Below are 66,138 nucleotides of genomic sequence, written 5' to 3' on the forward strand. Positions count from 1 at the left end.
AATATTAACGTAATGTTCTTGGATCATGTGTTTTGTGGACATATAATTCAAGGTTCTTTGTACAAAATTTTATTTAAGATGAATGTTGTTCTGCATGTAATTTTTTTCTGATTTTTTTTTAAGTCAGACGAATAATTTTTCAGGGATAATGACCCCCCGGCTCCTCTCAACCAGCCAGCCAGCAAGCAAAAAACCAAAAATAATAATATTTGTCCAATATATATCAATTATCAACTCAACATGTAAGGAGCACAGAACTCATAATAATGCGTCTTTCTTTTCTTCTTTTTTCTGTTTCCACGTCCTTGAATCTGCGCTACCCACAAAAACAACAATATACATATGTGGTTCATGTTCATTTTGGAAAGGAAGAATCCTTTTGGGATCCTTTCGCTACGGCGTCAATATATATGTGTCATTAAAAACGCATAGCTAAAATCTTGGCAAAGTAAGTGGCATCGCCAATATACTTTTTGCAATGGTTTTAGCAACACAAAGTAAAAATAATAATAATAATAATAACGATATGTCCAATTACATATAAATTAAAATCAGTCGCTTAGTGTCTATGGCTGGATTTCTTTTTTTGGTAATTTGTGACACTAAAAACCATCTCGACAATTAAATATTGTTGCTGAATGCACCATTTAGAATAGCTTTTAGCATTATAAAATAATTTTAAAATAAAAAATTATCTGTTTATAGGTGGGTGTCGAGACAAGAATTTGCAGTTTCAAAATTTTAACAGGAGTTAAAATATAATTTTTAAATTTTTTTATGTAAGTTAAACTAAAATTTTATATTTTACGTATAAAATTTTGCATTTTTAAAAATCACAGGAGGGGTCATGGGCGGCCCAGCCGGGCCCATTGGCCATGGACATTGGCTGGCTGATAGCCACAAGCTCCTAACACTAATAATATATAAGCTTGTTCTTCAGACAAAGATGTCAAACTTTACAACAAAGTTTAAAAAAAAAAAAAAGCCAGTGAAAATTCTGTTAAAATATTATGAATAGATTATAAGTTCATTTTTATCCTTTAGACCAATATAAATGTAATTTCTAGTTTCTTTTTTATAATATTGAAGTCTTGACTATGTTAAAGAGTGTCCGTCTCGCATGGATTTAGGCATTTTGAATTGAACAACGTACGTGTGCCTGTGTATAAATATTTGTTGTTTTTTCAGTCTTCGTTCTCCTCCCTGGTCTTAATTGTCTTCTTTTTTTTGTCATTTTATTTATTTTTCCACAGAAAGAAGAATCAGACAAAATGTCGTGGGGCTCCTTTTAAGGTCGCAAACAGACAAACTACGTACCAGTGGGGAAAGAAAATCTCATCATATCTTACGCTTAAGAGTGTAAAGCCAAGTTTGAATACACGGTAATAAAATGTCAGGTCGAGAGGACAAGGCAACATTATGATGGTAAAACGCTATGGCCCGAGTTCTATAGGCTGGTTAAACATTTTCATGACAATATCAAAGTTGAAAAAGTTTATACTACGATTGAATTTGGTTCCTTCATCACCTCCCACATAAAGCAATGGAGGGAAGTTATTTTGTGTGCAAGTTATCGTTGATCTTTGATATTTTTGTTTCTTTTTTGTGATATGGTATCTGTGTTCTTGAAGAACTGAGTCAGCTTTCGGATCTGTTATGGATGAAAGATAGCAGATTTTTAGTGTTATTTTTTCCTTTTGTACAGATAATTTTGTTCAATAAAGATAGGGAGCTGCATCCCCCAACAAGCTGCTAGTGCAAATGTCACTGACATTTCGTATCGGGTAGACGTCAAAGGGAACAAAAGTTCCAAGTTCCACCTACCGCATCTCACAGAAATTTTTGTTCCACTTGTTTAAGTGGAACTCTAATGACCACGTTTGCGTCTCTCAAAAAGTTCCACCAGTTTAAGTAGAACTCTAATGTATCAGGACTGAGCAAAACCACTTGTGATTAAAGTTTCATGTCTGTTTCGCCATGAAACTTTTCTGGATTTTCGAGTTTAAGTTCCACAGTGAAATACCACATTTTCTAACGTAGCAAAAACGTGTCAAGTAATACTTGGCTCGCACTTGGTCCAGCAGGTGAAAATATTATTGTGAAATATCATTAGTGATTGTATCTAACTCTCTTTCGCCCATGGATAACATGGTAAGCACCAGCGGCGGAGCCAGAAAAATTTGTTGAAAGGAGCACACATTCACGTATGTTCATCATATTTAAGAAAGCATTTGAAAAAACATTGAAGCTTAACATTTGAACATGTTAATATGAAAATAAAGGAACATTGAAGCGCTGGTGCTGACAAATTAATCGACAGGCTTCGACTATTCAATTCCAAAACTGAATTTATAGCACCGGAGAAAACCATTAAGCCACGATAAAAGTGTTGAGGTGCTTTGAACTAACCAAAAATAACTCTTCACACAATATTTTTTTCTTAAGTGGAAGAATCATTTGGCAATGACAAAAAATGATAAGGAAACCTGTCGTAAAGGAAACTGAATCTACAACAACGTCATTTGATTTAACCAACACTCCGTTGGATGCGAAAAATCTGAAAGTCCACTGTGACTGCGCGGCTAATGGTGACCGACGTCCCCACCTCACCAACCTCATTACTTTTTTTTTTCCTTTTTTTTATGAAATATGCATATATATTAAAAAATTAAATATAAAGTATTTATATGTATTAAAAATTTGAATAGTTATTTTAGCTATTCGAGTCACTTAACTTACTCATAAAAGCCATTCGACATATCCTAATGCATTATTAACATAAAACAAAAAAACGTGTATTTTTATCATCTAGCATTAATTCACTTCACAACTCATGACTAAACCAAAACTTTGAATAGCCAAAGTCACTTGTACTACATATATAGTTAAGAGAAACAAGATAAAAAGATGGTGGTATTTTAGTAATTTAATATTATTTAATACATTTTTCTCGCAACTATTCATTTGCTTCATATGAACAATTCTAGTTAGATGGTGTGCTATCCACCCATATTTAAGTATTTATATATATAGAAAAATGGGTAGTTACCTTTTCCTTTTAATGAGATTTGAGAAAATATACTTAATAAACTGAAATACCACTCGGAAGAGACAAATGTTTTCATTTGAGAAAAATTATGTATTTGTCTTTCGTGTAGTTAGTTCTTTTCGAAAAATGGTTTGACTTCCATTTTTTAACTTCAGATCCACCTTCTGATCATATTAAAATCAATGGCCAAAACAATTCTGATTAAGTTTCACATATAAAAGTCAGAAAGCTACCTATTATATATTCATATTTGGAAAGCGTCTAACTTGTCCAGTTTCAACGAACGGCACACAATGTCATTAAAATGCAGATTGAGTTGTGTGCATTTAGGTACACCCAACCCACATACGCAATAATAAGAGTAGAAATATAGTTTGGTAATTTTTTAAAAAGAAATATTCTTTCTAAATTTGTTTTTTTATATTTATTTTTGTATTCACAAAAGGTTTTCATTTTTTTTCGGTGTGGACTGAAGGTATTTTTGCCTGCACCATGCCCACAAAAAAATATATATTTTTTTATATTGGAACTTTCGTCATAGTGTACAAGTTCATACACCTTAAAATTTTACAATTATATAACTAGCAACTCTTAACAAAAGAATTTTCTAGTTCCCCGCTCACCTCTACCCCACTGTGCTCACCAGCCATCCTCGTCTTCTTTGTCATTATAAAAAGTGTTTTTTAGTGTTTTAGTGCATGTGTCCATAGAAAGCCAGCCTCCTTTTTGGACTAAAAGTTAGCAACAGGGGCCAGAAAGGTCGCTTGAGTAATTTAATTTGATACGTGTGCAGAAGCTATTAAAGAAAGTTCACATTGTTGATTTCGAATTTTTCACGAATTTAATTTGCACAATCTTATTATTATTATTATTATTATTGGGCTTTTGGACATGTGGATTGCATTTAAGTGGTTACATGTGAAACCTTAATTTTGTTATATGTATATGCTAAGTTACAAGGGTACGAGTACGATACAATTGAAAAAAATTGATTAGGAGTATAGTAGAGTGTATATGTAAATTTATATTTTTATATATAATAATCCACCAACATCATCAAAATTAAAGAAAATAAGTTCGATCTTCGTGGGCGCTAAACTTTGGGTGAAGTTGTCTCTCTTTCTTCCCTCAATTCCCCTCTCTATTTCTCCTCATAGCTAAGGGCATTCAATGGAGAGGGTAGAGGTCAATTATGGATTTAGTTTGTTTGTGTCATGTGTGTGTATATTATATTTTTTGAACTTCCTTTTTTGAGGGTCATATATATATATATATATATATATACACATACACACACAAACACATATCACACACACATATATATAATAATATGTTTATTTATTTATATATATAATATTTCATTCTCTTCAAAAAAATGGTTGACTCTATATTTTTTACTCCTTTTGGCTAAGATCAAGTGTACTGTAACTTCAACCCACTCCGCATACGTCGGCATGACCAATACCTTACATAAGTTTTGATAATTTGTTCCGCTTCATTCTGCATACCAGAAAAAGTTTCTCCCACCACTTGGTCATCCTGTCGCAGAGCAGCTAACAGTTTTGATTTCTTAGGATGGATACCAATATCACGAGCTATGTTCTTTAGATGGCTTGAAGTTTCCAGTGGTTGGAATTGAAAAATGAATGCAGCACAGAAGGTCCACTGCAAGCAGTTGCCTTATTTGTAGTATGGTTCGTCAGTTGCGGCCTCAGCATCGGCCTCTCTTCTCGGGGGCGGTTGCCCGCACCATGCTCACAAAAAGTGTTTATTTTTATATTCAAACTTTGTGGTAGTATATATTATATATGCACACTTTAAAATTTTTTTAAATTGTATAACTTGTAACTCTTAACCAAATTATCTAGCTCCACCTCCACCTCTGCTCACTGAGCACCATGACCAACCACTGTGCTCACCATTCACCAACCATCCTCGTCTTCTTTGTCATTGTAAAGAGCGTTTTTAGTACGTATGTCCCGTTTTTTTTGTTGTGTTCGAGACTGATTGAGTTGCAACTTGCATGCCCGCAGAACTCATGAAGCCTCCTTTTTGGCCTAAACGTTTAAGAATGGGGGCAGAAAGGTAGTTTGACTAGGGCAGATTTTACGTGTGCATGAACTATAAAAAAAAATTCACATTGTTGATTTCGAAATTTTTACTAATTTAATTAGCACATCGATGGTATGTGATTCTTTTTTTACTATTGGGCTTTTGGACTTGTGGATTGCATTTAATTTTCCTATAAGTATATGCTAAGTCACATTGGGTACGAGTATGATGCGGGAACGATTTTAAAAATCTTAGGTATGGGAGTTCGTAGAATCCACGAAAATTATCAAAATTAAAATGACGGGAGGAGAATATAGAATCTTGGTGGAAGGAAAAAACAAAAGAATTGAAAAATCAAAATTAAAGAAAAAACGAAGTTTAAAAATATATTTTTATGCTTTAAAATATAGTTGTACCTGCATACCCATGTTAACATACCCACATGCCGACACTAGTACATGAGAAAATCACATATACCTCTGTGTCCTAGTGTACATGTCAGAAGTGAGTTCTCAAGTACCCTTTTCTATCACAGGAACGCTTAGTATAGTGGGGTTTGGTTGATGATAATAAGTTTTGTACATCGCTCTATGTATATAACAAATGTAAGATGAAGGTGGACCCTACCAGTATCTATATTTACTTTAATATTTTAACATTTTATGTGTACAATGAAATGTTGTTATCTCATACCTCTTTCATTATTTTATACCCCGGTCATTATCATACCTCGGTCATTATCTCATACTTATTATTTCATGTCTCTATCATTATCATATCATTGTCATTATTTCATACCTACTGTCTCATACACCTATCATTGTCTTATATTCATAGTGTTTCATACTCATTATTGCTTATCTATGTTATTATGATACTAATGTTGTGACATCATACTCTTGTAGTTTTCATTATTTCATGACATAGCAACATTAACAAGACAAAAAACAAAAAAACACGATGACGCTTCCTTGCGGCGATATGTTGTCATAATAATATGCATATATGGCCTGACACGTTTCAGCTTTATCAAATCTCATAATCTTCTTTTCTCAGTTCCTTTTTCGCCCCTAAAAGGGTTTGTCTCAAGGGCATTTTTCGCCATCATTAAATTGACACAAAAAAATTTCATACACAACACAACATATATAACAGCTTCATAGGTAAGGCAGAGGTGGGAAACGTGCACACAGAGCCAAAAAAAGAAACACTTATTTTTGTATTAACACTTTAGGATGATTTTTTTCATTTACATATTAATGCTCTTTAAAAAAAATAAATTTATTACCAGTGCTCCTTAGTTATAATTTTCTACTTTTGCCCTCTGCCACAAAGGCTACTACTATTGCTGAAAATAGTTATAATTTCATGCATTTCACCTCCATGAGTTGGCAACTAAACCATGGAGTCCACTCTTGTATCCTTCCACCAACAAGAATTGCACTATAACTCTTGTATCCTTCCACCAACAAGAATTGCACTATAACAGTTTTGTGAACTTCAATTGCAAAAAAAAAATTCAGGCGTTAGATCAACTGGATTCTGATTTCTGGTAGGAAAAGAAAGAACGTGACAGAGAGCGTCATTAATTTGGTAAACTCTTTCATGTTATGTCGTCTATCATTAACCCATTCCAGGTTGCTTTCATCAAGGGTCGGCGTTTGCAGGACATTGTAGTCCCTCTCCACCCCTTTTATTTTGTTTTATTGTACATTGTATTGTATATTTTGTCTTTTTTGTTTATGTTTTGTGCTTGTTATTGTAACTGAGAGACTTCTTGTCCTCAAATTTTGGTATTGATTCCATTTTATCGACACTTGTTTATAAAAAATCTATGTTTGAGGAGAGGCTCTTTGAGAATTTAAGTGAAAAGTTGGTGGTTAATGTTCAAAGGAGAAGTTTAGCGGCTGTTTGTCAATACCATAAACGTTGAATGGGTTTTTGTAATATTTTATTAATGAATTCATGTCCAACATGAGTTTATTTATAAAACCCAGCATTACATCTTAAAACTTTCAAGTATACGCCAATGAGTTGTAGTGCACTTTGAGACAAGGCAATCCACCTCAAGAGTTACATTGGAGTGCACTCCTCCTCTAAGCTATAATAGACCCTAGTCGAGCTCTGTGAACCCTATGGTTGATAGATATAGTGGGAAAGTAGTGGTCTATGCTTGTAATAGTGTAATGAACCATTCGCTTTGAAATAAGAAAAAGAAACTACTATTACGTTCAAAGAAAAATAAAAGAAACATTTGGAAGATTTAACAAGCCCAAGGAAAACAAAGGCACTTTCCCTGTTAGGACATTAAGATGGAAAGATATCTTCCCACCTTTTATTAGAGGGATACTCTGCAATTTTACAAGGTCAGTTTTAAAAAAGACATGTTTACATGGAGGTGATTGTGTTCTAAATTCCACTTTTATCCTTATATAGGGAGAGTCTTTTATTTAACCATCAAGGGCATTTTGGTCATTTCAAACTCATCACTCGTAGTCCCTTTTCATTACGCGCCATAACTTATAATATATTGTGAACGAAAATAAAGAAAATGTTATATATGTGTGGTCTCTATGTGCCTTAATTAATTAAGGATCGACCAGTTAGTAGGTAGAGAGCTTTGATATCAAAACTTCAGGTTGTGCTATTATAAACTTATATAAGTGTGTTCTGAAAATTGTTCAAATATTTACATCGTTGGATTTTGTTTTTAGGGAACGGTAACTTTTCTCTTATTTAATGACTAATTTGAAATAAAGCTTTTAAGTTTTTATGTTAAAATAGTTCCAAAGACATAGTTCTGACAATATAAAAAAACCTAGGTGCATTTCCAATTCAATTGTGGGACTGAGATCCAATCAAGGTCCACTAATGGCCCCAATGCGGCATGTAAATGTGTGCAATCGAGCAGATCTGACTTGGTTTAAAAAATAAGTCTAAGTCCTTTGAAGCGATTTGATTTGATCTAGTTAATTAGATCCAACTCCATAAGGGCATGGAATTGGATCTACCCCAAACCCTTCATTAATTTTCATTCATTCCACTTCATGTCATTGGTTCGATTCTCATGGGCATTAAGCACCTAAGCCAATGGGGTGACGCATAATACCAAGTTGACGGTAAACTGTTTCCAACTCAAAAACCAGATTTTTAACCTGATTTTAGAGTTTTCAAAAACCTTCCTTACTTTCCATATTTTAGACCTGGAAGGGCCGAGAAATTCATGAGTAGATCCCACAATCAATGCCAAGCATGCTGCCACAACTGCAAGAGAGAAAGTTGTGTTTGTGTGTATAGTATGCACGGTATGCAGTAAAGGAGTGAAAGACATTTTGTTAATTTATTGAAAAGAAATGTCTTCTATAATTTTTTATTTATTTTTTTATTTTCTTTTTTGTTTTTACAAAAAGTTTTTTCAATGTAAACTAAGGGTATTTTAGCCATTAACCATGAAAATTCGTACACCAATATGACACATACTCTTTCATAATTGCAGAAAATTACACTGACAATATCCAAAGAACTGAGCTTTAGTTTCTAGTAAACAGGAATACAACGCTTATTCCTGCCCATTTTAGGTGATTTACAGCTGATTTTATATGCAAATGATGAAGATCAGTAAAGGGCAGTTCATAAGGCTCATGCTTATACAGTTAAAAGAGACTTTATTATGCAGAAAAAACGCAAAAAAATTAAAAAAGAAAATTGAAATGGTTCCAATAGGCATTTCTAAAAGGCCCTGAACTTACCGCTGAGTGAACAAAATATGCTTAAATCTTACCAAGTGCAAGGTTCCACCGAGCCCTTTTGCAGAAGCAGTTCTATGCTTGAGGGGTTGCCTCTTGCAGAGCTTAGCGCACACCACAAAGCAGAAGAAGTTGAAACTTCCTACCACAGTGAGCATCCAAAACACTTTATCGATTCTCCCCTGATTAATATCCTTTGGCAGCAAACTAGTCGATTTCTTCACCACATCAACCACTGTAGCACTAACATAGAACCCTATTGCAATAACTACACCAAGCATCGCTACTGAGGTGCCTTTAAGTGAAACAGGGAACCCTTCATAGTACAGACTCACCACAAGCCAAAAAGCAGACATGGGCACAGTTGAATTTGGTTGGCCTGTGCGCCCATGATCCCCTGCTACATGAAGCCGCCTCGCTTCGACTGCAGCCATTACTGCAATGCTGGCAACGTTGATCATGTGGCCGGCACCAAATGCGCTGAAGGAGAGTAGGCGAGCAACTTAAGAGGTTGTGACAGAGGGGATAGAGAACACGGTCTAGGAAAGCAAGGAAGATGGCCGAGACGAGGACCAGGGAGACAAGATGTGAAGTAGCTGGAATTGTGAAGTGAGGGCCCAGATGACGTTCCTTTGTTAGCGCTTCAAGTACAGAATCTACAGATAGACTGTCTTGGATTCCGACTGACACACCAAGGAACATGCTGGTAGACCAAAGTAGTACCATCCTTATCAGGATTTTGAGGTCTTCCACCTATTGAGTGGTGCATAATCTCCATGGCTTTGCAAGGGAGCCGTCCTGATGTGTGTGATCCTCTGTTAACAGAGCTGCTTTGTTTGGGCACCTGTTTGAGTAACAACAAATAAGTGTGTTTGCATGTCCTTTTTCTTGTTTCTATTATTGAAAGAACACTTTTTGTGGTGTTCAGTCAGTTCTTTTCACTGCTACAAAGCTTTTTCTTTGTTTATTTCTTGCTGATCGGTCTGACTTCTTGTTGCTCTGCATTAGAGAAATGAATAAATGGTTAAACCATATGCCGGTGGATGTCCAAGTTCTGCAGAATGTTCCATTTGAACCACTTGCGGATCGATATTCAGTCTTAGAAATAACATGATCCATATATTCGGGATAGTACTTCACTGCGCACAACCACAAGGAAGTTATGTGTCTCTCGTAAGATCCAGAGTGCATAATGTGCATCTTATGTCTTTTTTGTTCACAGCAAAGTATATAGACTCTGCCTACATGATGGTTTATTTCCCTCATCAACTGAGCATTCTTCGACTACAGATGCAAAATTTTTTCATTCCAACGTATTCCCCATTAAAACCATTTCCTGTTCTTGGTCACACTGAAAATCACTGACAAATAGGAGGTGGTAGTCACTGCCGCTGCAAAAATTGATCACTTAGAATGAAACCCAGCTGCAAATATTCATAACACGATTCAGAGAGGTCTTCAATCTTACGTTTATATAACAAAAATAGTCTTTCAGTCAAGTTGACATAGTTGGAGAAAATCATGAGTCGTGCATTTTCACCTGTTAGATAATAAATAAGAATGGGTATTACAAAGGGAAAGAAGACAAACCTGAACTTAGAAGTTACTTTGCATGCCTGCTTGTTAATGTTGTTTTGGTAGAAGCAATCATCAGCATCTGATGACAATGCCAATCTCCTCTTCCGGATTGCGGCAATCACAACACGAGCAATACCAGTGAATGGACTCCCTTGAGGTCTCACATTTTGGTAATGTTTTTGCCAAGGAAGAAGCAAGCAACACTAATGGCATTAGCAGCTAAGCATATTTCATAGCCCCAAGCCCAACAGACCTATGTTAAGGAAGCGATAAACGCAGATCAGAAGATCTGCCCCTTCCTAAAATATTGAGTGATGATTATTGTAATCCTCCTCCTAAGATTGTGGATTTAGATTGTCATGGCTATTCAATAAATAAAGAAACCTCTCCCTCTCACTATGTGTGAGAGATTGAGAGAGAAAACTTCAATGTGGATGTAAGCCAACTCACTGGCTGAACCACGTTAAAATTTCCTGTTTTCTCTTCTTCTTCCTTTACTTTTTACATGGTATCATGGTATCAGAGCCACAAAGGCACAAGTGAGGAGCAGAGGTCAAACAGAGGATTCTCTTGCCCGTTTGGTGGTTGTTGCCAATGATCAATGTTTTCAAATATTCTAGTGGGGAACAGAATCTCCCCTTGATCTGATCTGAGGGATGCCTAAGTTTCTGCCTTTATTTCTCACGTTTTCATCTGAAGACGTCTTTCACCTGCGGTAATTTTTCCAGTGGTTCTGGCTGTCGAGCAAAAGCACCATGGACGTCTAGACATCTCCTGTCAGTCTGCTTGTTCAAGATCTAAAATCATCGTTTATGCCTCCATAAATTTCTCTGCTATTTTCTGTACGTGTGAGAGTCGTTGGTTTTAGGAAGCTGTTTCTAAGAGTGACAAAACAGAGCATTCCGATTTTGGATTAAGGTTACAGTATCCGAACACATTTTTCCACAATTAATCCCCGGTAGTGAAAGAAGTCGAGCAAGGACTCGTTGGATTCGTCTGTCTTTGAGGAACATTCCCACCAATTTTCATAATTTTTGGTGTAGGCATTAAGGAGCTATTGATTTTACAAGAGTCGCTGGTTTCAGGAAGCTGTTTCTAGGAGTGACAGAACAGAGCACTGCGCTTTTGGCCGGCATTGTCAGCTTCGGTGGCGACAGAAGTCGAGCAAGGAGTCGTTGGGTTCGTCTATTTTTGAATAACATTCTCACCAATTTTCATAATTTTTGGAGCAAGAGTTGAGGAGCTATTGATTTTACAAGAGTCGCTGGTTTCAGGAGCTTTCTGTAAATTCCTGCGAGGGAGTACACTTTCAGAATATCTTGGCAATGGCAACGCCAAACTCGTCCTCTTCAACAGCGTTTAGTCCTAACCCTGATGCACCATCAACTACTCAGTGGAATGCTTTTTCTAGTTTGGTATCCATCAAGTTAGATCGCACAATTTATCTACTATGGTGTTCTCAAATTACCAGCATTATGAAAAGCCAAGGACTACTAAGGTATGTCAACGACACCATTACTTCTCCTCCTGAGTATCTTGATGTAGAGCAAAACATAGTAAATTCTGATTTTGAAGCATAGGAATAGGCAGATCAATTAGCTTTAAGTTGGATTAAGGTTATAGTATCTGAACACATTTTGCCACAATTAATCTCATATTCCACTGCACGTGAGGCTTGGTGTGCTCTAGAACAACAATATGCTTCTCAATCTAACTTATAATCATTCAGTTAAGAAGGGATTTACAGAATGTCAAGAAAGGAGATATGATGGTGGCTGATTACTTGAATCATGTCAAATTTTTGTATGACTCTTTAAATATTGTTAATTATAAGGTATCTGATACTGATTTGGTTTTATATACTCTTAACGGGTTGTCCATTGAATATGAGACTTTCATCACTACTGTAACAACATTCAAGACTCTACCAAGTTTTCCTAAAATATTTGATATGCTCATTTCACAAGAAAATCATCGGCAAATTCTTTCACCTCCTCTTGATATGTCTCAAGAAACAAAAACGGTATCCATGGTTGCCCATTGAACTGGCAATCGTGGGAATTCTTATACAAGAGGGAGAGGGGACCGAAATGGTGGAGGTCGCAGCAATTATAACTCATACCATAGTAGTGGGCATGGCAATTTTGGTTCTTACAATGGAGGACGCGGAAATTTTGGTTCATATAATGGAGAACGTGGGAACAATAGAGGTTGTGGGTATACTGGAGGTCATGGTAATACTTCTAATTATAAAATGCCTGCAGCTGTTACTTGTCAATATTGCGGTCGCAAGGGCTAGAATGCTTGTCATTGTTATGATATTCCAAAAGCCTTTATGGCCATGGCTCTCAATATGAGAACAACTAATAACAGAGCTTCATCGTCAACTTCTTCTCCTAATGTGATGGATAACAATCAAGAACAGTATCCAGATATGGGCGCGACCCATCATATGACGAACTGTGATCAATCTATGGAAGGTAAATCTCCTTATTATGGTTGTAATTCAGTTATTGTTGGCAGCGGAGAAAAACTATCCATTAGAAGCATCGGTAACATGTCTCTATCATCTACGCATGAAAATTTTAGATTAAAAAATGTTCTCCATGTTCCTATGATTCATAAAAATCTACTTTCTGTTGCTAAGTTCACTAGAGATAATGACTGCAAAATGGAATTTACGCCTCATGATTTTTCTATCAAGATTATGCAAACAGGGGAAATAATGCACCAGGAACGGCTTAAGGATGGACTTTACGCATGGACCAACACTAGCACTGCTTGAAGAAAACAACCCACTAGAAATAAAATGCAGACCTACAATGCTTACGTTTCTTCTTTCAATAATGTTGCTCAAGTTCCTAGAGATACTTTTAACCTTTGGCATGAACGTTTGGGACACGTAAATGACTCTTTATTGAATCGTGTGAACTCATCTAAGTATATTGCTTTTAATTCAATGCTTAAAGAACATCTTTGTTCGGTTTGTGCTTTAGCCAAGATGCATAGGTTGCCCTTTGATTCCACTGAGTTAAAAACGTCTTCTTCTTTGGAATTATTACATGAGGATGTATGGGGACCTTCACCATGTATCTCTAGAGAAGGGCAAAAGTATTGTTTGATAATAGTAGATGATTTTTCAAGATTCACCTGGAGTTTTATGCTTACAAAGAAGTCCGAAACCTTCTCTTGTTTCCACAATTTCCATAAGATCATAGGAAAACAACTTGAGCATAAGATTAAAGTTTTTAATAGTGATTGTGGAGGTGAGTTTATGAGTGCAGAATTTTCTATCTATCTTGCTTCTCATGGTATTCAAAGACATCTCTCACGTCCCTATACACCGAAACAAAATGGTGTAGTGGAACGGAACATCACCACATTGTTGAAATGGGACTTGCTATGCTTATTAATGCTTGTATGCTAGCTTATTTTTGGATTGATGCTTTCAAAATGACAGTTTGTATTATCAATAGGTTACCAATTAGTGCTCAAGAATCCACTCTATTTGAGAAACTTCTTGGTACCAAGCTTCAATTGGAGAACCTTAAAGTTTTTGGTTGCACTGCTTATCCATTAGTAAGTCCTCAAAATAAATCAAAACTTGCTTCAAGGTCTCATGCATGTGTCTTTCTTGGGTTCCCAAAATGTTTTAAAGGCTACATATGTTACAATCTCATGAACAAACGTGTTACTATTTCCAGACATGTTCTTTTTTATGAAAACACCTTTTTATACTCTGAAACTCGACCACCCACTACTGCTCAAGAGATCATCAGCTGGTTAGCTAAAGGCGCCTCTCAAACCACCATCGGTTCTCAACTTATCCACTTACCCAACCCTAGTAGATCTAACCTAAGTGGGTCTTCAAATGTCCCTCCAAACCATGGCCACATTTTCCAACAAACCAACACGGTTTTCCTTGCACCTATCACCCAAGATGAACCCAATCCAACCATTTTACCCCCTGAAACACTTAATCATGTCAGAAACCACCCAATGATTACCTGTTCTCAAGATGGAACCCGCCGACCTAGAATATTCACCTATCTCAGTAAGACTAAACCTATTGACACTGAAGCTGAACCTGTTGACCTCCAAGAAGCCCTACAGGATGATCAATGGCAAGCAGCTATGATAGTGAGATTGAAGCACTTCACAGAAATAAAACTTTGGATTTAGTTCCTTGTATGCCTCATTATAATGTAGTGAGGTGTCGATGGATCTACAAAGTCAAGCGATATACCGATGGGTCTGTCGCTCGGTTTAAAGCACATCTTTTAGCCAAGGGATACAGTCAACAAGAAGGGAATGATTATGTTGATACTTTCAGCCCAGTGGTAAAGCATACTACTATTCACCTCGTTCTTTCGATTGCCACCAGTCGAAGATGAAAAATCCATCAATTGGATGTTAACAATGTTTCCTTCATGGAACTCTAAAGGAAGAAGTTTATATGAGTCAGCCTCCATGGTTTGAAGACAAGAGTAATCCGCGACATGTGTGTAGAATGAAGAAATCTCTATATGGTCTCAAACAAGCTCCTCAATCTTGGTTTGAAAGCTTGAGCACATATCTTATATGCAAGGGATTTAAAGGATCGAAATCTGACTCATCCTTGTTCAGATATTCGTCTTAGTCCTACATTGTTTATATTCTCATATACGTAGATGATATTATTGTAACAGAAAGCTCCTCACAAGAACTGCAAAAATTCATCTATAACATCGGCACTAAGTTCTCCATCAAAGATCTTGGGGCAATTCATTACTTTCTTGGACTAGAAGTCAATCGCCAGGCTAATGGGCTCCTTTTTTCTCAACACAAATATTGCACAGATCTCCTCAAAAGAGCTTGAAGGGAATACACCGGCAGCACCTAATGTCCATCTATCCAAGTTTGAAGGGAATACACTCAAAGATGGAACTCTGTATAGAAGCATTGTAGGTGCATTACTGTATATAACACTCACTCCGCCAGATATCGCATTTACTGTCAACAAGACCTGCCAATTCCTTCATGAACCTACCAATATACATTGGACTCATGTAAAGCGAATACTTCACTATCTTCAAGGAACACAACATGTTGGTCTACACATAAAAGGAGCGACTGATTGGAAACTTGAAGCTTACTCTGATGCAGATTGGGCTGGGTGTCCTGATGATAGGAACTCAACAAGTGGATTCCTCACCATGCTTGGAGGAAACATTATATTATGGGGGTCTAACAAGCAGCACATTGTTACTCGCTCAAACACAGAAGCAGAATATAAAGCCATGGCTGGAGCTACAGCTGAATTAATATGGTTACAACATCTTCTTAAAGATCTCCAAGTTCCTATACAAGAAGTGCCAACATTAAAGTGTGATAATCTAGGAGCAACATATCTTGCAGCTAATCCTGTGTTTTATGCCCGTGCCAAACATATCAAAATTTATTTTCATTTTTTCAGAGAAAAAGTGATAGCATGAGATATTAAAATTGAGTTCATTAAATCTGAAAATCAGCTTTGACTAAGGCCCTATCTGGACCAAGGTTTCATGATCTCAAGAACAAGCTCAACCTTGTTAACACAAGGATTGGCTCGTGGGGGCATGTTAAGAAAGCGATAAATGCAGATCAAGAAGATCTGCCCCTTCCTAAAATATCGAGTGATGATGATTGTAATCCTCCTCCTAAGATTGTGGAATATAATCAAGATCCTAAAATTGTGGATTTAGATGGTCATGGCCATTCAATAAATAAAGAAACTTCTCCCTCTCACTGTGTGTGAGAGATTGAGAGAGAAAACTTCAGCGTGGACATATGCCAACTCACTAGCTAAACCACATTAAAATTTCCTGCTTTCTCTTCTTCTTCCTTTACTTTTTACAATCTTGCACAGACACAACAACTGTACTTGCAAGGATGCAAGATGCATCGAATGCAAAGAAGTACCAGTTGATGAAAAGTTGTTGCCTCTCGGTCCCTGAACTGGTTAGCACCAAATATTACCACTGTGTATCGGGTGCCTGCAATGCCTATGCCAACTAGAATCAGCGCAGCACAGAGACTGTGTATTGGAATTGTGATGGAGGTTCACATGGGTTGATGGTGTGCAAGCTGGTGGCACAAGCGACGGCATGATTGCTGTTAGAGTTAATGGAATAAGGCTATGTTACATTCAAAGACACCAATCAGCACTATCTTTTGAAGATGAAGAAAACCACAATGTATGTTCTTGCGCATATTTAGTTCATGCAACCAATAGGTGCATGTTTGCACATTATTCTAATACTGTCTGGATATACAGCACCCTTTCTTTGCCTGATAGCAAAATCAACCCATTTGGTTCATTGTTGAGGCTGAGGCTGCTGCATACAATGGATTGTTGAACTCTAGACCTTCTTCATCTTCAAGGTTTGAATCCAACTCACCTAGTAAGGCATGCAGTGCTTTTTCAGCTAGGGAGTTTGTTCTTGTGAAATTGACCATGTGAAATTGTGTTCTTAATAGAGTTGGGCCTGGGATCTCAGTTTCCTGATGGGGTAAATTTTGAACAATAAATGGGATCTGAAGACCTGAAACTTATGTAATTTTACGTTTAGTTTGATCAAGCCATATGCTCAAAGAGGTTCTTAGATGATTTTGATTAGTAAACACACTTCATAATCTTCTACAATGGCCACCTCAGGTGGTGAGCAGTTTTATAAGCAACGAAGGTAAAGGGTGTCAAGTTAATGACCCTGGACTTGTCATTCTATTGCTTGCGGTGCTTTTCCATGGAATTGTTCCAGCAAGGCTTGATAGCCAAGGTTCAATTTCATTTAGAGAAAGAGGTTTGTAAGCAAGGAATGAAAAGGGTGTCAAGTTGAAGACTCTGGATCAAAGTCTCAGCTCTACCATTCTATTGCTTGTGCTTTTCCGTGGTATCATTCTTACAAGGCTTGATAGTCAAGGTTCAACTTCATTTATATATATATATATATATATATATATATATATATATATATATATATATATATATATATATATATATATATATATAAAGAGAGAGAGAGAGAGAGGGAGGGAGGAAAAAACCCTCATACTCTTTGTTCCAGAATTAGGTTAACAGATTTCAAAACCCCACAAATTGAAGGAAAGGCTACATCTTCTCTCTTATGCAAGTTGGTGATAAGCATGCCCTTACTAGAATTAGCTGAAAGGATGAACCTCAAATATTAGTAAGTTCTTAGAGTGTGAGAACTTACCCAGGTGAACAAAATCTTCGTCAACCAAGGGCGACAATATCGGCAATGCAAATCAAGTGATTTGACAAAATCGATTTTCTTCTAGGTATGGCACAATCACCATCTATGTTGGATATTTTTGTTATCAAATATCAACCTCCTCCCACTTGGGCTTTAGGGACATAGTTTAGCTGGTTAGATCGAATCAACCTGCAGTGTAAGTCCACAGTTTTGCAATTGATTCCAATGGGCACTATGTTTCTGGGCCAGATAGAGCAGAATGCAGCACTAAGTTAACAGTGCACCATTTGACCTTCAAGCCCTGATACAAGGCAGAACCTTAAAGGCCTGAAGCCTGAAGATAACCTTGGGGTTGTGGTGTTCAGTTTTACAAACCAAGCCCACCCACCCACCAAAAAAAAATCCACTTGATAGTCTTAATCGATAATCTAGCAAGGTGAACAAACTATTTATGGGCTGACGGCGACAACTTGGCAGCACAAATCCAATGATAGGACAAAATAGACATCTTGAATATATATATTTGTATTTAGCCCTATAAAAATTTTCAAAAGCCTCTAAATTTTGAAAAGTTTCAGGAACTATTAGTGGTCGTTTAGCAACAGTAACACATACACTATTATTGTTCCATAAATCTACCTAAAAATTGGGATGGATTTATCAGACATTTGCATAAGTACTTCATGAATCTACTTAATTTTTTGTTACTGTTGTCAAACAGTCATGTGCAAAAAAAATCTCAATACCAACTATGTTAATAGTCTATTGGTATTTGCGCACGCCTTATGTAAAAGTAAAACCTACCAATGTGGTCACGTAGAGCCCATTCTGAGAAAGCTTAAATCAGTGGTTTAAAGTGGGTTGATATGACTTCAGCTAAATAGAATAGCTTTGCGAAACTTGGGTCAGTGTCCCATGATCAATTAAAATTTTGTTAATTAAACGCTCATGTTTCAGTGAAAAAACAAAAATTCTGACTTTGCCGATGACGATAAGGTATGAGCAGCAGTGAAAAATATCGTCATCAGCAGCAGTGAAGAAAGATGAAAACGATTTTACATTGGCATTGAAGAATCTCGCCGTTTACTTTTTTGTTAACATTCAATGTTTCAACAAGTGGCGTTTGCCTTTATGTTAGCATTGAATGATTCAAAGAGTTGCGTGACGTAGGTTCATGAGGGGGTGCCAATGTATGGCAGAACCTCAACTAAGCTGCCCAGTATCGAATGGCCCCGATCACAAGGCGACCTAAATTTGCAGGGTCACTCATTGATATATATATATATATATATATATAAAGACCACTAGGTGAGGGATGAAAACCAGGTCACTCAAAAATATTGAAATACCTTTTTGTATAATCTAACTAGATAGACTAAGAACGTTTTCATGAGAATTATATATTAAGTTAGTCATTTTTTTAACATGTTCCAATAACAATAAAAAAAAATGCATGGCTCTTATGACTTCAAGCTTTTAATAAGACAAAAGTAAAAAATTTCCTTAAAAACAACTTGAACAAAAACATATTATTTGTTGGGTCAGTGTTTATAACGCATTAAAATGTTCGCATGTTCAAATTTTTTACAAGGATTGAAGAGGTATGGTTTTTTGACTTGTGTGGTACGAATATATATATATATATATATAGTCCAGTTATTTAATTAGGATCATTCATTGGATACAGATAAATGGCTAAAGCTATCATTTACTCATCATGTAACAATTATATATATAATTGTTACAAGACTATAAATTCTTGATAGTACTGATGTAATGACTTTTTTCATTGTTTTTCAAATTTTTGCAAAATTCAATTGTCCTACATATATTATATTATATAAGAAAAGTCAATGTTGCCAAATGTAAGATAACTTTGGGGTAGGTAAAATTTAAAAACTTTGTAGTTGAAAAGACTATAAATCATTGTTAAAGCCATCATTGTTAAGTATAAACCATAGCTAATGCCGATGTAATAACTGTTTTTTAGTGATGAGTTTTTAACCATCCAAAGATGTGGCAAGCTTGCACCATCATATATGTTAAAAAACAATCATCAGATGTCTTCTTGTTTGTTGCGTAGACATGATCCCACCAAAACTTAACAACGTATAAATATGAGATGCACAAGCACTTTGTGATTATTGAGATGACTTCTTTGACAACGAATTTTTTCTAACTTATAACATCAGAATATCAAAATATTCATAATGTGCGCGCTCCAACAAAGCAATGAACATGTGGATTCACTTCTCTCATTTTGGCTGCCTTTTTCTTTCCCTTCTTTTGGAGGGATACATCAAAACTAATTGCGTGATTCCATCATTAATCATATAATATTTATATTCACTTAGTATATCACTTTGTTCGATATTATACCATATGGTGCTTTACAAGTTCTCTTGATAAGCCACACTGTGTACAGATTATTTAATCTGATTTAACTAGAAAATCATATTTACAAGCATTTTCAGCAAAACTAATTGCATGATACGAAAAAAATCTCTCTACCAATTTTAAGGCATGCAGATATGGGTTCTATGAATGTGAAATTTTCGGTTTTTTTTGAAATTTTCATCAATGCAATGGAAATTTGACAGCACACGTGTAAAATGTGGTTAGAAACCTTTAAGTCGATTCTTATATATCCTAAAAATAGATAAATGTTTGAGTAGTTTTGAATTTGATAAAAATCTTATGTCAGTTTCCATCGTCACTTATACATTTAAAAATATACATCCTTACAACATACATATATATATATATATATATATATATATATATATACATGATTCATTGATGAGCAGTTGAGAGAAAAATAATGTAAAAAACGTATAAATTAATATTAATATTTGATGATGATGGATCAACAACCCTTATAAACGATTTGGGTGATTTTAAATAACTAGAATTAAGCCCTCCCTCTACGCACATCACATGCCACCAGTAGCATCAAGAAGAGGCAGCAATCTTTTTCTTTTTTCCTTTTTTCTTTAGGTAATTTTGATACATATGACCGTAAAATTTTCAAGAAAAAATTATCGGGGAAAAAGTTGAATTTTTTGGTAGGGAATATTTTTTTTTAAATTCAATAAAAAATACAAGATAAAATTCACTGTGTTTGACAAAGCAGGAGAAAACCATACAAACTGTGTTTGACAAAGCAGGAGAAAACCATACAAACGAGGTAAAATTTTCACGATGCACAGTTTTTTTTACCTCAAAAACAATAGCCATCCGATAAAACGTGTGTCATATATATATATATATATACATATATATACGATGTACCGATAGAACTATCATTAACTACCTGATACATGGTCATAGGCACATAATCAAATGAGAAAACAATTCCTCACCTACCTTTCACCTCACCAAGAAACTGTGTTTGGTAAAAAGAAGCACAAACGAAGAGATAAAGCCAAAAAGAACCATGTGAAGACAGCGGATGCCACACGGAGCTAGGCAACAGCCAAAAAGAGACTTCTCCTCCACCGTCCATCACAAAGATGGATGGCCCTTCAATAACGTCCAAACCCAACCTTGCCGACTTACCGCACTAGTAGGGTGAAAAAGCGACGGCCACCCAAACCGCCATTAACCAACCGACCATAACATTCCGTCCACCGGAATATTCTTCCCAGATGAAGATTAAAGGCCTTTACCAGAAAAAGCTGGAGCCCAAGGAGTGGGATCCGAATTGTGAGCCAGGAGACCAGGCAACCTAACTTGACCCGATTTGAGGAAAGGGAAAAGGAATTTGAAGGAGGATGGAAAATGGGGTCGGAGGAGGGGAAAACGAGGACGGGTCCCAATGTTAGGTGGGCGGCCGCAATCTGGGTTCCGGTGGCCGGAAACCGCCAGGTGTAAGAAGGCGGTGGTTTAGGGAGGGAGCGGGTTTTGTTCGTATAAAAAGGGAGAATGGACGGTGAAGATAGGGAGACCTCCACGCCTGGCTTTCATCCGAGCGTTTGCTGGCCTTGCTTCCTCTCCAGCGTCGGATCTGGTGGTGGGAATCGCTATCCGCCAATTAGCAAGAACCCCTCAAAAACCCCCCACGCCCTCGCTTGAAGGATTCCTCGAGTGAGTTTCCGCCTTCGTTTCTCTCTCTCGTCTTGCTCTCCTACCAACATCATAGTTTCTGTCCCCTCTTCTTCTCCTCCATCCTGCTTTCCCTTTATTTATCTTACTCCTTCCTTCTTCGGTGTGGTCTTGTTTTCTTTCTCTCTGATCTTTATCTTTCTCTGTCTTGTTTAGACTATGGAGTTAGTTTTTGCCTTTAGTCGTCTTTCTTCTTCTTTATCTTCTTCGTCATCTTCTTCCAGCGGTTTCTGGGTTGCTAGGGTTTGGTGGTTTTGTTTCTTTCGAGAGGACGGATGGTTGTGAAGAACAAGATGTTGCGGTGTCGCGTTTTCTCATGGTTGTTTTTGGAATTGGTTGATTTTGGTACATTTTTAGGTTTTCATGGCGGATGCTGCGGCTAGCCCAGGCAGCCAGGAAAGCCCCCATTCAGGCGACCAGAGCCCGCGGTCGAACGTTCGGGAGCAGGACCGGTTCCTGCCCATCGCCAATATCAGCCGGATCATGAAGAAGGCGCTTCCAGCGAACGGGAAGATAGCCAAGGATGCGAAGGAAACCGTCCAGGAATGCGTCTCGGAGTTCATCAGCTTCATCACAAGCGAGTATGCGCTTCTTTTCAGGCTTATTGTGGTTGAATTAGTTCTGGTGTTGGTGCGAATTGATGGGATCTGTTGGATATTCTTCAGGAATTGTTGTTTCTTTGTGTGCGTGTGTGCGGTCGATTTATTTGTTTCCGTTTGGGGTTGTCTGTAGAGCGAGCGATAAATGCCAGAGGGAGAAGAGGAAGACGATAAATGGAGATGATTTACTGTGGGCTATGGGGACTTTGGGTTTTGAAGATTACATTGATCCTCTTAAGGTGTACTTAAACATGTACAGAGAGGTAATTTATTTTGGTAGCTTTCGATGCTAAATGCAGAAGCTGATATTTGTTTAGAGGTTGAACTGATGCTTCTTTCATTCTTTTCTTCTCTTTTGTTGGCTTTGCTTGGCGATTGCTCTGATCGTCGACGTTCTACAGATGGAGGTACCTAGCTTGATTTTGTTAAAGAATTTCAGTGGCTTCTATTGATTAATATATATGCTTCTTGGCTGCTTGTAGCTATTCGGCCATGGTTTGGCTTGATGCGCAGGGCATTTAGATTTGTACTACATAGCACCTTCTTAAGAAGTGGCAGAACCGCAAAATTTCTTGGGAACTTTTTCTTTTTCGTTTTCCCCGTTGTTGTGGGAGTGGCTTACCTTATTTTCTTGCTCTGATTTGAGGGAGGTCAATTTCTTATGTTCCTTTTTGTTTCTGATGCTGTTGGTTGCTGGTGGATTTTCCCAAAAAAAAAAAAAAAATCTTTGAGAAATTTATGTCAAGTGATATATTTTTTCTGTGTCAACTTAAATGCATTGGATATTTGTACCTCTGGGCAAGAAGATTTCCTTGAATATTTGTTGTGCTCAGCCATGTTTCACGTTTTGAAATGAAACTGTTAAGTTAGCCCGAGCTCATTAATCTTGTACATTATGTATATGTATACTTTTGTAACTTGTCTTCCCATTTTGGATCCACATTGCGTCAGGGTGATAGTAAAGGTTCGAAAGGTGGAGATGTCAGCAAAAAAGATGGTTCGGGATATCCACCAGGCTCTGGTGCCCCGGTAAAATATTTTCCTTCACTGTTCGTTTTATCTGTGACTCTGTTCTTCCAGCCATTCTAGCATCTGTGTGTACTCCAAGGTTTCATCTGTTTCTTTTATGGGTTTGTGCTGTAATCTTATCAGGGGATGGCTCATCAAGGTGCATACAATCAAGGGATGAGTTATATGCAGCCACAGGTACTTACAGCCAGGCATTCTGTGTGCTAATTGAAATTTTGTATAGCCCATCTCCAAGGAATGCTATTTATGATAATTGTCCATTTTGCTGGATATGTCTTCTACATTCGATTCGCTTTCATTTAGGAAAATGTGCATGTTTGTGACTATTTGATATAAAGATTTCTGAGGTACAACTCTTTGATATTCCAGAATACAATAGACATGTGATTGTTGTACATTAGATCATTTATATAAATTATAAGCCAAAATGAGGTCATATTTCCGTCCTCATGTCAAGCTGATGATATCTCTAGTTAGTTATGTGCCCTGTGGTTCGGGCCTTCAATTGCCTTGAATATGAAGCATCCAATGTCTTGAACATGAGAACTTCTGAACTCTTTTGACTTTTGAGTGTCTTGGACATTGAGTGCCTACCTGGAAGATTCTTATATTCATGGAATTTATGAATAATAAAGTTCAGTGAAGTTGTATGTACATTTTTTATTTGATTTGGGACTAGGAGTTTCACTTTTACTTTTCTGTCTTCTACAAGTTAACTAATAAAGTTTATGGTCTTAAGTTAGTAACTTAGTATTAATATGATGAAAAAATTAGCTAGGAGTAAGGCTTCTGAAATTATAATGGAGGCATCTGTCATGGGTATGGTTTATGGGAGAATTGAAATTTGATCTCTTTTCTTATAACATATGCTGCTTGGTAAGTTATATCAATGTCCTGTGTAATTATAATTAATTTATAATATCACAGGACATTACTAATAGTTGAAATCAGTTCTGGTGTTTTTAGATGACGTGCAATTTTGAAGGAAATATTATTTAGACCTGACGCATGGATGTCATATGTGACGTTTCAATATTTTTACTGCGTTAAATATATTGCTACCATGTTTTTTCCATGAAAATATGTACACCCTTATGCAAGTTTGTTCTCCCTTTTCTCTAGCCTCTCTTTTGCATCTTGATCTCTTATAACAGTGTCTACTGTCCAATCAGCAAAGTACCGATGCTTTCCAAGTTCCAATAAATGTCGATCTTGCTGCTTGGAGCCTATTTTGTTAAGGCGTCACCTAGGCGACGCCTAGGCATGGACTAGGTGCCAGTCCACACCTGTCACCTAAATCCATCACTTAGGCGATGGGTGTGGTACTGGTGCCTCGGCTGGAATAGGTGCCAGCATGCCTAGTCCATGGGAAGGTATATGCCTGTGATTTTATAAAATATAGTATGTACAATCTGTTATGATGTATAACATATGTACAATCTGAAATAATATATATTCACGTATTGTATGTTAATGTGTTATATATGTATATTAGTACAATCTGAAGCAATTTTTTAAGTGGTTCCATCTGCAGTTGAATTTGTTTTAATGTATACTATATGTACTGATTTGATACGATTTTTGTTTGAAATGATTCAAATTAAATGGTCTGTAAGATCTATAGCTGAAATAGTCTATAAGAAATGCAATCATTGTGTTCAGTATGTAAACAAGAATGATGTGTCTTCTTTTGTGTATCAAACTAAGGCATCAGCTAGAACAGAAAAGCACAGTTTCCAGTATGTAAACAAGCTGGAAATGTACTGTTAATCTGTCATGTCAACAAGAACAGAACAGTTTTTCATGTTTTACTTTTTGGCTTTACTTACAAAGTGTAACCATTCGATTAAAACAGAACAGAATAGTTTTTCAAGTTTTACTTGGAATAGAAGCTTACAGTTCAGTCAGTAAGTACATAATTTTATTATTTTTATTATGTAATAGTTACTATAACTAAAAAAAACAAAAAAAAAAGTCACCTTTTTTGCCTAGGCGCTGCCTGGTGCCCAGGTAGTGCCTGGGCATCTTGATAACATAGCTTGGAGCTGACTAATAGATCAGCCAAACAAGAGTTTTGTTTTAAGATTTTTCTGATGTTGTTTGAAAAAGTTGAATTGAATTCAACTAGTTATTTTAGCTTTTACCCAAATATTTATTCTCCTATTCCCTAATGTTAGTGACGTACTGAATCTACTGATTTAACACACACAATCTCTCTCTCTCTCTCTCTCTCTCTCTCTCTCACTCGCATGTTCTTTTGTGTGTGTGTGTGTGTGTTTTTGTGTATATTAGAGTCATCTGGCCATCCATCCATCCCGATGTCTCACACATGTAGGATGCATTAAACCAGTACCATCTTTCAGGACCAGTTTATCATACCTTATCTTTTAATGGTTTGTTTTTTATAAAATAATTACATAAACATGTAAATTGGCTTAAAGTTCATGTTATTTGGACATGTAAAATGAGTTTTAGAGCAAAAAATTCTAACCGCTGATTTTAATGTCTTATCTATACAGTTAAAAAGTATCATCCTTTGTTATAGATTCATGATATTTTTGTAGATTCATAATGTTTTGAGTGAGCCTCAAAACCAAAGGTGGTGGTAAAACAAGGCCCAAAATGGGACTGTTATCTATAAAAAAGGATACTAGTTTTTGAACTGTATAAATAAGATCTTCAAATCAACGGTATGAATTTTTTGCTCTAAAAACTCAATTTACATGTCCAAATAACATGGGGAATTCAATGCTGCCATGTACTGGGATGTTGTCGAATGGTTAAAATATTAAAGATTTGTTGTTAAAGAACAGTTACTAAGTTAGTATTAACAATGGTTTAGGGTGTAGTGACGGTTTATGGTGGTTTTAATGACGATTTGTGGTCTTCTTAACGATGAATTTTTAAATTTTAGTCATCCGGCAACTATCGGGCACGATTCAGCATTGATTTGTATATATATATATATATATATATATATATATATATATATATATTGAAATTGTGTCGGTGTTTATATAAAAGCATTAGTAGAAAACTCAAAATCTCATAAGATTTTCTTATTTTTTTATATGCCTTTTAATTCCTGAGATATTTTCTCGAGAAAAAACAAACTTCTTGGTATATATGTATGTAAGTATATATGTATGTGTTTATGTAGGTAGGTTTGTTTATATGATATATAGGTTTTATGTGCCCTCACTTTCCCCACCTGAAAATCATTTGATTAAATGATCAGAACGATTTGATAGATGAATTCTGTAATTTATTTGAAAAATAACGCCAACCAAAAGAAAGGGCAGCAAATTTTAACAGCCCATTATAAAAACCAGGTTTTATGAAAACCAAATTTTAATGTCATCCAAACATTCTTGAAATGGTGTTTTGGGGCAAAACCAGGTTTTGTCTCCCAAAACCTGGTTTTAGCCTTTTAAGTTGTCATCCAAACACCACCTAAGATGTACTACAAGTTAAGGAGGAATTAGTGGTGGCTGGTATAAAGTGATACATATCTTTATAGTACTAAGATGTGCTAGAAATTATTTATACAGATCCAAAGGTAGAATCTAATAAAAAAGAAAGATTTAATCCAAAACCAAAAGGAGGCATTATTGGTAGATGGTTTAGGTGATACTTTGTAGGATACACATGTGGATGCCTAACTTGTTGACAGGTTAAAATCGAATATCTCTGCCATAAAGGAAGTGGTAGTTGATGGAGATATGACAATGGAAATAGGAGCGTATCACCTTGGACTTGCTGTTAATCTTTCTAGGAAAAAGAGACAAGTTGATTTGGTGTGGGTCTTTGTGGACTGAATAAATTGTTTCACTTTCTCTGCATTTACATCAATTGAACTCAGGAAAAAGTTACCGTATCTGTTTGTGGAGGAGATTGTCAAATCACATAGGGGCAGTCTACATCTAGTTTTGAGTCTTTTGACCCTTCATTTCATATCTTTAATGGCATTGGCAAAAACTTTAGGTACAAATGTGAACTGTGAAGGTCAGTTTTGCATGTCACCTGCAAGCAAGTGAATATTGTAAATGGACAATCAGACCTTGGAACATATGTTGTGATCTTGGACATGGTAATAGAAAAGTCAATTGGCACGAGGGTTGCTGAGGCCTGAAGCTTGCAACAACCATGACTTGAACAGTGGATTGGTTTTTGGTGCTCTATTTGGAAAATCTTGATGATCAACATTATATTTGAGGTGAGTGAATATGCAAATGTTTTAGGGAATCTAGTGGTACTATAGCTTACACTGACAAAGTGCAATTGACTGGAAATTTCCATGAAATACTCGAAGGAGACAAAAAGTTACCATGCGAAAGATGATATGATTGGAGCATTGGGGTAGGAGACAAAGAGTCAAATGTTTAAAGTTCTGCCTGAAAGGGAAGCTTTGCTCTAGTTTCATTAGGCAATTGAAGAACTTGACGTTAGTCATCAGAGAAACAACATGCCCATTGTCTACTGCTGCAATATGGTCAGGCCCATAACGTATTTTGTATGTCTATGAGTATTAAGAAAATCCTTCTCCTCCAGGTTACATGGGTGTGGATTTGGTTATGGATGGGTATACACTATACAGATGTGGTAGGGGTCAACAACTTTAGAAAATGTGGGTACAGAGGAGTATGATGCTTTATATTTATGTATGCATGCAAAACACCACAAAAAGCCAAAATTAGTGCAAAATTTAAGTAAACAAGTAATATAATAAGAATAGTACATGGTAATGAGACAAATGAGTAATAAACTGCAAAAACAGAATGGAAATTGAATGGGAACCAAGCTAAATCAAGTAAAAATAAGTCATTTGGATTGGTTTCAGTACAAGAGTACCCATTTCTGTTCCCATACCCATTTTGCCGTGTTGGTTTGTATCAAGTTTGGTTGTGAAATTGTTGGTAGATGTGCACAATTATCCAATTGCATAAGTTTAGAGTCTCACAAATATCGTTCTTGGGTTTTTATTGGCGAGGTTTTTCTTGGGTATTTTTTGGCAAAGCTGTTTTTCTTTTGGAAAAATATCAGGAAAATCTCAGCTATTTTTAAAAAAATAAAAAAAGGTCAAAATTAGGTAAAAAATAAAATAAATGAGAAAGTAATATGAAAACATAAAAAAAACTGACTAGATAATCAAGAAATTAGAAAATGGAAAAGGCAGTCACTCCTCAAACCCTCACATGCCAAACGCAGCTTCGTCAGTTCTCAAACCCTCACTGAAGAGGTAAACACGAGGTAAAAGGTTAGGCACAGCTTCAACTCTCACGTCACACGAAAGGTAAAGTTAATAAACCCTCTTCACTAAAAGTTAAGAGTTAAGTACCCTTTTTGCTATTAAGAAAAAATTTCAGTTCAAAAAATAGCCTTTGTTTCCTTACTTTTAACATGTTATACCCTTCTTTAGCAAAGGAATTCATCAAGTGTGGTTTTTATGAATTAAAACCCTGCGCAAGAACATATAAAGTTATAAACAACACAAAAATTAAGTGGCGAAAAAAACGTGATTTATCGTGATAATATTCGCGATAAATATTTTTTCCCGATATTTTCAAAATATCGCAATTTTTTAGCGTTTTTTTTTGTTTTCTCCTTTTTTAACATTTATTTCGTGATATCTATGACACTGGTATTCACCATTGTCTAAGCCTGGGCACTCTGGATGGGTACTCGATGGGTTTTCAGTACTTGTCTCGATTAGGGCTGGAGCTTGGGCCCAAAAATTGGGCATTAGGCCAACCTAGGCTGGCCTGACTCAGGCCGATGAAAATTTTATTATTTTATGTATATAATATATATATATATATATATTATGATTAATTATATTTATATATTATTTTGTATTAAAAATATATTTTTTAATGTTAATCAGGATGGGTTCGGGTAGTCTGGTTGGGCTCGGGCCGCAGTTATGGGCTGTGGCATGGCTCGAGCCCGACCCCTTATCGAATAGGGGTGGCCTGATGCCCAGCCTTACCATTTTCATAGAAAACACATCTTTAAAAAAAACACAAAAAACAAGTCGATTGAAGAAAATGAGAAAAAAACACGTTTTTCTTTTAAAAGAACTCCAAAATGAAAATGACACAAAAAGACACGCATTATTTTCATTTTTTTGTTTTTTGTTTTTGCAAGGAAAACAACTTTGCCGTATTATACCCAAGAAAAACATCGCTGCTTAAAGCCTGCAGGCAGACGATACTTGTGACTTTGACATATATATATATATATATATATCACGATATTTTAAAAAATATTACAATATCATCAAAAAAAGAAAAACAAAGAACGAGAAAAAATCATGATATTTTGAAAAAGCAGGAAAAGGTATTTTTTTACATTATTTTCCTTTTTCTGTTTTGTAATGGTATTTGCATCATGTATTCAAATTTGAACTTAAACGAGATTATTTTTCTTCTTTTTTATGATGATTAGAGCATTCTTTTTATCACTTTTCTCTAGTTTTATTTATGTTTTCTTATTAGTTTCTGATTTGTTTTATGTTTACTTAATTTTTTGAATTTTTTTGAGTTTTGCCAAAAAATACCCAAGAAAAATCTCACCTTTAAAGACCTGAGAATGTGTATATATGTATGTATATGCACATACACACAGTCGTGTTCCTGTACTCAAATTTTTTGAAATCGCTCCTACTTGACACCAGCCGAGTATCCTTATATTGTTTTGATGACAGTTAATTTTTGCTACCCTCAGTTGCTAGTCTTCCGAGTCTTGAATGGTTGAGTGCTGCACTTCGCTGACAGTTTGGCTTTAGCATGTTGATTATGCACGTCATCTAATGTTACACTCCGTGAGTACTACTTTACCTGCATGTTGGTAGAAATCTAAAATACTGCATATCAACACTTGCCAAATTTCCTCACAAATCCAAAGCTAAATGGTATCATCGTTGTGACGGTGTTATCTAATCTGCCATTAGGACAAGATAATAATGGTATGTTGGGTAACCTTTCATGTCCATGACCACCCATCAGTTTGTTGTTCAGCCTTTGCTCCCTCAACCAAAATTAAGGCCATGATTATTAGTAGCAAGCAGATCATCGTTGGAGTTGATAAGTCCTTACTGAGTTGCTGTCTAGGTTTTGACTTGCCTCCCTTATGCATCTGGCCACGTAAGTCCAATCCAAAAGCTTAGTTCAATTCATTTTCAAGCTGGACTTGGATGAAACTACTTAAAAGATTCTGTCTTTCCATCTAATTTGACTTTAAATTTAAAGACGGATCCACATATGTGCTGTTGAAGATGGTTTTTTGCTTCTTTATCTTGATTAGTTTCTGCTTTCAGAACAGATTGTGCTGGTACCAGAAGGTTTTAATTTTTGAAACCTTGTGTATTGTGGCTCAACTCAAAGTAGATTTGCTCGAGTCTTGATTCCTCCAGGTCAACTTGGTGACTTGACCTGGCCTTGACAATTTTTTTAATAAAATATATTTACAAATGTATATGTTGGTTTTTTTAATTCATTATAAATGTCAATATGTTATATAAAATGGTTATTGATAATCCTTGCACGTTAATATACTTACTATAATTATGCTATTCATTATTATACAGGTATGCATCATTTGTATAATCATATAGTCCAAATTTTATAATATACGAACACCCATACACCAGAAGGTTCTTTTATTTTTGCCTCTTTGATAATCATAGATCTGGCGATAATGTAGGGCCTAAAATGAGTCAAGATGACATATTCCTTTGGCCTTATATATATTTATGTTTGTCTAATTCTCACAAATATTAGTAATATTATTTCCAAAAATGAGGATGTCACAATATTGGGCAAGAACATTATGATTTTTTCAAGGTAAATCTTGCAAGAAATGTTATGATATGCTCCTTTAAAAAAAGAGCCGGTTTTCCATTTTTTTATCTTTTAAAATTTTAAAAACTATTTGAATCTTTTATCAATATTTTTTTAAGGAAGTTAGTATAAAATCATAATTTCATATAATTTCTATTATTCTGTATATATTGTTAAATGTTTTGAACTTATTAGATTTTCCCAGGTAATTTTTTTTTTAAATTTCAGTCTTGCTAATAAATTCCTGGGATACTTTTTGTGGCAGTGAATGGTAAATACCTTGGAAACTGTCAGAAATTTTGTTTGGTTAGCAGAAGCATCGTATACATAAATTATTTTCACAGATGCATGGTCCACTATAAATGGTAAATGTGTCGGTTGGACCAACCTGTGACCCACTGTTGTGCCAAAAGTCAGATGACTTTGTGTCAGTCTTGTCATCTTCCTGGACTTCCATTTTTCCTAGGTAGATGAATGATTGTGTCAACTCTGCTTTGTTGATGAGATTTGATGAGTTTCTAAGATGTTTATACCTCGATCTTGTGAAGGTCGACTCTGTTGATGACTTCTCAAAGATGTGGACACCTTAAGCTTGTTACGGGTTCTCTTAGTTTCATGTATTATTTTCAGTCTGTAAAATTTCTTCCATGAAAAATATTTTGTCTAGGATGGTGTTTATTCTGAACCTTGCAAAAACAAGGTTTTTTAATTTTCATGCTGCACTAAACAGAACCATTTGCTTTTGAATTTGATCTTTGCTTCAGCGGCAGCATCTTTGCTCATATCTTCTCCTAGCAAGGAGCACGATAATTGTGCAAACTTTGGTAGAAGGGCAGCAAGCACTTTTGTCTTTCTTATGAGTTCTTTCAGGCCACCATGGCTTTTAGGCTGACTTATGTACAAACAATGGCACAAGAGTGCTAGGGGAATGAGTGGTAGGAGAAATGAGAAGAAATACAAGATAGCATTGCCAACTGGAAATGCATCTTTTCAAACTTTATTGATGGTTAGAAGAAAAAACCCAAGAAAATTTGTTTCTAGAGAAAGGGCTGCTAAAGACTATGCAAAGAAACTTATGACCATGAGTATAGTACAGTTGAATATCGATAAATTTAATCTTTTCTTCATATCCTTAGACATAAATTTAGTTGTGGTATAGGAATGGTAGGTCGTGATCTATGTCATAGGTTGTGTGGTTATGTTGCTTCTGCTGAATGGAAAGTGACATTTCTAGATATTATTGCTTGTCTGAAAGTCTTGTAGATCTGCAAGGTATTGTTTGTTTATATAATTTATGACAAAAGGGTAACACATTTTACTCTTGATATTGGCAATCCTTGGTCCTCAATAGGGCATAGCTTAATTGTCTATTTTCAATTGTTTTTGTGCAGGCATGGCCATATGAGGTTTGTTATTCTTTTCGTAACATATTGTTATATCTATACGCTGGTGCTCATTCTTCGAAGTCATTGTTTGTTATTATTGCAGTAGGTGTACCTAGTTGAGCATCACTAGGAGGCGTGATGGAGGTGACTGATGCCATCCTGTTGCGTCTTTGTGCTTCTCTTCTCTATTCTGTTGCTGCATCCTTTCTAAGGAATCCAAGTTATGTGGATGAGAAAAAGTTGGTTTAACATCCTTGACGTTATGACTCGTGCTGCCAAATTGATGATAAGGCAGTTGATTTGATGTTTGGGAAGTTGGGATTTCTCTTTGAGCATATTATAGAATGTTTGTGATGAATCCGTTGTATTTATCTCTCAGAGAAAGCACCTTGATGTACCAACTCATTGGTTATAAATATGGTTGATAGTTGTTGATGCTGTACTTGTTCCGTACATTGGGTGCACAAGCGTTTTGCATTTGATCTGTTTTTATCATAAATGCAGCAGCTGATCATACTAAAATTTGTGGAAGCAGTTACTTGATAACTAGAACTTTTTTATCTTAAGGATTAGAGGCCTGAGGTATGCATATAACCGATGCATTTCAAAAATAAATTGTTTTTTCCATTAGACTAGATACATCATATCTCTTTGAGCTGTAGGATTTTATGGCTGTTGTGCCAATTCCATGAATTATCCACTTTGACTGTGCCCAGTCACAGGGACAGCAGGACATGATCCACATGTAGAGGAATGAATAGCAGGCTTAGTCGAAGAGCATTCCATTTGTTTTAGTTGGGCGCCTTTCATCATTATGAGAACCCGTATATCCAGAATCATATCTCGTGAGCTATTTTTCACTTTTATGTTTCCCTGTTATCAGAAAGCTCTTTTGTAAATTACGTTAGATTGACTTTTGCATTGATAGAAGTACTAGCTTTAGGGTTTGTGGCAGTGAGTGAGACAATTCCAGGTTGCAATGGCATGCTCAGTGTCTCTTGATATACTCTATGGGTGATCTTCTTTTTAGGGGTATGTGTGTGTGATATTAATATACTCTATGGGTGATCTTGATATACAATCCACTGACCCGGTTAGCTCCTCAAAGATCAAGTCTGCGTGAGGGGCAGGAGCGAAAAGTGAGGGGAAAGCTGGGCGCTCTGGAGCGAAAAGTGATGCAGTCTAGATGCCGGAAAATGTGTTGAAAACTGTTCGGAGTTGAGGACGGTGATTGGTACACCGTCATCCACTTCCTGCACACCGTCAAGGCGACGCTCATCTCTCGCTCCTGAAATTGCATTCACGGAGACAAAATTCTAAGGCCCAAAACTCCTCCATGTCTGGCCTTTGAACCGACCAGCTGACAAATGCGAACATGCTTTGCCTATTCTGGTCCACCGCAGAAACGGCCACACGCGTTCCAGTATCCCTTTGCCGTGAGACCATCTCAATAGTGGGGAAAGGATGTCAATCCTGGCGCCTATCCTCCCCTCAAATCCCAGTCTTTTAATCCTAGGCACTTTGTCGGCCGCCCCTGAATAGGAAGGGAATAGCATTGTTCTGTGCATCTCTGCCACACCAATTCCTTTGGCTTGAACCAGTATTTAATCGCATCACTCAGTCGAGTCATCGTAATCTGGAGCATTCCGAAAGCAGCTTCCTTCAAATCTGTCGGGCTATTTCGCAGTGAAAGATGAGATGTATGGCGGTTTCGCAAGCCCTGCGGCAGAAGGAAAGTGGGACGCTAGCGAAACGCCCAAGCGCGTTGCAGCCTATCCTCCACCAACTTGTTTTGGCAAGCTAAAAACCGTGTCCAACAGGCTCTCGAAGGGGTCCCGCTGAACCAGACAGATCTTCTCCAATCGGCACAACCCTTACGATCGCTTGCCAGATGGTTCGGCGACTAATCGGAAGTCCCTCTTGATGCCGCCACACAAGGCGATCACTTCCCGCGTTCCGCAGAGCTTCGCTGGAAGGGATGTGTGCCTCAGGAACTATAGTTCTAAGGCAATGCCTGAACTGCGTCCATCTTTGGTGAGGATGGCCTCCCGCGCAGATATGAAATCGCCAATATTCAGATGGTGTCTCAACTCGTCCGAGATCAAGTGCGCAATCGAGACTCCAAGCCACTGATCCGACCAAGCACATCCTACCCGCAAATGAAAGGACTTTTTGCTTCCAATTCGAGAGATTGCTTTCCATTCTCAAGAACATTGGTTGAAACTGGTGCACCGACAGCCTCTTAACTTATAACGGAAGGCCGAGGTACTTGATATGCAAAGAGGAAGCCTTCCAGCCAGCGAGGTAATTTCACCTTCTGTCATGTAGAGCCCAATCACTTGGCTTTTATCGGGGTTCACCTCTCTTAAGTTCCACCTCGTCAAAAATAGTTGTGAGAGCTCTGACAGAAGGCCTATGGAAGGAAAGGAACAATGGCAAATCATCAGCATAAAGAATGGACGAAACAGGGAATGCAGTTCTACCTCCACGAGAGACCCGAAACATGTTGCTTAAGCTGGCCTGAGATAATCGACGGGACACCATTTCAGCGACTACTAGAAGCAAACAGGTGGGGGAGAGAGGGTCCTTCCCTACCATTGATCAGGACGGCCGTGGAGACTGTGGAAACACACATCATAATTTGGTGAATCCAAATGCAGCTGAAGCCAAGTGCGTGGAGCGCAGCCTCAAGAAATGTCAAGCTCATGCGATCATACGCTTTAGTTAAAATGCACTTTGAAACAAATAGATTTTCCTTTCCCCTTGGATAGGGAGTGCAGCACTTCAAGATGCATTTGTTCGGGAGGAAAGCGTTCTCCGCCTCTCCTCCTTCATCAAACGCTTGAATTGTGGATGTGAGATGATTCATATTTTTGGCCTATTTCACAACAAAGTACATAAACCTCCCATGTGATGATGCCGTGCACATTATGCTGAATAAGTTTTAGGGTGGCTCTTGATTTGACCTCTTTCAACTTTAATCTCTCGGATGGATCTTGCTGTCTCGTAGTTTTCACTGTGAGTGGTATGAACAGTGCAACTGGTTGCTTGTGAGGGTCTTCTTCTCTGCCATAATGTATTGGATGTTTGTTCCATGACTAAATCACAAGGGCTAAACAAAATGAAAAATAACTACTAATACTAGGATCAACTGCGTTTTCGCCTGGAATGCATCTCCTTATGACTTGGTTTTGCTTCAATTGGAAAAAAGCTTTGGATCCTCTCAAAAATAATGCTGAACTCGTGTCTGAATTTTTCTTTTTCATGCTTGCCCCAACGTGTAGAGTGTTGTCCGATCAGAAAAAAGGGATGTTGCTCTGAAAAAACATGAAGCGCTGCCAACTGCAAAAAGTTATTCGTCCAGAAATACGTAATTGATTGCTCCAAGGTCTGTACATGACTGCAACCAACACAAGAAAAGGAGGAGAGGAAGAAATGTGGAGGAGAAGATATAGGGAGAGTAGGAGAGAATGTAGGAGCTAAGAAGAATGAGAGAAAGAGAGAATAGAGATGCCGTGAGGAGTGGAGGAGGAGAATTTCATGCAGGCAGGAGAGGGATTAAAAAAAAAAGCAAGAGAGAGGGAGAGGGTGGGCAGGCCTTTAGAGAAAGAATCCTTGAATACTTTGGGCACGGTGTGAATAGGGGTGAACACGAGCCGAGTCAGCTCGAGTATACCTCGACGGAATAAGCTCAAGTTCGACTCGGCAGTTATGTATTGAGCTTGAACTTGACTCAATTAATGCTCGACAAACTCGTTTGAATAGCATTGATATTCATCATTACATGTTAAGCTTGAGCTCAACTCGATTAAGGTTCGACAAACTCGTTTGAATAGAATTGATATTCATCATTACGTATTGAGTTCAAGCTCGACTCGATTAGCACTCGACAAACTCGTAAATTTGTTTGAATATATCGACTCGATTAAGGCTTGACAAACTCGTAAACTTGTTTGAATATATTGACTTGATTAAGGTTCGACAAACTCGATTAAGGCTCGAAGAGTCAAGCTCGACTTGGCAGTTATATGAACTCAACTCGATTATTTGAACGAATTGACTAATGAACTCGATCTCAATTCGTTAAGTAAATTACTCAGACCGAACTCGTTCACGAGCCGAGCTTTAATGAGTCGAGTCGTTATTCACCCCTAAGTGTAAAGGCCGCAGAGGAGAGAGAAGGTGATAGAAGGACAACTCACGCATAAGAATGCATGCAAACTGGGCTGGGCTGGTGCGGCCTGACTGCTTGTAACCCGAGCAAGAACACATATGTATATATCTCCAACCTGACTACCAATTGTAGGGCATGAGTTTGAGTTTGTGCCCACCTTTCCACAACAATCCTGCCAGAGGCACACCTCTCACTTTTCTTAAAATGAACTTATGTACATATATCAATATCGGCCCAGAAAAATAGGCTGCAAAAATCGGACATTGAATTGCGGCACAGGATATGCACCAAAGAGAAGAAAGGAGGACGTAGTGGCATTGTAGAATGTTTTTGAAAGCTACGTACATTTTAGTCTTTTAAGATTGTCGTAGTTTTCATTTTATGCTTTCAAAAGTCTTCGTTTTCCATTTTAATGGGAACATTTTAGTCATTACATACTCTTACTCTTGTGCATACACAGGGCTGTGTAAGTAACTAGCTTCGTCAAACCCGCCATGAAAAAAACCACATGGGAGACAAAATAAGGACATTTAAGGTCTGGATTGCCCTTCAAGTTTTGGATTTGGTGTTTAAAATTTACATATAAATTTTAAAAATTTGGTCTAATTCATATAAAAATTTAAAAAAATGATATTTCGATTGCTGTCAAAATTTTGAAACCATAATTCAGCCCACCTCATAAAAAAATTCTGGTTTTTGGAGGAGTTTACCAATAAAGTCTGATCTTCAATTCGACTTATGCCAAGCCAATCCTTTCTGTTGGAGGTAGGATGAATGGTTTGGTGGACTCCCTAAGTGGTGATTAAGAAAATCGGTGTGCCTGCAATTCTCTCTTCTCTGTTCCAATCTCTGCAACAAAATGAAACAGCAGACTTGCTGCAAGTACTGGACGAGGCGAGCTGGATACGCCGACTCCGGCCATTCATCTGTACTGATGCCCATAGCCGGCCACAGTAGGACAAGTTCATGCTTCGCTTGGTTCTGAGTCGTCTGACGGACCACAGTTAGCAATAAAAAGGTCTTCACAAATTTCCCAGACTCCTCTAGCAGATGCTTCAGCCATGGCAGACAGACCACGATATTCTCGAGTAGCCACAGCACCATTGAAAAGTGCATTATCTTCTGCATAGTGCATTAGTGAAGGTTCTTCTATCCTCTCCTCTGCTGAGAGATCATTGAGAAGAGAAGACTTGTCGACTTAAAAGTGGACATTGCCTGCTCCAATCAAGGGCAGAGTATGGAATTTTTTTTTATGAAGGAGGTCGAATTATAGTTTTAAAATTTTAATACAGGCAAAAATATAATTTTTTTAAAATTTTCATATAAGATAAACTACATTTAAAAAAAAAATAGTGTAAATTAAAAAAAAAGCCGGGCCAGGAAAAGAAAGAAGGTGAAAGACGATGGAAAGATCAGGGAAGAGGGAATAAAGAAAACTAAGAAGAGAGACAGAAAGGGAAGAAAAAAAATGAAGAGAGAGAATGGAGAAATGGAGGGACAAAAGGGGTATCATCGAAAAAATTAAAATTCAAATGTGGTTATGAGATACTTAGTTTGTTCAAATGAAGTTTTGATGGATTTGAAATTGATCTGAAAATTACTTGAAATTGACTGAACTCTCAGTTGAAAATCTATTGAATTTGACGTTAAGAATCATCGGCAAATCCTAAAAAACTTTTGAAATTCACCAAGCTGAAGTTTGAATAATTTGAAATGGAATTGAATTGGACTAAAAGTTTGAAACAGCCCAGAGGATCTGGATCCATGAACTCGTCTTGGAGAATTGGACCTTACATTTGAATGGCCTTTAGACCCGAATGGAAGAAGACACATGGCTTGAGAGGATCCAAATCCAGATATGAATATGATTTGATAACATCGAGTCTTGAAAGGAAATGAGTTGCATTGGGATCTAGAGAGAGTTTAGATTTAAGAATGAGATCCATATTCAAAAGTAAAAGACGAACAATGGATCTTGATTGAAACGCTCTTTATTTCAACTATGTGGTAAATGAAGTCTTGCTTCAACCGATCCTCGTGCTAATTTAGGTGGTGGAAAGGCTTAAGTCTGGACAGTATGCGTAAATTTCTTTTTTCAAACGCATTCATATGGTTGTGATCAGTGGCAGAGCCATTTTTTTTTTTTTTTTTTCGAAAGGGGAATTATTACTTTAAATTTTAAACTTATAAGGGCACTCATATGTAAAAACATTAATGAAGTTTCAAGGATTAAACGTAACAGCAATTCTATGTCAGAATTACACCAACTTTCTTTAGAAACTTCTATCTTTAAACAAGGAAGCGATGCGTGGACCATCAATGCAGGCCTAGTGACTCCAATACTGATGCCAATTTGCCACAAAAACTCATTTCTTTTCTTGTTGAGCAATGAAAAAATAGCGATCAGCAAGATGGTGTAGATATTTAAACTGTTTCGTGAATCTGCTAGCAAATTTATTGAATGTCTACATATATATATATATATAACTGTTTACTTTGGTATGGTGGTAGGTGATTGTTCTTAGACCATTTTTATCTGGTTTTATGTTAGGAAGGTACCAGGGCTTCCAATACCACGGTTCGATGAAATAAGACCTCCAAGACCTTGGCATACATTATGAGCACAACTTAACATCATTGAACATCAAAATTTACTGTAATGCACAAAGGGTTCAAAATTTATTAGGAGTTTGAAATCCATGGATCTGATGCGGAAATGGCATGACAAGTTTTTGCTGATGTGACAAAAAAATCCATGAAAGTATCCACAGTTCAGCAAACTAAAGATCTGAGGCCTAAAATCCACACTTAAATCCTTAACTTACAAAACACTTGGAGGGAGAAGACCTGATATTAAATTTACTGTTCCCAAATCCTAAAGATCTTAAAATCTGAAGCTATCAAACTCAACCAAAAGAAAGGGAGGAAAAAGGAAAAAGGAAGAAAAACAAACAAACGGACACTGTAGACAAAAATGGGACCTGATTCCTCAAGCCCTTCCTCTCACCATCTCCACCAACGCATTTATGTTCCTGGTAGAACTCCCGTCTGCGCCCACCGCCTCACAGATTAGCCTTTTCCAATGGTGGCTCGCCTTCTCCCTCAATGCCTTCCCCACCTGCTCCCTCAACACTAGCCGGATTGCCTCCTCAACGGTCTCCTTGGTGAAAATCCCATCCCTCACAGTGACCCCCACTCCCCAACACGAGATATCAACCAAACGGGAGTTTATTGGATGGTCGCCAAAGACCGGCCGGCATATCACCGGCACACCTCCAGCGATGGCCTCAAGGATGGAGTTCCATCCGCCATGGCTTATGAACACTGCGAGGGAAGCATGGCGAAGGACGGCCAGCTGCGGCGCCCATGAAACCATGAGCCCACGGCCCTTGACTCTGTCCACGAAACCAGCAGGTAAGTCGGCTTGCTTCTCAGGCTTCAGGGACCATAAGAAGGGAGCGCCAGATGACTCGAGGCCCTCTGCCAATGCCGCGATCTCGTGCTTCGGTATGCGAAAGTCCGCGACGGAGCCGAAACTGAGGTAGACGACGGAGTTGGGCAGGTGGGAATCAAGGAACGAAATGCATCCGTGGTCGTCGGCGGCAGGGGAAGATGCCGGCGGCGGCGGCGGTGACAGGAGGAACAACGGAGCGATGGTGAGACAGGCATTTAGTTTGGTTCGGAGGTCCGTGAGAGAGAAGGGCTCGAGCGACTCAAATGTGTTGGCAAGTACGGCGGCCGCCCGTGGAATCGCCTTGGCCATGTTGTGGAGTAGAACGGAGAAGACGGAGTCGAGGCGGCCGGAGACGATGCCGTCCTGCAGGTCCTGGAGCCTCAGGAAGGAGAGGCTCGGGATGGAGTCGATGGGAATATCTCTGTTCTCAGGCGTCAGTGCTGTCTCATTTGCAGACCAGTAATTAGTCCAGAGATTCAACCCTGGTTAAAACAATGTTGAAAGAAAAAGAAGGATGCGTCTCACCATCCAAACGAAAAGGATGGATTTGAATTCAAAATCAAAAGCATTGATTACAAAATGGATGATGGTGAAAGTTAGAAGCTGTATTTGGGCAATTGCTCACATAGATCCATATGATTTATTTTATTTGCATCTTAGTTCATAAACATGAATTAGTTTAATACAGTGGTGCTCCTTAAATTCAATAAGGTCCAATAAGATGCCTGCAGCGTTGGTGGAAAATAACTCTTCGAGACAGCAAAAAATAAGATATTTTACATACTTCAAAATTATTACAATGTAACTTGGCTTCTATATTTGGTAGATCTGGTCTGACTAAAATAAAAGCAACCGGATCTGTTTACGAAACTATTAGAGGATAAACCCCAAAGCACAGCACTGTAAAAAGGCTAACAATCACTAGTGCAGCCCCCGTTAATGAGGACGCATTTATAGAAAAAAAATCACCATGTATAAATGCAGACTGGTAGATCCACTATCAAGAAAATTCATTGTTTCGCCCTTATACCATTGAGGTCCACCCATCCTTATCATTAGAACAACGTTTAGAATGGTTTTGTAATAATATCAATTTATGATTATTTCATGAATTTATCCTAAACAGCGAAACTACTATGCGACTAGCTGCCCTACATCACTCATTCTCCTCAGTAAAAGACTCAACCAAAATTTTCTGGTTCAACTCTACTTCATTAAATACTTTCCACGAACCCATCCTAATTAAACTTTTTTTTTTATGGAAAACAAGTTTTTTTTTTTTTAATTACCAAACGCTCTTGAAGGAAGAAGGGGTTCACCAAAAGCTTGAGAGAGAGAGAGAACCTTGGACTACCCCGAACTTCTGTCGAAGGTGATCGGTGTAAATGTGCGTGGAGAGGGAAGAGGCCGCAGACGTCCAGAAGGAGATCAACGGCACGCCTGCCTCGTCGGCGAGGTCCTGCGCAAAGTGAAGGAAGGAGTCCGCGAGCACGCAGGAGAGGGGCGGTTGCATCCCCGCCAGGGCCCGCCGGAGGTCGTCGGGAGCCGATCGCAGGAAATGCTCGATGTCTTCCTGAGGCCGCTCCGGCGAGAAGGCGAAGTCCTGCGGCAAACCGTCGGGGATGGTGCAGAAGACCATGTTGGGGTTCCCCGAGCAGGCGGAAACCAGAGAGGAGATGGGCTTAAGGGAGGCCGCGGTGGTGAAGAAGGTGAACTTAACGTCCCCTGCCAGGCCGGCAAGGTGGCGACCCAGCGAGAGGAGCGGCGTAGCGTGCGAGCTGAAGGGGAATGCCAGAAGCGCTACGTGCGGCACCTCCCCTCTTTTCCCTGTCTCCATTTCCGTCTTCTTTCCCGTCTCTCTCTCTCTCTCTCTGTGTTTCAAGATTGGAGGAAGGAAAATCGAAGACGGTGGAATATACCGCTGTTGAGATGAGAACCAGAGTTAAGAGTTGTCCCTTTTTATGGCCATGGTGGCCTGTGAAATGCAGCTCTATTTGCCGTTCTTATGGTTCTTGAATGGGGGGTGGCACGTGCTTGCTGTGACCCACCTTCATTTATGGCTCTCAATCAATTTACGTATGAAAGTAAGGTAGGGGCGCTCGACAAGTCCAGCCAACCCAACTTGTTTGACTCGTGCTCACTTGGTTGGTTTAACTCGATTCCAACTCAACTCGTTTAACATTAAATTAACACTAAAACTCTAGTTTGTAACCAAATCGAGTTCTCAACATAATTAAATTCGAGTTGTTTCACTTAAAAGCTAGGTGTGTTTGAAAAAAGAAGGAGAGAGCTTTTTCGCAGCTAGGTGTGCATAGGCAGTTGACTAATTTCCATTAAAAAATCGGATCGGATTCAGATATAAATAATATCTTATCAGATTCAAATATGGATTCAGATCAGATTTATTTTTAAACAAATATATTGTATCTAATGCTCTTACACTTTAAAAATCGGTCAAATTCAGTTCAAAATTCAGATTCAGATATGAATATAAAAATCAGATTCTGATCATATTAAGATTTTGAAATCGGATTTCATATTCGGATTCCGATATAAATTTTCTTTGTTTGTATTAGAATTAGAATTCAAATATATGAATACCTAAAAAGGTAGATAAGGTTAAAGGTATATCGGAATCGAATATGATCCATTGACATCCTTATGGAGGAGCAGAGTCTATTGGAGATGTGCTCGATCAGAGAGAGTGGCAAATCAAGGTTTGTCAAGGGTGGCTGTACATCGAGAGAGGGCAAGATAGAGGGAGAGAGATAGAGAGAGAGAAATTACTTTTCAAACACATCTTCCTCCTCCATAGGGATGTCAATGGATAGATTGACATTAGATATACCCTGAACATATCATCATTTAAAATAGGATTCAGATTAGATTCAAATGTAAAACAGAAAAACGGACTGTGATCGGATTCATGTTATGAATTTGGATATGGTAGAGACTTTTTTTTTTTTTGCACTCAAATTTCAATTTAAATCAAAACATATGAACTTCTAAAAGAGTGGGTACATTTAAGAGTATATCCAATTCAAACACCATCCATTTGACACCCGTAACTGCCCATCAGCCTATGGCAAAAAAGTTACACCTTAGGGGGCCTTTGATGGCCTCCGTTATGAGATCTGAAAGTGATTTGAGCTCATTGGGAACCTTAGATTCACAGATTTATCGTTGGACACCCCTCTGGTCCTCAAATCTGAAATTTTGATCATAAACTGAGGATCTAAAATCCTCATTTTCACATAGTGGCAACATCTGGTATTTGTTTATATTGCAGGTGTCACATAAAGAAGATTCTAGATCAGCTTCAGATTTGAAATCCAAACCTATCAAACACACCCTTAAGTTAATGGACATCCATCATTGTAATGTGTGTGAGATTGGAAGTGATCCGATGCTGTTTGGAGATTCTTTGAACATCCAATCAACGATGGAACGAATTTACAATTACGTTTGGAACACCATACTACGTACTGTATAGTTTGGCATCATACAAATTCAAGTTGATTGACTGTATGTACCAGTCTTTGTCCTAAAGTTATGTTCCGACCCATAACCTACACTTGCAAGAGACGCGCCACAAAAAAAAAGGTCTTTTCTGAGCGAAAACATCAACAGTAAAACCATTCCTGATGGTCTTACTGATGCAAAATCTCAAATAATGTCACGGAGGCCTTCACCATCGAAATAACAATGTGTCAGTAAAAACTGATTTTTACTCACGCACTCTAAATGTCAGGGAAATACTTAACAAACCGTCACCGAACTTGGGTTCTTATGTCATGCATCCACACCTTTCTAAATTCTTTACCGAAGGTTAACTGATACATTACAAACTAGTATAGAATAAAAGTTCCTCCAAACTAATTGTCGTTCCCAAAAGAGGGGAACGAAAAAACTAGGAGCCAGAGAGAGAGTTGTGTCGACTTTGATCAAAACTTGAGCGGCCCTTTGTTTTACATTGGAAGGTTGAGTGGCTTTTTATCAAATAAATAATACAATACAGATTGGCATCCCCGTTTCCACTAAATTAAATAAGCCAAGCACTGTGAGAAAAGTACACACCGCCTCATAAAACATGCATATGTGAATTTCAATTGTTCGCATCTTCAAAATTTTGGTTTTTGGTTTTGGAGTGTTCCAGAAAAATAAGGTTTTGTTTTGAAAATAAGAGAGAAAGGGACTCGTCCGTCGGTACGAGGATCAACCATCGTCTATCATTAATGCATTTCATTTTGGCTTAAACATCTTGTTCTATATGCAGTGTAATGTTTGAGAAAATATTGAAGATTTCATGTTTAAAGACTTTGAGAAAGCTTTGAAAAGTGTTGATTTTGAGAAGTTCGTTATAAATATTTGGAAAACTTTGGAGATTTATTTTTGAAGTCACTTTAGTGTTCTCTCAACACTTTTAAGTAGGTTTGAGATCTTGCTCTAATTTGGTCATCACTTAGTTAAAGTTTCATCTCCTCTTGCTTAAGTTCTTTGGAATGTTGCTTGCGATCACAAGTGGTGTTAAGTGAGTGTAATGCATGATTGTATTGATGCTGCATGATTAAAACATTTGTACTACAACATTCATCTAAAAGGCATTCCTACCAAATCATACATCTAAGATTTTTGTTTTGATAATTATCGTATATAAGAAGGAAAAGTTTTTCAAAATGGATTCAGGTTGTAGATTATCAAGCATGAATCCAATATTGGGTCATTACTTGAGTTTTGGTATTAGTGAAGTCGATAAATGAAAATAATGTTAGAAGAAAAATATGTTCAAAGGAAGGAAAAATATAGCCCTAATCAAAAGAGAGAGATGGAGAAAGAGAAAGAGAAAAATATTTTGAAGATCAATAAATTAGAGATTTTAAGAGAGGAAGAGATACATACCTTTGTATGTATTTTATATGTAAATGCATACATAAATATGTGTATATATGTATACACATATGTATGTGAAAACTTTAAAAAATGAAGTATTAACTTAAATAGAGAGGAAAGAGAAGTTCTTTCAAGAGAGATAGAGAGATAGAGAGAGATGCACATATACATGTACATATTATCACACATACACGTGTATGAAAGTTTATAAAAGAGAGCATTGATTAAAAGAGAAAGAGAGATTTTAGAGGGAAAGAAATAGAGGAATATATATATATATATATATATATATATATATATATATATATATATATATAAGAAATTTGGACGAGAAGACATTTAACTTGATGAAATAAATAAAAGATTCTAGAGAGAGGAAGTGGAACACATGTATATGTGAAAAGCTGTAAAATAGAATGTAGAAACGTAGAGAGGGAAGAATGAAGAAAATCATCACGTACAAACATATGTATATAACATATGTATACATGTATGTCTTCATGAAATTAAAAATAACTTAAAACATTCGACTTCAAGTTTGATGTAGGCTAGAGGGGAGCTTGGACTCATGCAAGAGTCTAAGCTAAGTCTCCAAAGCCAAATTAGAAAGGGTTCTTTTGAAAATATTTTGGAAAACATGATTATAAACATAAAACATAGTTATTTCATTGACTGCAAGGGAATATGTTTCTTCCACCATTGGGTATGGAAGAAACTCAAACTACACGATAAGATGCTCATTATGGTTCCTAATAGGATGATTAAAAGTAAGCTAACACGAAATAACATGCAAATGCATATTAACATATACATATTCGTGAGGGTTTTCTCCGGGTTGGACAAATCTCAACCTCAAAAATTAATATAAAAATAAAAAAAGTCTTAAACCACAATTTCATTCTCACCATACATTCACATATAAATAGAAAACCAAGCAACTATGCATGGATAATATCATGGAACGAAGCAATATTCAAGGAAAAAGATGGAGTATGATTCAACCATAAAATGAAATATCACATCATTTTTTCATGCTCCTGATGCGCTCGAGCATAGCTTCTTGACTCTAAAATAAAGATCGAAAGCTATCTCATATGGCCATGGGGAGATGAAGAAAAGATGAAATAAAGTAACAAGAACAAGACTATATTCAAGAAAAGAAAAAGCATGATTTAATCATAAAATAAAATATTACTTTACCTTCTCATTCTTCCGGTGCACTTAAGAATAGTCCACTGACTCTAAAATGAAGATTTTAGGGTTATTTTGTATGGCCATGGGGAAATGAATAAGGGAAGAAAATAACAGAAGCAAAACAAGACTATATTCAAGAAATGGGATGACATGATTCAAGCATAAAACAAAATATCACTTCACATTCTCATGCTCCCGGTGCATTTAAAAGTAGCCCATTGACTCTAAAAATAGAGATTTTAGGGTTATCTTGTATGGCCATGGAGAGATGAAGGAGGGAAGATGCAAAAGAACAATAACGAGAATACATTTTTTAATGACTTAAAAATAAAATTATCATGTCATCTTCTCATGCTCCCGGTGCACTCAGCATAACTTCTTGACTTTATAAAGAGATTTGAAGACTATCTTATATGGCCATGGGGAGATGAAGAAGAGAGAAAAATAAGAAAAGCAAAGCAAGATTATATTCATGAAATGAAATAACATGTTTAAAGCATAAATTGAAAGATCACATCATCTTCTCATACTTCTAGTGCACTCAAGAATAGCTTCTTGACTTTAAAATAGAGATTTGATTGCTATCTTATACAACCATGGGGAGATTAAGAAAAGAGAAATAAGGAAACAACAACAAGACTACATTCAAGAAAAAAAAAAGAACATGATTTAATCATAAAATGAAAAATTACTTCACATTCTCATGCTCCTAGTGCACTTAAGAATAGCTCATTGACTTTAAAATAAAGATTTTAGGGTTATCTTATATGGTCATAGAAAGATGAAGAAGAGAAAAAACAAAAGAAAGAAAGGAGATGGATGATGATTACATACTTCTAGTGGGAATGATTTTTGAAAAAAAGAACACCTTAGCTTGAAATGATCGTAGATCCCCTTTGAGTGAAGCTGCAAGATGATGAAGATGATGTCTCCAAGAGAATTGTATCTTGATGAAGCTTGCTTCAAGTTGGAGAAGAATAGAGAAATAGAAGGAAGAAGAGAGAGAGGGAGAGAGAGAGTTAAGGAAAAAACTCTAAGTTTTCAAATTAGAATACATTAGAGATTCTTCAAGAGCTACTAGTTCAAGAGAGAGGGTTGTGGGGGTATTTATAGGAAGTTTTGGAGCCAAAACTCAAAATTTAAATTTTTTTGAATTTCACAATATTTTCATCTGAATTTCAAATAATTTTGAATTATTTTCAATTTTTTTGAAAAAGAAATAGGTTTTAACTTAATATAATTGGCCATTATGGCTGCAAATCACTTTTTGAGGTGTAGGCAGTGCTAATGCCCACCTAAAATGGTCAAAAATGCCTCTAATGGATCATTTTTTGAAAAAAATGGGGCTTGCGCAATAGGCAAGCCCCGGCCGCACATGCAAAAGGTCGCTGTCGCGACCACGCAGTCAGGCGACGCAGGCACGCCGTGCGACCACGCAGTCAAGTGATGTGCGCTGGCACGCAACTGTGCATCGGGCGACCGCGTGTCGCAGCCCCCCCCCCCCCCCCCCCCGGCACTTTTTAATTAAATAAAATTTAATAAAATCTAATAAAATAAAATAAAAATATTGTTTAAACATTCATTTTTTGTTTAAAATATGTAAAAGAAAAGTTCTTTGTTAAAAATGGGCGGTCGACTCCATTTTGAGTGACTTCGGACTCGCTCCAAATTCAATTTTGGTTTAATCGGTTAACGACTCATTCGAGCGTGCGACTTAGGTTTAAAAACGTGTTTTGGCATGAGTTCTTAAAATAAAGGGAGAGTCCGTGTGCATGCGAGGCTCAAATTTTGTCGTTTAAAACTTGAGTCAAATTTTGGGTTTGAAACGCTTCATTTGGATCCAAGCTGTGGCTTTTGACTAATTTAAATCCAAAAAATTGGGTTTTGGATCTGAGAATTGGATTTTGGATTTGAAACTTAGGCCTAAGTTTGGGTTTTGTTCTTAGATAAAATAAGGTAGTCTTTTGGAAAAATTAGGGGTGATTACACAATCTTTCCAACCATGAAATTGATGGGTGCTTTATTTTCATAGAAGGATCCAACATCCCCATCTTCAGATGACGATGAGAGTGCCATCAGAGCAACCACTACAGACCTCATGGGTGGCCTGTCCTGAGGACTTTCTTGAGTACACAACTTACCAAGCTCAGCCATCTGATAAATGATGCATCTGATACTGCATGAAGGAGGAAGAAAGAAGGGAGTAGCAGAAAGAAAGAAACAGCAAAGACCTTGTAAACAGAATCAATGGTGTTACTGTCACCCAGCCTGGGATCAACCAGTTTTTTAAGGTTCTCCTGGGGATTTGCCTCAGCAAAGGCATTATCAAACTGCCATTTCAAGAAATAAAGATCATTTACTTTCATAAAGTGGGCAAACAGGCTCTTGAAATATTTGAAACTAACAAGAAGCAATTGGGAAAAGGATGTCACCGACTCACCATAGCAACAAGGCCCTTAGTTTCAGTTGTAGATGCACCAGTCCTTAATACAGTTTCCTGGGCAGAAATAAGTTCATAGAGAACAACCCCAAAGGCATTTACATCAATTTTCGTTGAAACATCTCCAAAACGAGCATATCTAATTTGATACATCCAAGAATGAGGTTAGTAAAATCACCGGAATGTTATACCCAAAAAATGAAGGGAAAGCATTCTCTCAATATGTTGCAGTATGGTTGTGATCAGTGGCAGAGCCAACATTTTTTTTTGAAAGGCGCATTGTTACGTTAGATTTTAAACTTTTAAGGGCACCCATATGTAAAAGCTGGATGTCCAAATGGTAAAAGGTCCACAAGAGGGTATGCGTAAATTACGGCTCTAATCTGATTTCACGGAGTTCAAAGAAACAAAATACTGTATCCAGGTCTGGTACTGGAGCAGAATACATAACTCTAGCAATTGCAACTACAGAGACTACTTGAATAGTAGCATTACTAAGAGAATTGGGTAATCAAACTCCAACTCTATGGTGTGATAAGGATGGTTCAACACATGGTGCTTCTCATCCTATCTTTCACAAAAGAAGCAAACATATTGAAATTGATATACATTTCATGCAAGATAAGATTGCTAAGAAAGAGTTACAAATTCATATATATCAACTGATGATAAGTGGCAGATGTTCTAATAGACCTCTATCGACTAAAAAACATCAATACTTTATTAGTAAGCTCAAAGTCCAAGCCTAAAATGACCTTGAGGGAGGCCATCAAAGAAAAGGCTGACACCAAGCAGAATATTGAGAAGGAAGAAAAAGACGTTGGAACAAATAAAGTAATTCTTATAGCCGTTGGAGCAAGGTTACAATGCAAGACAAGAATGCCTTTACAGAGACGCCAACACATAAAGGGATTGCGTTGGAACCACCAACGTCTTAAGACTAACGCAATTGACTTCCTTGCTTTTAAGCATTGTGAATCTGAGGGCAATCCAGCCTTATCTACAAATTATATATATAGTGGGAACCTATAAAAAAACAAGTTATAAAAAATAATTAATGATCAAGAGAGGAAAGTGAATGTAGGCTAACACCGAACTCTGTAAAAAAAATTTATTCTCTTTTCTCTCTCTCTCTCTCTCTCTCTCTCTCTTTTCTTCCGGGTTTTTTTTTCTTCATATTCAGCAGGTTTGATTAAGTTTCAAGGATTAAATGTAACAGTAATTCTACGTCAGCATTACACCAACTTTCTTTAGAAACTTCTATCTTTAAACAACAAAGCGATGCAACGACCATCAATGCAGGCCTAGTGACTCCCAATACTGATGCCAATTTGCCAAAAAAACTCATTTATTTGCTTGTTGACCAATGAGCAACCTCAAAAAATAGCGATGGGCAAGGTGGTGTGATGATTCGATATTTAAAGTGTTTCATCAATCTGGTAGCAATTTTTTTAATGTATATATACACACACTATATATATATATATATATATATATTCAAACAGTGATATCCTATTAGTGCTGCCGAAGAGACCCTTAAGGGCCCGTTTGATGGGAGGGTGAAATTTAACGCGATAAATTTATCATGGTAAATTTTTCTAGAAAAATTTACAGGATGAAATTTCTTCTTCTTCCAATCTGAAGTCTTGTTTGATGCACAAGAAGAATTTATTGTGGTAAATTTAACCTTGTTTGATGCACAAAAAAAATTAAACATGGTAAATTTAACTTTGTTTGATGTACATGAAAAATTTAACGTGGTAAATATTTTTTTTTTGTATCTTATCATCTCCAAATTTAGTTGCCTCTGCCCTTGCCTCTTCATCTATGATTTCTTTTCCAAAAGATGGCCAACTCTTGTGATGTATCGAATTTTCGGCCTTTACCAATCATTTGGATCCCAAAAAGATCATTTCCAATGTCATAGCTAACTTGTTGAAGCAGCTCATGCCACCTGGTGTAATCTTCCTAGCTTCTTTTTTTTTTTATTTAATTCCTCACTGCTGCCTGCACTGTTAATTCATTTTTGCTTCCGAATTAGCTCATTCTTTGGCTTCTTACAGCTACCCACTTTGGTTTTTAGGTCGATTCAAGAAGATATAACAGCATGATTAACATCATGGAGTTCTCCATGAAAACCATAAGGACCATCTGTTATCATTCTTTTTAAAAAAGGCCTATAATGACCGACAATCTACTCATTTTATTCAACCGTAACCACCACTGTGGTGCATCATCCGGACTCGAGAAGGTTTGACAACTTCAACCTTGAACCATGCAATAAAACACTCGTTATACATTTTATTTATAATTTGGTTAAAGTATAAAGGTAACAAAGCCAGAAAATTCCCGACCTTTCAAGGGATGCCGCTTGCTCAACATTTTCTTTACAGTTTGGCTACGATATACTCATCTCTACATACTGTAAAATTTTTACATGCACCTCAAGATGACTTGAGCATCAATATCTGCAATTACTAATCCTAAGAATCGGCATGACCACCGCCATTTACTTGAATTACAGTTAAGGGATTACAAGATATACACAACAAGAAGATTATTAAGCTGGCCTACCATTTATACAATTAACCTCAGCATCTATTGCCTCTCATTTTCAATCTACCAAAAAGACAAATGAAGATGGGAAGGAGAACAAAACAATCATGGACTGGTTTTCAATTACGCCAGCCATGTTAGCTGTACAAGGTCTCTTGATCCTCTGTTTTCAAGGTGCTTTGGAAGTAGATGCCCCCATGCGCCTCTCTGTTACATACAGAATGAACGTCAGCAACTGCTAAAAGAAAAGAGCATAACTGTTAAGGGTGTTTTGCAACTTTTTCTACCTCCATTAGCTATGAGCTTCTCCACACGAGCAACAATGTGCTTTCCATAAGTATATCTCTTCAGAGCATTCAAGTGCACCTTGATCCGTGACAGAATGAATTCACGTTGTTGGTCATCACAAGTATCGATTGCCTTTTGCACAACATAGTTTGCAAACTGATCTTTCATCATAGCCTGTTCAAGTAACCAACATCAGGCACAAAATATAGAACACATATACAAATGGTGACAACTATGTCAAAGGTCTGACCAGTGTCAGCATCCCATTCAAATTCCACATTTCTCATATGTTTGCCAGTACATGGTGAAATTGTGTATCCATCATGTATAAAGCTTCTCCATTGATCTAAAGAAAGCAACATACTGCACTCAATAGACACAACAGTGCATCGGTTTTTATGAAATTATTGTTCATTTCAGCTTATAGATTAAGTAACAGCTGAAAATTGGCTGTTTATGCATGTAATAAACAAGACACTGGTGCAGCACCTGAACAACAGGACAACCATAAGGATGTGTGGACAATGTCATGACCTGCCCATAGAAGGCTGAGATAATAAACTGGATCCTTTCTTGTGGGTTTCTTGTGGGACACACTCAATACATTTTTGAATAACATGGTTGCCATTCTGATCTCGCACACATTGCATTATATGGCCGTCTAGTTCTAAAACCATTCTACCCACCTCTAAAGCCTGAAAGTTCCAAATAAAAAAGAGAACAAAATTACACAATTTCTATACCACAAACTATCTGTCCAAATGTGAGTGCATAATGCTAAATAAATTGACAAACACTTACAAATAATTAGTGCAATTCAACTACTCCTTATAAGGATACAGTTATTATGCAAACCCTTAAAAGGAATCAGACCCAACTCCAACTAATCTACATTTTATAGTTACAAAGTCAGTACATATGAGAAAATAACCCAGAAAACCCAAATAAGAGTTAGCAGGTCTTCTCAAATTGCAGCTCGTAAGAGAGTAATGAGTTGCCAATGTGACATCTGTCTATAGAGTGCCCAAAGTTTGTATGTGGAATAACACTACTTCTAGAATTAGCATTTAGAGGGAGAGACTACAAGTATGAATTGCATGGGCGTCATTCAAAGATTCTTTACAAGTCAAATGCCTTGAGGAGAACCCTATTGCCTATTGCAAAATGCAAAAAAGCCAGAATATACCACCGATACATTCATAGATCAGAAGCACGAATCTACCAAACAGCAAAATGCAAAAAAAGTTACAATTGCAAAGCAGTAATAACTGACGATCAGAAAAAATATTTGAAGTTTGAAGACAGAAAATCACGTTTTTCGCATCAAGTGTTCATGTTCATGCAGAAAAAACATCAGGCCTACAAAGAGGGATGCAGAGACAGGGCAGCAAATCAAACGCCCAAATGTCTGTCCGAGGAGAAGCCAGAGAGATATTGATGAGAGACTCACGGGGCAGTAACAGAGGGGATGGAGCGGCAACTGTGGCAGTAGCAGATGATGCCTTGTCTCCGCGTCTCTCTTCTCTGCCAGTGAGAAGCCAGAGAAAGCGTACCGGCGGAGGAGAGGAGAGGCGACGGCGCAGCGGCGACGGTGAGTAGGCCTTTGGTGCGACGGAGAGAAGGCAGAAGGGAGGAGTAGCTGCGGAGGGAAGTCGAGCGGGGTGAAATGAGCGCACACAACAATAAACTCGAGCAGGTGAAATTTCACCTGCTCGGGGTGAAATTTCACCTAGTTTCATGGGTTTTCAAATTGGGCGGATGAAATTTCAGCTGTCCGTACAGATTTCTCCTTTCCCCACAACATTTCACCAGGGCTTTCAATAACGGGGTTCGATTCAATATGACCTCCAAGGCCTTGACATACATTATGAGCAGCACATTTTAACATCATTCAAAATCAAAATTTACTGTAATGCGCAAATGGATCAAAACCTAAACAACATCCCCAAGTAGTAGCCTCAGTAAAACTCAAAGGAGGTGTTTGATTATAAGCAGTTTCAAATCCATATATCTGATGCGAAAATGACATGACATGCTTTTTCGCTGATGTGACAAAAAAATCCATGAAAATATCCACTGTTCAGCAAACTAAAGATCTTAGGATACACCTAAAGTCCACACTTCAATCCTTAACTTAAAGAAAGTTGGATTTAAAATTAGAGGGAGAAGGACTGTTATTATCTCAAACACTAAAGATCTTAAATTTAAATATGAAGCTATCAACCTCCCCCAAAGGAAAGGGGAAAAAAAAAGGAAGAAAAACAAACAAACGGATACTGGTAGACAAAAATGATCGACCAAAGAAAAAAAAAACAAAAAAACAAAAAAACAAAAAAACAAACAAAAAAACAAACAGACAAACGGATACTGGTAGACAAAAAACGTGATCTGACTCCTCAAGCCCTTCCTCTCACCATCTCCACCAACGCATTTATATTCCTGGTAGAACTCCCGTCTTCGCCCACCGCCTCACACATTAGCCTCTTCCAATGGTGGCCCGCCTTCTCCCTCAATGCCTTCCCCACCTGCTCGCTCAACACGAGCCGGATTGCCTCCTCAACGGACTCCCTGGTGAAAGTCCCATCCCTCACAGTGACCCCCACACCCCAACACGAGATATCAACCAAACGGGAGTTTATAGGGTGGTCGCCAAAGACCGGCCGGCATATCACCGGCACACCTCCAGCGATGGCCTCAAGGATGGAGTTCCATCCGCCATGGCATATGCACACTGCGAGGGAAGCATGGGGAAGGACGGCCAGCTGCGGTGCCCATGGAACCATGAGCCCACGTCCCTTGACTCTGTCCACGAAACCAGCAGGTAAGTCGGCTTGCCTCTCAGGCTTCAGGGACCATAAGAACGGAGCGCCGGATGACTCGAGGCCCTCTGCCAATGCCGCGATCTCGTGCTTCGGTATGCGTAAGTCTGCGACGGAGCCGAAACAGACGTACACGACGGAGTTGGGCAGGTGGGAATCAAGGAAGGAAATGCATCCGTGGTCGTCGGCGGCAGGGGAAGATGCCGGCGGCGGCGGTGACAGGAGGAACAACGGAGCGATGGTGAGACAGGCATTTAGTTTGGTTCGGAGGTCCGTGAGAGAGAAGGGCTCGAGCGACTCAAATGTGTTGGTAAGTACGGCGGCCGCCCGTGGAATCGCCTTGGCCATGTTGTGGAGTAGAACGGAGAAGACGGAGTCGAGGCGGCCGGAGACGATGCACTCCTGCAGGTCCTGGAGCCTCAGGAAGGGGAGGCTCGGGATGCAATCGACGGGAATATCTCTGTTCTCAGGCGTCAGTGCTGTCTCATTTGCAGACCAGTAATTAGTCCAGAGATTCAACCCTAGTTAAAACAAAGTTGAAAGAAAAAGAAGGATGCGTCTCACCATCCAAACGAAAAGGATGGATTTGAATTCAAAATCAAAAGCATTGATTACAAAATGGATGATGGAGTCACGAACATTTTTGAATTAGTGGGGACTTGTGTGGGCAGTTGCCGACATAGACCCGTATGATTTATTTTATTTGCATATTAGTTCATAAACATGAATTAGTTTAATACACAGCGGTGGTCCTTAAATTTAAGATTTCTTACATTAGTCTCTCTTAACTGAGAACTATAAAAATGTCTCCTTAACAACTTAATTAGTGTGCTGCACGAAACATTCTTTTAGGGCCTTCCCTTTTGCCATGGTAGCAAAATAGGGTTTATATTTCTGCATGGTTTGAAACGGGTGATTGATTTTCATGCATATATATTTGTGCATGCAATAACTATGCACCAAAGGGAGGAGGGGTGTTTTTTGAAACTTTGCATAAAATAAGTGGACATTATAGACGTATTAGCTTTTTAAAATCCTATTTTACCCTTTTAAAAAGCTTTTTTTCATTTTAGCAGGAATATTTTGATCATTGCACACCATGTACATATTTTTTAGTGGGGCAAACTTGCTCTTCCAATTAGTAGTCTACCTAGTACCTAGTCGGTTAGGATCATCTATTTAGGTCACGATTAGGGGTTGGTTGAGCCACTTAGGATCGCCAATTAATTACATATTCTTTTGTATCATGTATAACTGAATACTAAAATTTGTTATTTTTATAAAATATTACAAACTTTACTAAGTGTATATAAATATTTATATTACATATTATTCAATTTTAGTTCATGAACAAAAATCAAACGTGAAGCTTCAACTGACCTACGTTCTTCATCTATTTATATATATATATATATATATATACATATAAAAACACTATAAAAACTTATGACCTAATTTAGCATAGTTACCGAGTCAACTCTTTAACCGGATGATACAGTCTTCAACCAATCTGAATCCAAGTCACGAGTTTGCCAACTATAACATGTATTGTTGTACCCATCCAAGGATTTTACTAGCAACTAGCAAACAAACAGATGCTTAATTTCAAAAATCTATTTAAACGCTTAATAAGGTCCAATAATAAGATGATGTCAGTAGCATTACTAAAAAATAACTTTTCACTTAAAAGAGACAAAAAAATAAGAAATTTTACATACAATAAAATTATAAAGTGTAATTTTTGACGTCTATATTTGATAGATGTTGGCAAAACTAAATCTACTCTCACTAAAATAGAAGCAACCAGATCTGGTAATGAAATTATTGGAGGATAAACCTCAAAGCATAAAAAGGCAAACATGCACTAGTGCAGCCCCCGTTACTCAGGATGCATGTATAAAAAAAATCACAATGTATAAATGGAGACTGGTGGATCCACTATCAAGCAAATTGTTTTGCCCTTGCCGTTGAGGTCCAATGCCCGGTTGTCAAAATGACTAAAATACCTTGTAGTTGAAAAGGTGAATCCCCATTCTCATGCGAACATGGTTATTTGGAGAGCACATTATGGTGAAAGTTACAAGCTGCATTTGGAGGAAAGGCACCAAATATATATATATATATATATATACATATATCACCTTTTCAAAATGACAAATAAGTCATCTATAAAGCCTTGCATAGGGCTGCATAATGAGCCAAGCCAAATCAGGCTTGCGGTCGAGTCGTTTATAAATGAGCCGAGTTCGAGCTTACAATGATATCGAAATGATAAATGAGTCGAGTTCGACTCGTAAACTGATAATCTATATAATTTTCCATAACCAATTCACCAAATCACCGGTTATTAACTTTTAGCGTAAAAACAAATTTTCACAAGTTACACGATTTAACACTTACACATGTTAAAAGAGTTACAAGAGTTAACGCTTACATGAGTTAAACGAGTTAATGCTTACATAAGTTAATGTTAAATGAGTTAATACCTAAACGAGTTAAATAGTTTAAACAAGTCGAGTTCGAGCTCGATTTTGTGTAGTCGAGTCGAGCTTGAGCTTGCTATAAGGAGCTCGACTTGAACTTGAGTTTTTTTAAGCTGAGTCGAGCTTGAGTTGGTCAAACTCGGGCTTGATTCGGCTCCTGTGTGTTATTAATTTCATATATTTGGTTGTTTATAAATATAGATGCCCCTTAAAACATTAATGCTATTGAACTGATGTCTCCACAAAAAATCCTCACATATTGGTGAAAATGCGTCACTGATGCAAAAAGAAAAGTGCAAACATACTTTCACTTTAAAAGATGAGTAGTTTTTAAAATATGTTGTCTTGTTAAAGTAAAAAAAAAAAGTATCTTGAAAGGAAATGTAAAAAAATATAGGAAGGATGACATCTTAAATGACTAATTACTTAATATCTTTTGGCGTAGAAAATGTGCCTTCGATCTTGCATCCAAAGACATAAACGGAGGTTAACAAAAGATTTTTTTTTTTTCGAAAAACTTGGTTTTCATAAAAGCTCAACTCCACAAATTTACAAATTCAAACAGCTAACTTATCATCAGTCGACAAAAATTGAGTTCGTATATTTCATAAATATATTTCTAACGTCATGTAGGAAAAGTTACATTCTTTAGCACCAAAAAGTTAGATGCTTTAAATGGTGCCTCTTCCTCGCCCCTACTGTCTTGCCCTACAACTGAAGCTCAGATGGGAACAACAACTGAAGGCACCCAAAGCAGGTTTTATGTTTTAAGAGCTTGTTTGATACCTGTAACGAATTGTTACTATTTAGTGAATCTTATAACATAGTGTTTGATGAATGTATTTATTAGACAGTAACAATCTATTATGTGTTTGGAACAACCTTTAGAATTGTTTGGTAATAATAACATTTATTATTATCCCATGAATCCATCCAATGGTTCATCAAATATTATAATATGACGTGACATTCCAGGAACCCATCCTTAAAAGTTTATTTATGGACGGTGACAAAGTTCTTTGAATTACCAAACGCTGAAGGGGTTCACCGAAAGCTTGAGAAATTTGAAGAGAGAGGGAGAGAACCTTGCACCACCCCGAACTTCTCTCGGAGGCGATCGGTGTTAATGTGTGTGATGAGGGAAGAGGCCGCAGACGTCCAGAAGGAGATCAACGGCACGCCTGCCTCGTCGGCGAGGTCCTGCGCAAACACAAGGACGGCGTCCGCGAGCACGCAGGAGAGGGGCGGTTGCATCCCTGCCAGGGCCCGCCGGAGGTCGTGGGGAGCCGATCGCAGGAAATGCTCGATGCCTTCCTGAGGCCGCTCCGGCGAGAAGGCGAAGTCCTCCGGCAAGCCGTCGGGGATGGTGCAGAAGACCATGTTGGGGTTCCCCGAGCAGGCGGAAACCAAAGAGGAGATGGGCTTAAGGGAGGCCGCGGTGGTGAAGAAGGAGAACTTAACGTCCCCTGCCAGGCCGGCAAGGTGGCGACCCAGCGTTAGGAGCGGCGTAGCGTGCGAGCCGAAGGGGAATGCCAGAAGCGCTACGTGCGGCTTCTCCCCTCTTTTCCCTGTCTCCATGTCCTTCTTCTTTCTTGTTCTCCCTCTCTCTCTCGTGTTCCAAGATTGGAGGAAGGAAAATCGAAGCCGGTGGAATATACCGCTGTTGTGATGAGAACCAGAGTTGTCCCTTCTTATAGCCATGGTGGCCTGTGACATGCTGCTCTATTTGCGGTTCTTGAAAGGAGGATGGCACGTGCTTGCCCTGATGGACTTCAGTTATGCCTCTCAATCAATTTACGTATGAGAGTCGGGTAGGGGCGCTCTAACAAGTCAAAGCCAACTTATCACCTACTGTTTGGTGTAGCTACTAATTAGGGGAAGAAGGAAGAACTTTTCATTAGTTACAGCTCGTACACTGACGATCCACTTTTATAGTTCGTTGTATAATGTTGAGAGTCTTGTTTACGCAGGCAGAGATGCTGATCGAGGTCCTTTTATTCGCATTGAGTTTTGAGAATGGAGTAGGGATGTTAATAGATTCAATTTGAATCCGATATCAAAAATGTGATATGGAAAAAAAAATTAATACCCTATTAAAAAATCTATTTAGATTCAGATTTAAGAAATGACATAAGATCAGATTCAGATGTAAACAATATCTGATCAGATTCAAATACGGATTTATTTTTAAACAAATACATTGTATCTAATGCTCTTACAATTTGAAAATAGCTAAATTCAGTTCAAAATTCAGATTCAAATATGAATGTAAAAATTAGATTCGAATCAGATTAAGATTTTGAAATCGGATTGAGATTCAGATATAAATTTTCTTTGTTTGTATTAGAATTTGAATCCAAATATGTGAATATCTGAAAAAAGCAAATACAGCTAAATGTATGTCCAATTCACATATAATCCATTGACATCCTTACGAAAGAGTAGAGTTTGTTGGTGATGTGCTTGATGGGAGGGAGTGACACATCAAGGTTTGCTGGGGGTGACAGTACACACACACACAGAGGGAGGGAGAGAGAGAGGGACTTTTCAAACACATCTTCAACAGACTATACTCCTCCATAGGGATCAGATTCCCATGGGATATACCCTTGACATATCATCATTTAAAATAGGATTCAAATTAGATTCAAATGTAACACTAAAAATTGGATTGGGATGGGATTCATGTTATGAATTTGGATTTGGATATGGTAGAGACCTTTCTTTGTTTGCATTCAAAACTCAATTTAAATCAAAACATGTGAACTTCGGAAAGAGTGGGTACATTTAAGAGTATATTCAATTCAAACACCGTCCCCCAACACCCCTAACTGCCCATCAGCCTACAGCAAAAGATTTTACCCCTTAGGGGGCGTTTGATGGCCTCAGTTATGAGATCTCAAAGTGATTTGAGCTCGTTGGGAACCTCAAATCCACAGACTTATGGTTGGAACCCCCTCTGGTCCTCAAATCTGAAATTTTGATCATACCTCATTTTCACATAGTGGCAACATCTGGTATTTCTTTGTTCTCACATAAAAAAGATCCTAGATCTGCTTCAAATTCGAAATCCAAACTTATCAACACACCCTTAAGTTAATCGACATCCATCATTGTAATGTCTGCGAGATTTGAAGTGATCCGATGCTGTTTGGAGATTCTTTGAACATCTAATCAACGATGGAACGAATTTACAATTACGTTTGGAACACCATACTACGTACTGTATAGTTTGGCATCATACAAATTCAAGTTGATTGACTATATGTACCAGTCTTTGTCCTAAAGTTATGTTCCAACTCATAACCTACACTTGCAAGAGACGCGCCACAGAAAAAAAGGTCTTTTCTGATGCATAAAAAACGTCAGTAAGAATAGCAAAAACATCAACAGTAAAACCTTTACTGATGGCCTTACTGATGCAAAATCTCAAATAATGTGTCACGGAGGCCTTTACTATAGAAATAACAATGCGTCAGTAAAAACTTATTTTTACTCACGACACTCTAAATAATGTCGGAGAAATAATTAACAAAAGGTCACTATACTTGGGTTCTTACGTCATGCATCCACGCCTTTCTAAATTCTTTACTGAAGGTTAACTGATACGTTATAAACAAGTACAGAATAAAAGTTCCTCCAAACTAACTGTCGTTCCCAAAGGAGGGGAATGAAAAAACTAGGAGCCAGAGAGAGAGTTGTGTCGACTTTGATCAAAACTTGAGCGGCCCTTTGTTCTACATTGGAAGGTTGAGTGGATTTTTATCAAATAAATAGTACAGATTGGCATCCTTTTTTCCACTAAAATAGATAAGCCAAGCACTGTTAACCACAGAAAAGTACACACCGCCTCATAAAACATGCATATATGAATTTCAATCTTCCAGCCATGAGATTGATGCGTGCTTCATTTTCATAGAAGGATCCAACATCCCAATCTTCAGATGACGATGAGAGTGCCATCAGAGCAACCACTACAGACCTCATGGGTGGCCTGTCCTGAGGACTTTCTTGAGTACACAACTTACCAAGCTCAGCCATCTGATAAACAAAAAAGAAGAATGGCGTCATTATGGACATATGCATCTGATACTGCATCAGGGAGGAAGAAAGAAGGGAATAGCAGAAAGAAAGAAACAGCAAAGGCTTTATCAAACTGCCATTTCAATAAAAGATCATTTACTTTCATAAATTGGGCAAACAGGCTCTTCAAATATTTGAAACTAACACGAAGCAATTGAGAAAAGGATGTCACCGACTCACCATAGCAACAAGGCCACTGTTGTAGATGCATAAATTTCTTCTTTTACACGCATTCATATGGTTGTGATCAGTGGCAGAGCCCTTTTTTTTTTTTTTTGAAAGGGGCATCGTTACTTTAAATGATAAACTTTTAGGGGCAATCATATGTAAAAACATGAAATATATTATTGAAGTTTCAAGGATTAAATGTAACAGTAATTCTATGTTAGCATTACACCAACTTTCTTTAGCAACTTCTATCTTTAAACAACAAAGCGATGCATGGACCATCAATGCAGGCTGATCAAAACTCATTTCCTTCCTTGTTGAGCAATGAGCAACCTCAAAAACAAACAAACGGATACTGGTAGATAAAAATGAAACTCAACCAAGGGAAAGGAAAAAAAAAAAAGGAGGGAAAACAAACAAACGGATATTGGTAGACAAAAATGAGATCTGATTCCTCAAGCCCTTCCTCTCACCATCTCCACCAACGCATTTATATTCTTGGTAGAACTCCCGTCTGCGCTCACCGCCTCACAGATTAGCCTTTTCCAATGGTGGCTCGCCTTCTCCCTCAATGCCTTCCCCACCTGCTCCCTCAACACGAGCCGGATTGCCTCCTCAACGGACTCCTTGGTGAAAGTCCCATCCCTCACAGTGACCCCCACACCCCAACACGAGATATCAACCAAACGGGAGTTTATAGGGTGGTCGCCAAAGACCGGCCGGCATATCAGCGGTACACCTCCAGCGATGGTCTCAAGGATGGAGTTCCATCCGCCATGGCTTATGAACACTGCGAGGGAAGCATGGCGAAGGACGGCCAGCTGCGGCGCCCATGGAACCATGAGCCCACGGCCCTTTACTCTGTCCACGAAACCAGCAGGTAAGTCGGCTTGCTTCTCAGGCTTCAGGGACCATAAGAAGGGAGCGCCAGATGACTCGAGGCCCTCTGCCAATGCCGCGATCTCGTGCTTCGGTATGCGAAAGTCCGCGACGGAGCCGAAACTGAGGTAGACGACGGAGTTGGGCAGGTGGGAATCAAGGAACGAAATGCATCCGTGGTCGCCGGCGGCAGGGGAAGATGCCGGCGGCGGCGGCGGTGACAGGAGAAACAACGGAGCGATGGTGAGACAGGCATTTAGTTTGGTTCGGAGGTCCGTGAGAGAGAAGGGCTCGAGCGACTCAAATGTGTTGGCAAGTACGGCGGCCGCCCGTGGAATCACCTTGGCCATGTTGTGGAGTAGAACGGAGAAGACGGAGTCGCGGCTGCCGGAGACGATGCCCTCCTGCAGGTCCTGGAGCCTTAGGAAGGGGAGGCTCGGGATGCAATCGACGGGAATATCTCTGTTCTCAGGCGTCAGTGCTGTTTCATTTGTAGACCAGCAATTAGTCCAAAGATTCAACCGTAGTTAAAACAATGTTGAAAGAAAAAGAAGGATCTATCTACCATCTAACCATCTAAACGAAAATTACGGATTGGGATTCAAAATCAAAAGCATTAATTACAAAATGGATGATGGAGGAACGAATATTTTTGAATTAGTGGGGACTTGTGTGGGCAGTTGCCCACATAGATCCGTATGATTTATTTTCTTTGCGTATTAGTTCATAAACATGAATTCTTTTAATACAATGGCGCTCCTTAAATTTAAGATTTGTTACATTATTGTCCAGAATTATGCAAAGATCTCCTTAACAACTTAGCTCGTCTGCTACAGGAAACATTCTTTTAGGGCCTTATGTTTTGCCATGGCTGCAAAATAAGGTTTATATTTCTGAATGGTTTGAAACCGGAGATTGTTTTTCACACATACTTTTGTGCATGCAAATGACCATGTATAAATGTAGACTGGCGGATCCACTATCAAGCAAATTCATTGTTTCGCCCTTAGTTACCATTGAGGTCCAATGCGCGGTTTTCCAAATGACTAAAATGCCCTTATAGTAGAAAGGCGAATCCCCATACAAAGGAGAACATGGTTATCTGGAGAGCACACTGTGATGAAAGTTAGAAGCAGAATTTAGAGGAAAGGCACAAAAAAAAAAAATCACCTTTTCAAAATGACAAATAAGTCTCTTTTAAAGCCTTGCCGGGGGAGATTTCATCAAAATCACCTTTTCAAAATGACAAACAAGTCCCCTCTGAAGCCTTGCGGGGGAGATTTCAATGGTTCACACTGAGTTGTAAAAAAAAATCCACAAAGGGCAGATTTAATGCTTGGGGGCCCATTCTCAAGAAAATACCTTCATCCTTCGTCCTTAGAACAACTTTTAGAACTGTTTGATAATAATAACAATTTATTACTATCACATGAATCTACTTGTTATTCATGAAATACTATAATATGACATTCCGCCGCGAACCATTGATAAGTACCGCACCAGATTTGAAAGTGCCCCTCCAACGAATTTGTGGCATCGTAATCAATCATTAAAGTTTATTTTATAGACGGCAACAAGTTTTTGAGAGGGAGCACCCTGTGGGAGAGAACCTTGCACCACCCCGAACTTCTCTCGGAGGCGATCGGTGTAAATGTGTGTGATGAGGGAAGAGGCCGCAGACGCCCAGAAGGAGATCAACGGCACGCCTGCCTCGTCGGCCAGGTCCTGCGCAAAGTGAAGGAAGGAGTCCGCGAGCACGCAGGAGACGGGCGGTTGCATCCCTGCCAGGGCCCGCCGGAGGTCGTCGGGAGCCGATCGCAGGAAATGCTCGATGTCTTCCTGAGGCCGCTCCGGCGAGAAGGCGAAGTCCTCCGGCAAGCCGTCCGGGATGGTGCAGAAGACCATGTTGGGGTTCCCCGAGCAGGCGGAAACCAGAGAGGAGATGGGCTTAAGGGAGGCCGCGGTGGTGAAGAAGGAGAACTTAACGTCCCCTGCCAGGCCGGCAAGGTGGCGACCCAGCGTTAGGAGCGGCGTAGCGTGCGAGCCGAAGGGGAATGCCAGAAGCGCTACGTGCGGCTTCTCCCCTCTTTTCCCTGTCTCCATTTCCTTCTTCTTTCTTGTTCTCTCTCTCTCTCGTGTTCCAAGATTTCGTGTTCCAAGATTGGAGGAAGGAAAATCGAAGCCGGTGAAATATACCGCTGTTATGATGAGAACCAGAGTTGTCCCTTCTTATAGCCATGGTGGCCTGTGACATGCTGCTTTATTTGCGGTTCTTGAATGGAGGATGGCACGTGCTTGATGTGATCGACCTTCAGTTATCTCTCTCAATCAAGAAGTCCAGCCAACTTGTTTTTGACTCGTAAGTTCAATTCGACTCCAACTCAACTCGTTTAGCATCAAACTAATACTGAAACTCGAGTTTGTAAACAAATGGATTTCGTAACATGATTAAATTCGAGTAGGCTCACTTAAAGCTAGGTGTGTTTGAGAAAATGAGAGAGCTTTTTCTCTCCAATTCATCTTAAATGCATAAGCAGTTGACTAATTTGATCCGAGTCCTACTGTGGTTAACATATTATTCCAATCAATTTCGCAGTCTCTAAACAAAATTTGCCATTTTATCGTGTTATCATGTAATCATCAAACTATTAAGTTTAATTGGTGTAAAAAATTTAGGTGTAATGTTATTATCACGTATTAGTAGGGGAAGAAGGAAGAATTTTTCATTAATTACAACTCGTACACTGACGATCCACTTTTATAGTTCGATGTATAGTGTTGAGAGTCTTGTTTGCGCAAGCAGAGATGCTGATGAGATCATTTTATTCGCACCGAGTTTTGAAAATGGAGTAGGGATGTTAATATATCCAATTTGAATCAGATATCTGACCAATTCATTTCAAAAAATCAAATATGTAAAAAAATAATACCTTGTTAAAAAATTGATTTGGATTCAGATTTAAGAAATGACATCAGATCAGATTCAGATATAAATAATATCTTATCAGATTCGAATATGGATTTAGATCAGATTTATTTTTAAACAAATGCATTGTATTGAATGCTCTTACAATTTGAAAATAGCCAAATTCCAGTTCGAAATTCAGATTCAGATTGAATGTGAAAATTAGATTCGGATCGGATTAAGATTTTGAAATCGGATTTCAGATTCGGATTCAGATACAAATTTTCTTTGTTTATAGTAGAATTTGAATCTGAATATGTGAATATCTAAAAAAAACAGATACGGTTAAGGGTGTATTGGATTTGAATATAATCCATTGACATCCTTACGAAAGAGCAGAGTCTATTGTAGATGTGCATGATCAGAGGGAGTGGCAAATCAAGGTTCGCTAGTGGTGACTGTGCATAGAGAGAGAGAGAGAGAGAGAGAGAGAGAGAGAGAGAGAGAGAGTTACTTTTCAAACACATCTCCAACAAACTATGCTCCTCGGTTGGGATGTTAATGGATCAGATTTGCATGAGATATACCCATAACATATCATCATTTAAAATAAGATTCAAATTAGAATTAAATGTAATACTAAAAATTGGATGGGGATCAGATTCATGTTATGAATTTGGATATGGTAGAGACTTTTCTTTGTTTGCATTCGAATTTCAATTTAAATCAAAACATGTGAACTTCCAAACGAGTGGGTGGTTAGGCTCTTGAAATATTTGACAAGTGCAGTCAACTTGGTCTTGAGACTGGAACTTAGTTATTCAAACTCAAGTTAATAAACAAGTCAAACTCAAGTTAAGAAATGAACTCATTTAAGTAAACAAATTGGGCTCGAGCTAGGCTGGTTAGGCTCATTTAAACTCGGTTAAGTTAATGTAAAGAGAATATTTAGAAGGCATCTCTTTATCAGAAAACAGAAATAGTTCAATAGACTTCCTTGCAGCTAGCAAGGGTGAGGTCATCTCCATTCATATTAAAAAATAACTTTTCTTAATAAACAGCTCAGCTAAGCTCAAGCTGAATCTCAACTTATTAAAGCTCAAGCCAACTTCAAGTTTCTTAAGCTCGAGCCAAGCTGAGATCAACTCTGACCAACTCAAGCTCAACTCAAAAAACAAGTTCGGCTA

General features: G+C 37.9%; 4 protein-coding genes across 7 annotated transcripts; 1 reads left to right on the forward strand and 3 right to left on the reverse strand.

Moving 5' to 3' along the window:
* Positions 1-21,462: 21,462 nt before the first annotated feature.
* On the forward strand, positions 21,463-33,056 carry LOC116254172 (nuclear transcription factor Y subunit B-1-like). Of its 3 annotated transcripts, XM_031629352.2 has the most exons (8): positions 21,463-21,746; positions 22,122-22,345; positions 22,497-22,626; positions 22,765-22,770; positions 23,315-23,392; positions 23,516-23,569; positions 32,625-32,639; positions 32,722-33,056. In XM_031629352.2, the coding sequence occupies exons 2-8, from the start codon at positions 22,128-22,130 to the stop codon at positions 32,722-32,724; spliced, it is 504 nt and encodes a 167-aa protein (XP_031485212.1). In that variant the 5' UTR covers positions 21,463-21,746; positions 22,122-22,127; the 3' UTR covers positions 32,725-33,056. The 3 variants fall into 3 exon arrangements, 1 of the variants encoding a protein (XP_031485212.1); XR_007573425.1 differs by lacking the exon at positions 32,625-32,639 and having other exon boundaries at positions 21,473-21,746; positions 22,497-23,392; XR_007573426.1 differs by lacking the exons at positions 21,463-21,746; positions 32,625-32,639 and having other exon boundaries at positions 21,753-22,345; positions 22,497-23,392.
* A 6,386-nt stretch (positions 33,057-39,442) lies between these two features.
* LOC116253945 (anthocyanidin 3-O-glucosyltransferase 7-like) lies at positions 39,443-42,203 on the reverse strand. The gene is made up of 2 exons (XM_031628948.2): positions 41,591-42,203; positions 39,443-40,686 (listed from the first exon to the last, which is right to left on the reverse strand). Exons 1-2 carry the CDS (start codon positions 42,081-42,083, stop codon positions 39,782-39,784), a joined length of 1,398 nt encoding a protein of 465 aa, XP_031484808.1. The 5' UTR covers positions 42,084-42,203; the 3' UTR covers positions 39,443-39,781.
* Positions 42,204-51,254: 9,051 nt separating this feature from the next.
* Positions 51,255-58,585, reverse strand: LOC116254445 (anthocyanidin 3-O-glucosyltransferase 7-like). Its single transcript, XM_050078112.1, has 4 exons — positions 58,002-58,585; positions 53,065-54,912; positions 51,614-51,788; positions 51,255-51,533 (listed from the first exon to the last, which is right to left on the reverse strand). Exons 1-2 carry the CDS (start codon positions 58,492-58,494, stop codon positions 54,011-54,013), a joined length of 1,395 nt encoding a protein of 464 aa, XP_049934069.1. The 5' UTR covers positions 58,495-58,585; the 3' UTR covers positions 51,255-51,533; positions 51,614-51,788; positions 53,065-54,010.
* Positions 58,586-60,637: 2,052 nt separating this feature from the next.
* On the reverse strand, positions 60,638-64,285 carry LOC116254175 (anthocyanidin 3-O-glucosyltransferase 7-like). Of its 2 annotated transcripts, none has more exons than XM_031629359.2 (3): positions 63,657-64,285; positions 61,641-62,527; positions 60,638-60,957 (listed from the first exon to the last, which is right to left on the reverse strand). In XM_031629359.2, exons 1-3 carry the CDS (start codon positions 64,147-64,149, stop codon positions 60,742-60,744), a joined length of 1,596 nt encoding a protein of 531 aa, XP_031485219.1. In that variant the 5' UTR covers positions 64,150-64,285; the 3' UTR covers positions 60,638-60,741. The 2 variants fall into 2 exon arrangements, with proteins under 2 accessions (XP_031485219.1, XP_049934068.1); XM_050078111.1 differs by having other exon boundaries at positions 63,642-64,285.
* Positions 64,286-66,138: the final 1,853 nt, after the last annotated feature.

Source organism: Nymphaea colorata, chromosome 5 (genome assembly GCF_008831285.2).
Source record: "Nymphaea colorata isolate Beijing-Zhang1983 chromosome 5, ASM883128v2, whole genome shotgun sequence".
Classification (NCBI taxonomy): Eukaryota; Viridiplantae; Streptophyta; class Magnoliopsida; order Nymphaeales; family Nymphaeaceae; genus Nymphaea; species Nymphaea colorata.

Coding starts and splice junctions, on each gene's coding strand:
- LOC116254172 (XM_031629352.2), top strand. CDS start 22,128: ATGGCGGATGCTGCGGCTAGCCCAGGCAGCCAGGAAAGCCCCCATTCA. Junction 22,346..22,496: donor ATCAGCTTCATCACAAGCGA/GTATGCGCTTCT, acceptor GGTTGTCTGTAG/AGCGAGCGATAAATGCCAGA. Junction 23,393..23,515: donor CACCAGGCTCTGGTGCCCCG/GTAAAATATTTT, acceptor TAATCTTATCAG/GGGATGGCTCATCAAGGTGC.
- LOC116253945 (XM_031628948.2), bottom strand. CDS start 42,083: ATGGAGACAGGGAAAAGAGGGGAGGTGCCGCACGTAGCGCTTCTGGCA. Junction 40,687..41,590: donor GAAGTTCGGGGTAGTCCAAG/GTTCTCTCTCTC, acceptor CAAATGAGACAG/CACTGACGCCTGAGAACAGA.
- LOC116254445 (XM_050078112.1), bottom strand. CDS start 58,494: ATGGAGACAGGGAAAAGAGGGGAGAAGCCGCACGTAGCGCTTCTGGCA. Junction 54,913..58,001: donor GAAGTTCGGGGTGGTGCAAG/GTTCTCTCCCTC, acceptor CAAATGAGACAG/CACTGACGCCTGAGAACAGA.
- LOC116254175 (XM_050078111.1), bottom strand. CDS start 64,149: ATGGAGACAGGGAAAAGAGGGGAGAAGCCGCACGTAGCGCTTCTGGCA. Junction 62,528..63,641: donor GCAAGGTTCTCTCCCACAGG/GTGCTCCCTCTC, acceptor CAAATGAAACAG/CACTGACGCCTGAGAACAGA. Junction 60,958..61,640: donor TAAATGCGTTGGTGGAGATG/GTGAGAGGAAGG, acceptor TTTGTTTATCAG/ATGGCTGAGCTTGGTAAGTT.